The 72089-nt window shown below is 39.8% G+C and overlaps 3 protein-coding genes across 5 annotated transcripts; 2 read left to right on the top strand and 1 right to left on the bottom strand.

Annotated features, from left to right (window-relative positions):
• The first annotated feature begins 13735 nt into the window (after window positions 1-13735).
• On the top strand, window positions 13736-17240 carry nanos1 (nanos homolog 1). The gene has a single exon (XM_057850308.1). The coding sequence runs from the start codon at window positions 13789-13791 to the stop codon at window positions 14455-14457; it is 669 nt and encodes a 222-aa protein (XP_057706291.1). The 5' UTR covers window positions 13736-13788; the 3' UTR covers window positions 14458-17240.
• Window positions 17241-27237: 9997 nt separating this feature from the next.
• On the top strand, window positions 27238-43372 carry LOC130924011 (tubulin alpha-1C chain-like). Of its 3 annotated transcripts, none has more exons than XM_057850292.1 (5): window positions 27238-27296; window positions 34399-34422; window positions 41112-41331; window positions 41396-41544; window positions 41869-43372. In XM_057850292.1, exons 3-5 carry the CDS (start codon window positions 41214-41216, stop codon window positions 42844-42846), a joined length of 1245 nt encoding a protein of 414 aa, XP_057706275.1. In that variant the 5' UTR covers window positions 27238-27296; window positions 34399-34422; window positions 41112-41213; the 3' UTR covers window positions 42847-43372. The 3 variants fall into 3 exon arrangements, with proteins under 3 accessions (XP_057706275.1, XP_057706276.1, XP_057706274.1); XM_057850293.1 differs by lacking the exon at window positions 27238-27296 and adding an exon at window positions 33959-34306 and having other exon boundaries at window positions 41893-43372; XM_057850291.1 differs by lacking the exon at window positions 27238-27296 and adding an exon at window positions 33959-34306.
• Window positions 27612-34020, bottom strand: LOC130924009 (dynein axonemal assembly factor 1 homolog). Its single transcript, XM_057850284.1, has 2 exons — window positions 33063-34020; window positions 27612-31839 (listed from the first exon to the last, which is right to left on the bottom strand). The coding sequence occupies exons 1-2, from the start codon at window positions 33910-33912 to the stop codon at window positions 27773-27775; spliced, it is 4917 nt and encodes a 1638-aa protein (XP_057706267.1). The 5' UTR covers window positions 33913-34020; the 3' UTR covers window positions 27612-27772.
• Window positions 43373-72089: the final 28717 nt, after the last annotated feature.

Here is a 72089-nt window from a genome sequence, read left to right as displayed (position 1 = left end):
AAGATAACACAAACATTGACTTTTTTTATATTATAAGGAAGTAAGTAGCCTAACATAGGTAAATGAACAAAAATTTGCCCATAGTGCACATAAACTATACTGCCAAAACATGTACTGTAATTTTCGGACTATAAAGCGCACCTGAGTATAAGCCGCCACCCACCATTTTGACACGAAAACAGCATTTGTTCATAGATAAGCCAGAATGGACTATAGGCCACAGCTCTCCTCACTGTATTATAGGATATTTACACCAAAAGATAACTGGTAACACTTTATTTCACAGCGGCATCATAAGACCAAATTAACCACTATGAAGCTTTGAACCAATTGACTGCAAAGCTTCATTGCTTCAAGAAGCTTCATTTGGCCATCACTGTTTCCTTGGAGGAGACAGTCAACCCCTACTGCCACTTGCTGTAAACACTGTTGTCGTCCAACATGCCTCCTAGCATGCATTGCAGCGCTACAGATATAAATAACAATTAAAATTTATGTTTGGTGCTAGTAAATTCTTCAGTTATTGTTGTATTTGTTTCATTAATTGCTAGTTATGGTATTTGGTAACAATTGTTTTTTTTATTGTGACGCCATAAGACAGTCATTAAACCAGCATTATTATGACATGACACTGCCATGAGCATGAATGAATGCTTATGGCAGATGTCATTTTGTGTCATCCGGCAAATTATCTTTGAATGGGTGTAAAAGATCCGAGCTGAGAGTTAGTGACATAATTTGCCAGATGACACCTACTGACATCGGTCATAAGCATTCATTAATGCCCATTAAAGTGTCATGTCATAAATATGACGGTTTTGTGGCAGTTCTGTCAAATAATGTGTTACCTATTAATACAATAAACCGACAAGTAAGCCGCACTGGACTATAAAATGCAGGATTAAAAATGAGGGAAAAAGTAGCGGCTTATAGCCTGAAAAATACCGATATTCAATATTTTATGTTTTATATGTAATTGTAGTTCCCATGTAAATATTAGTTCCTACTTGTTTTGTTGTGATAGGACGGTTTTGTATTGTATTGTTTTGTACTGTATTCTATTGCATTGTATGTATTGTATTGTATTGTGTTGTATTGAACATAGGCCCTGCCATGTTGGTTATGTCAACAGCAGAGAAGACAGCAATAAACCATCAATACAAGTAAAGTGTGACCCGATCTACCCACCGCCTCATGAGCTGTGACGAGACTCGAAAACTAAGGCTTACAGTAGCTATTAGCTGTCCTAAAAGTCGCTAGGGGTTGCTAGATGACGCCATCATCTAATTTGCATAATTGGCCATTTGCATGTAATTATAATGTATGCTTAGAAAAGAGGAATAACCTCAGACATGGCGCTCCGCATACGCATAACACGCACTGTGCATAGGGCACCAACTCTGCCTGAAGGGGCACCCAAAAAAAAAATCAAGTTTTTAAGAAATCCTAAAAAATAATAATTGTAATAATAACAACAATATATAGTATTTAAAATAAAACTTACAACTGATAAATGCAAGTAATACAAACATAAGTAACATAGGCTCATTATTTACACAAAAAAAGAATCTCCTGTGCGGCCCTCTCGTCAGTCTACAATTGGTGCCCCCCCCCCATTCCCTAGTGGTTTGCTCCATTATGCTTCAGTCGCAAATTTGGCAGAAGTTTATTCTTGAAAGGAAATGTCATCGAAAAGACAACAAGAGTCGGGGGCGGAAAAAAGGAAGAGGAAAAAGCAGCGAGATGATGCCCGCGCATCACTTGCAGGTAAGAATGTTTTATTTATTTTTAAACAATTGTTTATTTTTTATCAGCTACGTTTACATGACTACAATAATCTGATAACTGGGAATAACTAGGTAATGACAATAATGAGATTTGACGCATTTACGTGCACTTCAGTGATGTGATAATCAGGAAAACCCTGGTTTACATGTTAAGTCAATAGTTCGATTTCTTTCCAAGTACATGACATAAAACTCTTGGTCTCAGCATAGGCCTTCCTCCATGTCTACCAAAAACTCATGCTTGCTTGAAGTTGTCCCACTGAACCTCTTCAAATGCGAGTGTGGCGATTGTGTTACACAAGCTCGCTAACTGCAGAGTAGGCCCATAGGCTGAAAGCGAATCAGTTTGGCGTCCCTAAGGCCTCTCTAGCGACATCCGTTTTTCCATTTGTACACATGCTCAGAGATGTAAAATAGCTGTGTTTATCAGATAAAGGATAGCGGCTCATGCTCTTTACATGACCACTTGAATAATCTGGTAACTCCAGAAATCGGGTTATGATCGGTTTATTAGTGTGCACAACCAAAAAAAAAAAATCACTCCAAAACGCTATGGTGGAAATTATGTGACTTGCAAATTCATTGCACAATGAAAATTAAATGGAATGTTACGAGACATACCGGTAGTGGTTTTATGCAACAACTATGTTGATACCGAAATTTTTCCATTAGTAAGAAGCCGTAGTCATTTTCGAGAGGTTCAGAGGCCAAGAGCGACGTCTACTGGTGAAACTAATTAGGAAAAAAAAAAAAAAACAATCTTAAAGAGCATACGACACCAGAAAAAAAGTCTTAAATGGCATTATTATGTGAATTAGAATCATATTTTGAGACGATTCGACCATATACAACAATTTAGCAAAGCGCAGATGACGAGAAATTAGTCTTTTAATCTGCCGGTTAGCCACGCCTACAATTATAGGGCTTTAGCGTCCCCAACAGGTGGATGACGTCAGCGGTAGACTAGGCTCATCGGTTTTACTATTCAGCCCATTGAGGGGGAATTGTTCAGAACGAGGAAAACGAGACGAAAAGAGCTGCAAAATGTCATTGTTTCAGTCTCTCTACTCCCAATATTTTTACAGGATATTCTTTTTATCCAAGTATTTTCCCCAATAGCTATATAAATGGCTTGAGAAGGACCAGTCAGCCCGTCGAGGGGGAACTATTCACAATGAGGAAAACGCGACGAAGAGAGCGGCAAAATGTCATTGTTTCTGTCTCTTTACTTCAATATTTTTACAGGATATTCTTTTTACCCAAGTACTTTCCCCAATTGCTAAATAAATGGCATGGTCATGACAAATAACTTGTGCTAAATGGAATATAAAATAATAAAAATCCATTTATTCAAGACGACATGGCAAAATTACTCCATAATGGTCAAAACAGTCGACTTTACCTTTACTGTCACACCTGCCGAACGATATTTTATGACACCTAAATCGGACATATGTCATTTCCCTTCCCCGGCTTCGGAGAATGTAAACAGACCAGAAGGAGTGACAGCTAGCCGACATGCTAACCCGAACCGAGGGATGTTTCAAAGTCTTCGAAGTGGAAAATCACACATAACTAGCCTGGATTATTTGACATGACGACCCGGTTGTCGAGTTTCTTTGCGGATCGGCAAACCGCCCGGCGGAGAGCAATTTACAGTTCGTTCCCTGGAGGAGGGTGGCTGGAATTGTTGTGTAGCTAACGTGCTAACAGCTAACTGCTAATGAGCGTGAGGATAGCTTTTTACATGCCTATCAATGATCAAACGTAAGTAGTCCTTTATTTAAAGGAATTTTATAGTGTTTACTTTGTAATCACTGTATTCGTATTTGACATAATACAAAACAAGATGTTTACTCACTTCCTTGTAAGTCCAATGGTCCCACAGTAAATATCCACGGTGAATGGGAACCTTTTGAAACTCCAAAAAGGCGCATACGCCTCTCCCGCATACAGAATGATTTTTCTGCAGCCGTTTGGCTGGCGTGATGCAAAAAATAAAAGTATTAATCCGCAAAATCAGCTGAATCCTTCGTCCTCATACACAACAGTACACTGTAGCGTGAAGAGGACGTCTTCTACCGTACACGTCACAGCGCCCTCCTCCTCAATGCGAGACCGAAACCGGAAGTCACTCATTTTCCTGGCGCGGGATTCAAAAAACTAAATAAATATAGCGATCGCTTCCACACACATCCAAGCGGTCCATATCATTCAGGAGCATAAAATACCGCGTGTATTATGAAATAAACATGCTTTTTCGTGTCACAAGCACTTTAAAGCTATGTAGATTTCCTCTTTCATATTCATTGTTTCCACATTATGTCCAGAATGTTTATATAGTGCCCTATCAGTCCATGTCTATAAAGGTATAATATTAAAGTTTTCATGTATCTGTGTTTTAAATATGAGTCTGCATAATACTATAATTAATTTAGAAAATGTTTGTACCATGGTTCAAAACAATATTTCACCGTATAATCCCTGAATGTTTTGTTTTGTATTGGTGGATGGGGGGCTGGGGGGGGGCGCCACAAAGCATTTATGCCTAGGGCACCAAAATAGCTAGCGCCGGCCCTGAATAACCTCGTGGGAGAAGCAGAAAGTGTGTTAAAAAAAACCACCAGAAAAAGTCGCTAGATTTATCGCTAGTCACGTTTGACAAAAAAAAAGTTGCCAAGGGGCTTCGGAAAGTCTCCAAATTTAGCGAGAAAGTCGCCAAGTTGGCAACACTGCGAAGATGACGTATTGAAGAGGGGGCATCAGAGGAAGGGAGGAGGTTCTGAAAGAGACAGAGTCCAATTTCCAGTCTTTTGAGACAGCTATGATGCTAAAGCAATTTTGTATTAAGTTGTTTATGGAAGATATAGTGTTCACGAATCAACTGAAGGTAAAATTATAATTGTAAAGCACATCCAAGTAATATTTTTTGGGGTGGAAAAATATGCGATACGCCTTTTATAACCTGTACCAAACCATGTTTTTTTGTCGTATAGCCCTCATGCAAATACGTACGCGGCAATGTTTTCTCTGGACGTTCTTTGTTTGCGGTATTAAGAGCCCATTGAGCTCCCTGGTTGACTGACGTGCTTTAGTTTCAATGCCGTCACGCTTCTAGAATAACATTGGGTGTAATCGCCAGTTATCTAGTGAGGCACACGCACGACAATAGCCTCCTTGGAGTTTACGTGCAATTATTGTCCTGCCTGTCGGGCCGGGGAACAAAAGAAAATGTAGCAATTATATATTTGCTGGATGGTGCAAGTAAGAATACATCAATTGGCGCTGCAGTGCTTTCCGCTGATATGGAAATAATTCCCATTAAGTGTGGCTCCACTGGGGAGAAGAGAGAATAATCAAAGATGTACAGGCACTGTTAATGTCAAGCCTGCACGCCTTTTAAGCTTTTAAAACCTTATAAAGTCGAAAAGGAGGCCTGTTTTGGGGGGGGCTGAGATCGGCGAGATCACATCCCTACGGCGGTTAATCAAATCTGATTCAATTTCCTGCGTCTGTGCTTATTTGCATAATGACAAACAGAGCTTTATTGAGCATCGTTTAAAGCACGCACTCAGCTCTAAAGCCCAAATGGAAAGAAACAAAAGAATGCAAATACTTTTTGCTGGTTTACGAATTCCGACCAAAACAAAATATCATTTGAATTTCAATTTTCTTATTGATGATTCGATAATATGGTTATCTGATATCCAAGTACAATAGCCTCTTTGTATTGACAACACTGCATAAACAAAAAAATGTCAAATTAAAGGAGCACTCAGAGAGCACAAACTCTCACCTAAGCAAGCAAATTCAAAGCATCACCATATTTGGTAGCGCAGGCGCTCCCTTTAAGTATGATACATGTTATTGTGAAATTACCATCTGACTTCTGTGACCTTTGACCTCATTGAGTTGAAATGTAATCAACTGTCAGGCCGAGATGACGAGGCGGACTCAGCTGTGGAGGTTCAGGCAAACATTTATTTTGAAAACACAGGTTCTTCCGCTGAAATGCGGGGATGAGAAAAAGCACAAACAAAAAGCGCTCCAACGGGCGAATGTGTCAGGATGACTAGAAACAAAATAAGGTTTCAAACACAAAGCGCTCCAAACGGGAGGTAAGGCAAAAACATAAAGCGCTCCAAAAGGAGAAAAAATTCAAGCTTGCTAGGATAAAAGTTACAAACACAAAGCACTCCAAATGGAGGATAATGTACAGTATAACTATGATGGCTATGACGAGAGGCTGACGTGACTGACCTTACATGAAAGACACTTCTGCACAAGACAAGGGGAACTAGGGCATTATATACACACACAAGGTAATGTGGAACAGGCGGAAACAATAGGTGATTAGCTGACAAGAGGAAGGGCAACTACGCGACTATGAAGGGGTGAAGCCTTCAAAATAAAACAGGAAGCGACGTGGCATGACATCAACTCCTTAGTTTCATATTACAAATATATCCTGCAAGTTTGAGTATTGGCACCTATGCAATTCAATTTGGAATACAAACAATTTGGTAGTAATATCTTCATTTATTTTGCTTGCAATGAAAAAACACAAAAAAGAATGGATTTTTTTCTTTTTTTTTTTTTCTTAATCATTATCATTTTACACAAATCTCCAAAAATGGGCCGGACAAAAGTATTGGCATCCTTTGAAAATTCATGTGATGCTTCTCTAATTAGTGTAATTAACAGCACCTGGTACTTACCTGTGGCACATAACAGGTAATGGCAATAACTAAATCACACTTGCAGCCAGTTAAAATGGATTAAAGTTGACTCAACCTCTGTCCTGTCCTTGTATGTACCACATTGAGCATGGAGAAAAGAAAGAAGACCTAAGAACTGTCTGAGGACTTGAGAAGCAAAATTGTGAGGAAGCATGGGCAATCTCAAGGCTACAAGTCCATCTCCAAAGACCTGAATGTTCCTGTGTCTACCGTGCTCAGTGTCATCAATAAATGGAAAGCCCGTGGCACTGTGACTAACTTCCCTAGATGTGGGTGGAAAAGAAAAATTGACGAGAGATTTCAACGAAAGATTGTGCTGATGGTGGATAAAGAACCTTGACTAACTTCCAAACAAGTTCAAGCTGTCCTGCAGTACGAGGGTACAACAGTGTCAACCCATACTATCCGTCGGCGTCTGAATGAAAAGAGACTCTATGGTAGGATACCCAGAAAGACCCCACTTCTGACCCAGAGACATAAAAAAGCCAGGCTGGTGTTTGCCAAAACTTACCTGAGAAAGCCAAAAACGTTTTGGAAGAATGCTCTCTGGTCAGATGAGATAAAAGTAGACGTTTTTGGGAAAAGGCATCAACATGGAGTTTACAGGGAAAAAAACGAGGCCTTCAAAGAAAAGAACACAGTCCCTGCAGTCATCAAACATGGCGCAGGTTCCTTGATGTTTTGTGGTTGCTTTGCTACCTCTGGCATTGGACTGCTTGACCGTGTTCATGGCATTATGAAGTCTGAAGACTACCAGTAAATTTTGTAGCATAATGTAGGGCGCAGTGTGAGAAAGCTGGGTCTCCCTCAGAGGTCATGGGTCTTCCAGCAAGACAATGACCCAAAACACACTTCAAAAAGCACTAGAAAATAGTTTGAGAGAAGGCACTGGAGACTTCTAAAGTGGCCAGCAATGAGTCCAGACCTGAGTCCCATAGAACACCTGAAGGCACCCTTCGAATCTCAGAGACCTGGAGCAGTTGGCCAAAGAAGAATGGTCTAAAATTCCAGCAGAGCATTGTATGAAACTCGTTGTTGGATACCGGAAATGGTTGTTCGCAGTTATTTTGTCTAATGGTTGTGCTACCAAGTATTATTAGGCTTAGGGTGCCAATACTTTTGTCCGGCCCATTTTTGGAGTTTTGTGTAAAATGATAATGCTTTAATTTTTTTTTTCAAATAAATGAAGATATTACTACCAAAGAATTTGTAATTGCAATCATTTTCTGAGAGAAATTGAGTATTATCTGACAGAATTGCATGGGTGCCAATACTTTTGGTCAGCAGTGTATTTGTTCTTCGTAGGTAAAACGTACTGGCGAACGTGAACGTAAAAAAAAAAAAAAAAAAAAATGCAATCACTTGTACATTAATTTTTTTGACAGTACGACACAGTAATGGTTCAAAAATGGAACCCTGCGGGACACCAGAACTGAGTTTTATAGACGTCATGTGTGTTTTACTGTTATTAACAAACTGAAACCAATTAGACAAGTATGATTTAAAATTATTTTTCCAATAGCCAATGGTGAAGCTTCTCTAATTAAAAACCTTGCGTTCGTCATCAAAGTTTGTTGAAGCTAAGTTTAATAAAACCAAGCTAATGACGATTGATTACATTTTTTTACCATCCTGAAGTAAACTGAATGTGGACCCTTAATTCATTAATATGTCAGGACGGTTCATTTTGCCTTTAGACTCTTGCCTGCAAATGAAAACCAGATTTATTGGAACAACACAGAACCTAATGGCATGAAAAATGCCAGCAGGCGGCAGCCAAAGAACACAAGGTCCGGATTCAGCATTTATCTTCATTACATTAATCAATATAGCCAAATAGATTTTTCAAGCAATTCCTGAAAGCCCATTATGTATTGTCTGAATGATCAATATTGGGTTCTGTAAACATGGAGATAGAGGAAATACATGAAAAATGCATCAACGTAGCTTTTTTTCAGTGTCTGTGTGGTGCCAAGGCTTCGATTATTATCAGTTTAAACAAAGTTGGAGCGATGTGTCTCGGTGCTATTAAGCCAATAGAGGCCATTATTGTAAAAAACTCGAGTCACCACTAAATTTCGAGCTAGCTATTTTTTTGATGACATATTAATTCCTAGTTATGACGGGGCATTTTTGGGTTACTTCCTTGTTTACACATTGGTTGTTCTCAACGGCGCCAGACGCCCAATCCATTTTGACTGGGATGAACTGAATGAACATTCAAAATGAATGTCTATCGTTTTCAATGGCAGGCAATAAATTAATCTTGGAACATTTCCTTGTTAATCTAAACATACTGACAGATAGAAGTGGGTAGTAATGTGTTATATTTACTCCGTTACATTTACTTGATTAACTTTTTGAGAAAAATGTACTTCAAAAGTAGTTCTACTAAGCAACACTTTTTACTTTTACTTGAGTAGATTTGTGAAGAAAAAAACGCTACTCTACTCCGCTACTTTGGGCTACACTAGTCGTTACATTTTCCTCTTTATTCTACATATTAGACAGAGACGCCAAGAGTAGCACTACCAGTTTCACCAATGAGACGTCACAACAATAATCACATGACTCCATTATACCAATCAGACTCAAGCTTGCTGTTATATGATCACGCCGGCCTGTTCAATCACATGGCGTCTTTAAAGCACCGTAAAAAAATTAGTATTTCATATAGAGCGCTACCGCCAACATGACTTACAAGCTCGGATTTTAACCTAAGATATGATTCTTTTAGCTTCATAATAGGAAATGTTTTCCCCACTAAAGGGCACGCATGCTGTTTTGACAAATGATGCTTCATTTCAGTATAATTTTTCTCTTGCAGGAATTCCATTTTTCCTTTGGCTTATTGTGGTTATGTTATATGTTATAGTTTTGTTTTTCTTCAAAATATAATAATGACAATTCATATAGATAAAAAAAAATAATAATAAAATTCAAATATCGTGAGCAGTCACTCACAATGTTACTTATTACTTGAGTATTCTTTTCACCAAATAGTTTTTTACTTGTACTTGATTTCATTTTTTCGATGAATACTTTTACTTTGAGTATTTTTATTTGCAGTAGCACTACTCTTACTTGAGTAACATATTTGGCTACTCTACCCACCTCTGCTTACAGGGCACATCCTGTTGATTTAGGGTCACTTCCTGCACATTTTGGGCCATTTTGGGGACTTCCTGTACATTTTTGATAGTTTCATAAACAGTAAATAATTTCCTGTTTTAACTTATTTTTGCATTTTTTTTAATTTAAAAAAGGACATCTTCTCTTTTCAATCAATTTAGTTCCATTTTTAACTTTATTTGTATATTTTAAAAAATTAAAGGAGAAAAACAGTAAACATTCTCTTTTTTAGTTTTGGGTTTTAATTAAATGCCATGTATTTTCTCTGTTTTAATTGTTTTACATTAATATTGAAAAAGAAGGTACACAACATTATTCTCTGAGTTCTGGACGACAGAAATTTTATATGCATTTAAAATTGGAATGTGACAGTCTACATCACGACAACAACAGGCGTCGTTTTCTGACCCTTGTCCTCTGAATTTTTCTCGTCTTTCCAGATTACTTTAAAATACTCATTCGAAAGTTAGCTAGGTCGGGATGATTCAGACGTGCAGAACAAACAAATGAAATCAAGTAAACATTACATTTGGTCACAAAGTCCAAATTTGGGTTGATTTCACTGGCTTAAACAAGAAATACATTCCTTAACATTAAATACTTTTAACCTTTTTCGTTAATGCCAACTGCCACTGCTTCCAGTACTATTGGCGTGAGCTTGCACATTGAAAATCCCGATGTGTGGTTTTCAAAATAAGTGTTCCTTTACGACGCTTTTTTATTTTTAATATATATTTTACACATTATGTTATATAATATGTAAATAATAGGGCTGTCAAAATTATCGCATTAACGGGCGGTAATTAATTTCTTAAATTAATCACGTTAAAATATTTGACGCAATTCACGCACATGCCACGCTCAAACAGATTAAAATGACAGCAGTGTCATGTCCACTTGTTACTTGTGTTTTTTGGTGTTTTGTCGCCCTCTGCTGGCACTTGGGTGCGACTGATTTTATGGGTTTAAGCACCATGAGCATTGTGTAATTATTGACATCAACAATGGCGAGCTACTAGTTTATTTTTTGATTGAAATTTTTACAAATTTTATTAAAACGAAAACATAGAGAGGGGTTTTAATATAAAATGTCTATAACTTGTACTAACATTTATCTTTTAACAACTGCAAGTCTTTCTATCCATGGATCGCTTTAACAGAATGTTAATGTTAATGCCATCTTGTTGATTTACTGTTATAATAAACAAATAAAGTACTTATGTACAGTATGTTGAATGTATATATCCGTCTTGTCTTATCTTTCTATTCCAACAATAATTTACAGAAAAATATGGCATGTTTTATAGATGGTTTGAATTGCGATTAATTACGATTAATTACTTTTTAAGCTGTGATTAACTCGATTAAAAATTTTAATCATTTGACAGTCCTAGTAAATAACTATAGGCTGATATATTTAGACAAAATGCATTTTTAAAAAATTCATTTTCCAAGCGTGGCAACTTCTATTTTGCCTTGACAATGCCCGATAATCAATTACATTTGGGAGACGTGTATATCTTAGCGCAAAAAGTCGATGCACATGATTTACTTTTGAGGGCCATACAATTTATGTGGCGGGCTGGAAGTGGCCTCTGGGCCGCCAGTTTGACACCTGCTATATAGACAATATTTCTGCCATGTCTTTATGCCACTATTGGTTGCCATTGACGGCAATAAACATGCAATTCATTTGAACTACCGAAATATACACCGATCACATGACTATAAAATGACACTGACACTACTCATTTTCAAGCACAATCGATATTTTGTATCATTTCAGTACAAATGCTGCTTCTTCACTCCAATGTAATCATGCCAGCTCCAGGAGGGGCGTCCCGCAGAATTATCTTACGAGTCTTATTAATCCCTTTTAGTCTCAACAATTACAGGAATAATACAAGGCATGAATATTTCAGTCTGAGTCAAGGAGGGAATCGACTGGCAAGCTTACACAAAAACACACACGCAGGCGCACACCAACACACACTAAAGAAAAAGCAATACATGCAATATTAATGTTTCATCATGAAATTTGGGCCCCATGTGAACGCAAGTGAGAATCCAATGAGGAGTCAATACTTCACAGGGAGAAACTCAAATGAAGCGTGCTTGCGTGTCTTATTAGATCACTGGCAGGCACATATGAGAAGTCAGTGAGTTCTTTCCTGGGAGTTTTAATTAGAACAACAGTCACTCGACTTTATCTTTGTTCTGAAGGGGAGGGGGGCTTCCAACATTCCTTTGCAGAAGTAGAGAGGCCCTATTCCACCTGACATTTCTGTTGAATTTCACTCCATAAAGGATCCATACTGATAAAAAATTGAAGACCTGTAAACAATCCCAACAAGATGCATTTCCTTTGTGTAAACCTGCACTCAAGCAAATAATAGTTTTTGTGTCTTTATGAAGAAAACAAGGATTTCGGATTGACAGTCAGAAAGGTGTTTTATTATTATTATTTAACATAACTGTATACAGGTAGTCCCCGGTTTATGAACGAGTTCCGTTCCTGCGCTGGCGATGTGAATCTCGGATCCATGCGGGCTCCAGTAGAGACAATAGTTGCGAGTAGGGTTGTTCCGATCATGTTTTTTTGCTCCCGATCCAATCCCGATCGCTTTAGTTTGAGTATCTGCCGATCCCGATATTTCCCGATCCGATTGCTTTTTTTTGTTCCCAATTCAATTCCAATCATTCCCGATAATTTTTCCCGATCATATACATTTTGGCAATGCATTAAGAAAAAAATGAATAAAACTCGGACGAATATATACATTCAACATAGAGTACATAAGTACTGTATTTGTTTATTATGACAATAAATCCTCGAGATGGCATTTACATTATTAACATTCTTTCTGTGAGAGGGATCCACGGGTAGAAAGACTTGTGACTTTGTATATTGTGACTAAATATTGCCATCTAGTGTATTTGTTGAGCTTTCAGTAAATGATACACAATGCGTGAGTGGGTCGTGCAGCGCATGCGTTAATTACTTAACGTGATTAATTTTAAAATATTAATTTCCGCCGTTAACGCAATAAATTTGATAGCCCTACTTTAAGCCAAAATTACTCTGGATGAGTGTAAGACATTTTGTCTGTAACGTTAAATACTATTAGAAAAAGATTTAAATAAAAAAAAAATGTATATATATATATATATATATATATATATATATATATAAAATAAAAAAAAGGCATGTCCAATATTTTTTTGCCAATTCCGATACTTTGAAAATGACGTGATCGAACCCCCGATCGATCGGGACATCTTTAATAAACATATTTAAATTTTGAAGAAGTTTTGGTTTTCAGAGATTTCACTCCATCAGATCTTGTTGGATCTCCTTTTACAACTAGAGGTCAATTATATTCATACAATACATCAAGCAGAAAGTGCTGTACATAGTTAAAACACACATTATAAAGATTAGTGATTAAGTCCTAAATTGTGCAAGTACCTAATGTTTTGGCCTGAGTTCCTTAGTTCCTCAGTAAGTCAGGCCCTCCAAATGGACAAAATAACAAGCCCAAAAATCTCTGCCAGGGAAGCTCAGGAGGAATTTAAATGAATTAACAACAACTGTTTAAAAAAAAAAAAAAAAAAAAGTCTTCTTCCCGCTTTGTTTACATTCGCTGGGGATTGCACTCTGCTGCCCCCTGTCGAAAGAGGCCCTAATTTATTGGCATAACATCTACAAACCACAGTTTACTCAAATAAATAATGACGATGATAATAGCTATGTTTTTCCATCACTTACTCTCACAATAATAAATGTAATGTTTATTTGATACGTCATATATATTCTAATGTTGGGACCAAAAAAAAAACTTGTATGTGCACTACACTGTCAATAAAAGCTTTCGATTCCCACCGTGTCATTGATATTTACTGTGTTGCTTTAACTGAGTTCCAGTTCGGCTCATAAAAATAGCTCTCGTTTGTGAGCGTGTGGAGATGAGAAGAAACCGTCGTGATGCAAAACGTGGTTCCGAGCAAGCCACGCCCACCTCCTCCCCGCTCATAAAGCTCAGTGCGAGCAGTGGGAGCTCAGATGAGACCACCACACTGGAGATACACTATACCGTCCGGGAGGATTTTATTCTCATTTCCCGGCCAACATGGATTTTCTCAATCACAACTACTTGAGCGCCAGGGGCCCCTACGACTACACGTTTAATTTCTGGAACGACTACCTAGGTTTGACCACGCTGGTCACCAAGAATCCCAGACTTAGCATGCCCCACATGAGCCCCAACTCCATCACCGAGTCCCTGAAGGCCACGCTGGGTCTTGACGACGCGCCCGAGTGCGCCTGCGCTTGCGAGGGGGGCGCGTTGGAGAGCAGCGGCTGCTGCTGCTGCTTCGGCTGCCCGCCCGGCACGCCCCCACCGCCTGGCTGCGTGGCCGAGCTCAAGGAGCGCTTCTCCATCCTCAGCCCTTTCCAGAGCCAGGTTCCTGAACGGGAGACGCACGGCTGCTTCCCTGGATTTGACCGCATGAGGGCCCGCGGCAAGCCTGCGTCCGCAAGAGCCAAGCTGGAGCCCAAAATCTGCGTCTTCTGCCGGAACAACGGCGCCCCCGAGGAAGTGTACGGTTCGCACGTCCTGAAGACTCCCGACGGCCGGGTGGTGTGCCCTATCTTGCGGGCGTACACCTGCCCGCTGTGCAGCGCCAATGGGGACAACGCGCACACCATTAAATACTGCCCGCTGTCCAAGGAGCAGCCCCCGCAGAGGCCACTAAAGGGCGGCCGGGCTGTGGGGGGTAAGCGGGTGAAAATATTCTAGAAATATCATCATCAAAATAATAACAATATAGAGAAAATGACTTTCAAGTACGATGAGGAATTGCACTGACAACGATTTGCAGATGCCTGTTGCTTTTATGTTGACTTTTATCCCATACACATGTTGACTATTCGTGCAGGGGTGTCCAGAAGATTCATCATATTTAGACCAATTCAGTGGAGGCCGAAATATCCTATAAGCGGTTATATACTTTCTACTAAAAAGTGAAAAAAATAACTTTAAGTTTTGTCTTAGAGGTCACAAAGCAAATATACATTATATTCCTTTAAAAAAAAAAGAAAAAAACATATTAGTGTGGTTCTTAATTTCATTTGTCTATTTTCGTGCTTAGACAATGTCATTTTTTATTTTTGTGTTAATTCTAATCCTTACAGATTTTCTTATTTTTCTAAGTATTTTCTATACTTTTTTTTTTTCTTTATGGGTGGCACTAAATCTTAATTTTTATTCTTAGACCGTTTTCATTCATGTACTAATTCATTTTGGAGTGAGCTCCTAACCTATTTTGTAAAGCTATTTTTTAACCATGTACAATTCTCTCTCTTTTTCTCTCTCTCATTATATTTTTATTACATTTCCTTACAATAAGTTGATATAAAACAAATCTCTGCCCGCAAAATAGCTCCCCCTACCGCACTTTGGACACCCTCTCAATGTACCTATATCTATTTTTCTAGTTACTTTATCTACTCATAGACTTTGTACATTAATTTGGTGTTTTCTTTCCTTTTTAGCTACTGGCAAGATAATGTACGTGTATATAAATACTGTACACGAATGTACAGAAATCATACAGCAAGATGGACAAAAAAAATGAGTATTTTGGTCAGTGGGAACTTGAATGTCATGTTTCTATACTGAGTATTTTTGTATAACTGGCAGCAAAGCTGACCTATTTTGTTGTTGTCGTTTAGAAAACCAAAGTTTTGTTGGCCATTAAAAACCCTCCTGTTATGTTGCGGGTCAAATTGATCCAGATGAAACTTGATTAATGTTTAATTTTACATGTTTGCAATGAGATGGTATAGTATCAGAGTCATTAAAAAATGTCGTTTTTCCTCTTTTCGGCACATTGGGTTCATGACGTCATTGGTTGCCATTGACAGCGATGAATGTCCAATCTGTGGAAACTGTAAATTTGAATGAGTTTACCACTAGTAGATGTCCAATCCATTTCAAGGTGGTAAGAATATTCGTTCATTCGCTGCCAACTCTCCATTTTCAAATGGATTGGACATCTAGAGCCGTCAGTGGCAGCTAATGATTTAACCACAGCCCTCGGTCAAATGTATTCATCTTCTCAGATTGATGAAAAAATGTCAATTTTGGACATACCCGGGTCAAACTGACCCATACCAAAAGGTGTTGTTGACTTCAGCGTCATGTATTTGTAACAAAATAGTCAGTCACGGAGTTATTAATGACAATGACAATGTCTATTGGGCTTTTCTTCTCCTGTTTTAAAGAGTATTTTATTATAACCTCCTCCTTCCCCACTTGGTCAAACTGACCTATATGAAATTTCTTATGTTATCATGTTAACTGCTAGCTAAGCTCATAAATTTGCAATCAAATTGTTTGTTAATTGAGTTAAGCAATGTTTTTTAGATTGTTAACCGTGACCTGGGTCAACATGACCCAAATTAAGCCTCTTGAAGGAAACAGTTCATTTCACATATTTGCAACAAATTTGTTATAGAGTTAATGCTGTTTATTAGGATTTCTTTTTATTCCTGAATCTGAACAGCCAAAATAACATTCATCTATTTCCATTGAAATGCTTCACAATGACAATGTTCATTTGTATGTTTTTGACAGTTTTGGCTCATTCAATGAAACACAGTCGGGTCAAATTGACCCAAAGATATTTTAGCTGTTCTCGAGAAAACGAAGGTAACAGGAGGGTTTAACAAAAGAATGTGTCCAGTCAGGAATCGTTTGATCCCACAAAGTTGAGAGTGAATCCACAAAGGCGGGCTACAATGCGGCCTCTGTTTAAGGGAGCTGCTGTTCATTTCCTCCCAGGAATGTTTTTCTGCCCCAACTTTTTTTTTTTTCCCTCTTCAAGCCAAACGCCTTCATTTTTGTTTACAATGCCAAATAAGGGCGTCGACACACTGGATTTAACGCTTCTTCCCACTCGGAGACAAGCAAATGAATGTCTACCACACGCCCGTTTTACTGAGGAATTCCCAAATAACACGAGTCGTCATGCAAAACTGTTACGAATGTATGCAGGACTGCGATTGTCTTGACAGTTTACCAAAGGAATCAACTGGCTGGCATATGTGTTTGTGTGTGTGCGTGCTTGTGTGTGATGTCACTATTTAAACAAAAAGTGACCACAAGAGGGCGCTACCTCAACCTGATTTTTGTACTTTAAAGGAAAAAAAAACAAGTATAAGGCAGTTTATTGATAGAGTGCCATTTATAATGAGGGTTTTTGATAGTATTTTGGATCTTTGTATAACATAATTGTATTTCTGTTGCATTTAACACAATTTGGGGGGAGGGAAAGCATTACCAAGCACGTTGTTGTGTAAATACTAATGACCATGAGTGTACTTTTTAGGCAAATATACTTTGTTGTTGTTGTTGATGTTGTTTGGATCAAATGAAGACGCGATGACGATGATGATGAAAACACTGTTGTTATTTATATTTGACTACAATTTGTCTGGGCTGTATGCTGCTGTGCAGAATAACAAACATATGAACTCACTAGAGAAATAATAAACTCTTATGGAATATTTGTCTTTTTACTTGGTCTCTGCTGAAATTCTACTAATTTTGATGTATCATGATAGTCTGAAATTTACAGTTGGTAAGTTGATGGGACTGAATCGCGTTCATGGCTACTTTAAAAGCAGGTATCGCCCCCTACTGGCCTGGAATGCAAAGGACCAGAAAACTCATATCCTTCTAGCAATGTTGAAACGTTTCACAAAAAATTAAAGCTAAACATTAACCTTTTGAAATAAGAATAATCCTTCTCATCAATGTCAATATGTCAGTTTTAATGCAAAGTACAACTTAATCTGATCTCTACATTCATTTTTCGACATAAAAAGAAAAAGGTTAATCAGGGCATTTTTTGAAAACGCAAAAAAACTGTCATTTTTGTAATTCATTTGTGCGATGTAGAAGCAGAAATGTTCCATTTTTTGGTGCAAAATTTAATTCCTAATGACTGAAAAAATCATTTTAAAAAACTGGACTAAGAACAGACAAAATAGTTGAAATACGCGATACTGTAAAACATATCTACGAAAGAAAAACAATCAAATGAAAGAGTTCAGTTGCAAAGAAACCAAAGTGATTTGTGACCAGATGTCGTGAGGTTTGATCTCACCGTCTAGTGGCCGCGCCCCTAAATTCACTCATCTGTAATTTTTGTAACGATATGTATCTTTAAAAAACCCTAACAACTTTACAAGTCAAAACACTTATAGACAAGTTTCCTGTGCGAAACATGAGCCGTGCCATCTTTGACCATTTCTGCTCCGAACTTCCGGTTTTGACAGAACAACATGAAGTGCGGTTGAAGTAAGCAGTGTGTTGACAAAGTTAAAACTGCAAAATCAAACTAGAGGAACCCACAGAATCTCTAAAAATGGATTCAACACGACGAGATGAGACTTCGAGACTTTTTGTGCTGTGCGTGAACTCCTGGAAGCGTCTATATATATGGTTGGAAGTGGAATGTTTTGATCAGCAACCGGCTAGTAGCTACAATGCGCCAGTGTGGATCTAATTCGCCATACACCTTAAAACAAAACCAGGAGCAGACAATAAGTTATGGATGTGCTTTAAACCTAAGGATTCACCTAAAAGATTGTATGTTTGTTGTTATCACTTCTTTGATCATTCATGGACAAAATTATAACCTGTGCAGCCTGTGTTAACGTGAGGTGTAGATTGATACGCCGGCCACTTGAGTAACCAAAATGAGGCGAAATTGCAAATAATATTACAGTTGCCGAATGCAGAAGGGCTGACATGGATTTTGTTGTTACAGGGAAATACTCAAGGTATGTACATATAAACACAAATAGTATATCATTCTTTTTTATTGCAGATATTGATCACAAACTTTTAGATAACATGATTCCATTTCTTGTTTTATTCAAAACGATTGGTGCTTGTGCAAAACGGGTCTATAAATCACAAGTTATAAAATTATTAGAAAAATATTAACGAAGGTGGAGCATAAGTCGAGCCTTCCATCATCAAAGTAGAATGCACGTAGTCTTGATATACAGTGCCTTGCAAAAGTATTCGGCCCCCTTGAATCTTGCAACCTTTCGCCACATTTCAGGCTTCAATCATTAAGATATGAAATTGAATTTTTTTGTCAAGAATCAACAACAAGTGGCACACAATCGTGAAGTGGAACAACATTTATTGGATAATTTAAACTTTTTTAACAAATAAAAAACTGAAAAGTGGGGCGTGCAATATTATTCGGCCCCTTTACTTTCAGTGCAGCAAACTCACTCCAGAAGTTCAGTGAGGATCTCTGAATGATCCAATGTTGTCCTAAATGACCGATGATGATAAATAGAATACACCTGTGTGTAATCAAGTCTCCGTATAAATGCACCTGCTCTGTGACAGTCTCAGGGTTCTGTTTAAAGTGCAGAGAGCATTATGAAAACCAAGGAACACACCAGGCAGGTCCGAGATACTGCTGTGGAGAAGTTTAAAGCCGGATTTGGATACAAAAAGATTTCCCAAGCTTTAAACATCTCAAGGAGCACTGTGCAAGCCATCATATTGAAATGGAAGGAGCATCAGACCACTGCAAATCTACCAAGACCCGGCCGTCCTTCCAAACTTTCTTCTCAAACAAGGAGAAAACTGATCAGAGATGCAGCCAAGAGGCCCATGATCACTCTGGATGAACTGCAGAGATCTACAGCTATTGTCCATAGGACAACAATCAGTCGTACACTGCACAAATCTGGCCTTTATGGAAGAGTGGCAAGAAGAAAGCCATTTCTCAAAGATATCCATAAAAAGTCTCGTTTAAAGTTTGCCACAAGCCACCTGGGAGACACACCAAACATGTGGAAGAAGGTGCTCTGGTCAGATGAAACCAAAATTGAACTTTTTGGCCACAATGCAAAACAATATGTTTGGCATAAAAGCAACACAGCTCATCACCCTGAACACACCATCCCCACTGTCAAACATGGTGGTGGCAGCATCATGGTTTGGGCCTGCTTTTCTTCAGCGGGGACAGGGAAGATGGTTAAAATTGACGGGAAGATGGATGCAGCCAAATACAGGAACATTCTGGAAGAAAACTTGTTGGTATCTGCACAAGACCTGAGACTGGGACGGAGATTTATCTTCCAATAGGACAATGAGCCAAAAGATAAAGCCAAATCTACAATGGAATGGTTCAAAAATAAACGTATCCAGGTGTTAGAATGGCCAAGTCAAAGTCCAGACCTGAATCCAATCGAGAATCTGTGGAAAGAGCTGAAGACTGCTGTTCACAAACACTCTCCATCCAACCTCACTGAGCTCGAGCTGTTTTGCAAAGAAGAATGGGCAAGAATGTCAGTCTCTCGATGTGCAAAACTGATAGAAACATACCCCAAGCGACTTGCAGCTGTAACTGGAGCAAAAGGTGGCGCTACAAAGTATTAACGCAAGGGGGCCGAATAATATTGCACGCCCCACTTTTCAGTTTTTTATTTTTTAAAAAAGTTTAAATTATCCAATAAATTTTCTTCCACTTCACGATTGTGTCCCACTTGTTGTTGATTCTTGACAAAAAATTAAAATTTTATATCTTTATGTTTAAAGCCTGAAATGTGGCGAAAGGTTGCAAGATTCAAGGGGGCCGAATACTTTTGCAAGGCACTGTATGTCCAACGTACTGGCACGTGTTGTTGTGAGGCACATCAAGTTAATTTAGAGAGGCTGAGAGTCCAGGAACTAGTCTACAAATTCCTTGACCGGGAATCGAACCCGGGCCGCGGCGGTGAGAGCGCCGAATCCTAGCCACTAGTTGTCCCCCCTTGACTAACAGCATTTTCTACCTGTAAACAAACGAACAAAAACTTGTAACGCTTGCATTTATGCATTTTAGGGCTGCAGCTATCTAATATTTTAGTAGTCGATTAATCGATGGACTAGTTAGTTCGATTAACTGAGTAATCGGATAAGGAACATGGACATTTAAAATACCTGAGCTGAACCTCAAACGGTATTTTTTTTTTTTTTTTAAATGAGGATCTATGTACAACAAAAGAACAATTGGCCAACTTACACAGAAAAAGCCCGCTAGCTTAAATGCTATTCATCCATCCATCCATCCATTATCTTCCGCTTGTTCCGGGGTCGGGTCGCGGGGGCAGCAGCTTTAACAGGGAAGCCCAGACTTCCCGCTCCCCAGCCACTTCAACCAGCTCCTCCGGCGGGATCCCAAGGCGTTCCCAGGCCAGCCGAGAGACATAGTCTCTCCAGCGTGTCCTGGGTCGTCCCCGGGGCCTCCCGCCGGTGGGACATGCCCGGAACACCTCTCCAGGGAGGCGTCCGGGAGGCATCCGAACCAGATGCCCGAGCCACCTCAGCTGGCTCCTCTCTACGCGGAGGAGTAGCGGCTCGACGCCGAGTCCCTCCCGGATGACCGAGCTTCTCACCCTATCTCTAAGGGAGAGCCCGGACACTCTGCGGAGGAAACTCATTTCGGCCGCTTGTATCCGGGATCTTGTTCTTTCGGTCACGACCCAAAGCTCGTGACCATAGGTGAGGGTAGGAACGTAGATCGACTGGTAAATCGAGAGCTTTGCCTTTCGGCTCAGCTCCTTCTTCACCACTACGGACCGGTGCAGAGTCCGCATTACTGCAGACGCCGCACCGATTCGCCTGTCGATCTCCCGCTCCCTCCTACCGTCACTCGTGAACAAGACCCCAAGATACTTGAACTCCTCCACTTGGGGCAGGATCTCATCCCCGACTCGGAGAGGGCACTCCACCCTTTTCCGACTGAGGACCATGGTCTCGGATTTGGAGGTGCTGATCTTCATCCCAACCGCTTCACACTCAGCTGCGAACCGCTCCAGTGAGAGTTGGAGGTCACGACTTGATGAAGCCAACAGCACTAAATCATCTGCAAAAAGCAGAGATTCAATACTGAGGTCACCAAACCGGACCCCCTCAACGCTTCGGCTGCGCCTAGAAATTCTGTCCATAAAAATTATGAACAAAATCGGTGACAAAGGGCAGCCTTGGCGGAGTCCAACCCTCACTGGGAACGAATTCGACTTACTGCCGGCAATGCGGACCAAACTCTGACACCGGTCGTACAGGGACCGAACAACCTTTACCAAGGGGCTCGGTACCCCGTACTCCCGGAGCACCCCCCACAGGACTCCCCGAGGCACACGGTCAAACGCCTTCTCCAGATCCACAAAACACATGTAGACTGGTTGGGCGAACTCCCATGCACCCTCGAGGACCCTGCCGAGGGTGTAGAGCTGGTCCACTGTTCCACGGCCGGGACGAAAACCACACTGCTCCTCCTGAATCCGAGATTCGACTTCTCGGCGGACTCTCCTCTCCAGCACCCCTGAATAGACTTTACCAGGGAGGCTGAGGAGTGTGATCCCTCTATAATTGGAACACACCCTCCGGTCCCCCTTCTTAAAAAGGGGGACCACCACCCCGGTCTGCCAATCCAGAGGCACTGTCCCCGATGTCCACGCGATGTTGTAGAGACGTGTCAGCCACGACACCCCCACAACATCCAGAGCCTTCAGGAACTCCGGGCGGATCTCATCTACCCCCGGAGCCTTGCCATCGAGGAGCTTTCCAACTGCCTCGGTGACTTCAACCCCAGAGATCGAAGAGCCCACCACGGAGTCCCCAGACTCTGCTTCCTCAAAGGAAGGCGTGTCGGTGGAATTGAGGAGGGCCTCGAAGTATTCTCCCCACCGGCTCACGACGTCCCGAGTCGAGGTCAGCAGTACACCATCTTCACTATACACAGTGTTAATGGTGCACTGCTTTCCCCTCCTCAGGCGCCGGATGGTGGACCAGAATTTCCTCGGAGCCGTCCGGAAGTCGTTTTCCATGGCCTCGCCGAACTCCTCCCATGTCCGGGTTTTTGCCTCGGCGACCGCCGAAGCTGCAGTCCGCTTGGCCAGCCGGTACCTGTCAGCTGCCTCCGGAGTCCCACAGGCCAAAAAGGCCCGATAGGACTCCTTCTTCAGCTTGACGGCATCCCTTACCGCTGGTGTCCACCAGCGGGTTCGGGGATTGCCGCCACGACAGGCACCAACCACCTTACGGCCACAGCTCTGATCGGCCGCCTCAACAATGGAGGTGCGGAAAATGGCCCACTCAGACTCAATGTCCCCCACCTCCCCTGGGACAAGGGAGAAGTTCTGCCGGAGGTGGGTGTTGAAACTCTTTCTGACAGGGGATTCTGCCAGACGTTCCCAGCAGACCCTTACAATACGTTTGGGCCTGCCAGGTCTGGCCAGCATCTTCCCCCGCCATCGGAGCCAACACACCACCAGGTGGTGATCAGTTGACAGCTCCGCCCCTCTCTTCACCCGAGTGTCCAAAACATGCGGCCGCAAGTCCGATGACACGATTACGAAGTCGATCATCGAACTGCGGCCTAGGGTGTCCTGGTGCCAAGTGCACATATGGACACCCCTATGTTTGAACATGGTGTTCGTTATAGACAAACCGTGACGAGCACAGAAGTCCAATAACAGAACACCACTCGGGTTCTGATCGGGGGGGCCGTTCCTCCCAATCACGCCCCTCCAGGTCTCACTGTCATTGCCCACGTGAGCGTTGAAGTCCCCCAGTAGAACGAGGGAGTCCCCAGAGGGGGCGCTCTCTAGCACACCCTCCAAGGACTCCAAAAAGGGTGGGTATTCTGAACTGCTGTTCGGTGCATAAGCGCAAACAAGTGTTAGAACCCGTCCCCCCACCCGAAGGCGGAGGGAGGCTACCCTCTCGTCTACCGGGGTAAACCCCAACGTACAGGCGCCAAGCCGGGGGGCAATAAGTATGCCCACACCTGCCCGGCGCCTCTCACCATGGGCAACTCCAGAGTGGAAGAGAGTCCAACCCCTCTCGAGAGGATTGGTACCAGAACCCAAGCTGTGTGTGGAGGAGAGTCCGACTATATCTAGTCGGAACTTCTCTGCCTCACACACCAGCTCAGGCTCCTTCCCTGCCAGAGAGGTGACATTCCATGTCCCAAGAGTTAGCTTCAGCAGCTGGGGGTCGGACCGCCAAGGCCCCCGCCTTTGGCTGTGCCCAACTCCCTACGCACCCGACCCCTTTGGCCCCTCCCACAGGTGGTGAGCCCATGGGAATAAATGCTATTCAATGCTATTTTTTTTTTTTTTTTTTTTTTTTTTTTTTTTTTTTTACAATGCTCTTAACAAATGATTCAGACACATATTCCCACAAAAAAAAAACAAAAAAAAAACGGCTAAATATACCAATAAAGGAAATTAAGAATGTATTAAAAAACATTAGCGCAAACAAAAACTTAGCTTACATTGGTCTTAACAGGGAGCAGTTGGATACAGCCATGTGAAAAGAGGCAGACCAGATGGCAGTGTATCCACCCTCATCAATAAAACTAAATGCAAACACTTTCAAAACAAACCATTACAACGCCACTTTAATTAAACGAATACTCAAAGCAACAAAATTGAATTCGAATATTTTTTTTTGAATCGAATACTCGAATTAATCGATTAATCTTTGCAACACTAATGCATTTAGATAGTTGTGCCACCCTACACGTACTGATTAGCAACAGGCTATTAGCAGATAGCATGTGTTGCAGCCACAGCAGTACAGTAGTTGTCGTAAATAATATTAATCATAATTAAAATCGTCATCGTAATAACAATATCAAAGACAACAAGTCGGTTCGTGTTCAAGATTTTAGGTTCGGTATTTTTTGAGCACTGAACACATGAAGATGCAGGGATAGGAAGACCATACCTTAGAAAGCGGCAACATGGCTACATAAACACCCGGTCTTTGTGGTGGCATGGGCTTGGTTCCACATTTACCTTCATGAACATGCTGTCCTCCCATGTTGTGATGATGGCAGATGGATGTGTTATTTCCAAATTATCTTTTTTGAGGGATTTTGATGAGTGATGGCACTCCAGCTCCACTGTTGTTTTGGTTGGTGAAAGTGTAAAACGAAGGTTGCGAGCAAAAATGCGGAAGACAAGCGGAAGTACCTCGGAAACTTGTTTATAGCTTAAATTTAAGTTAAATAAGTTTTTACTCCATCCAAAAATAAAACATTATCATTCTCGTTTAAACAATTATTATGGCAACATTCCGACTTTTGTTATACACATCCCAAAGCAACGCACACCTCCATCTTTGGCTCCTCCATGAAATATGGATGAGGACTAAGTGCGACTGTGATTGGCCTTGGCGAGCCCACAATAGGCTGGCGTTGCAGGCGAGCCCAGTTATTCCCTCCGGGCCGCCGCCTCCATTAGCGCAGCGCACGCTGGGCCTGCATAATCCAGTTATCCCAGCCACTTATGAGATGTGTATCTTTCATGAACGTATAATATGCCTTAGCTGCCTGACTTGAGTGCACCGTTAAGTCTGATGAAAGGCTTGCAGGCTTTTAACACATTCGCTGCCATGGACAGTGATGGACGTTCAATCCATTTTAACTGTAAACCACTGGCAGCCCTACCAATTAAAATAGATTTGACGTCTGTCCCTGTCCATGGCAGGAAATTAGTTAAGTGCATGAAAAAAGAAGTAAATCAGCATTAGTAGTTAATGAAGTGATGCAGTGTTCATTAAGTTGAAAAATGTAGTCAAAACAGCCTTTAAGGAAATGGAGACACTCAAGTTCAAGTAAAAAAAAAAAAAAATCACATCAAGGGAACTGTTTATCTCTATAGGATGACTAAAAAATGGCATTTGCAGGAAATTAAAGTCCTTTTTCAAGGAAGGGAGGAAAACAAGTTCTCTGCTGTCCTTGTTTATTTTTAGTTAAGCTTCTAAGAATAAACGAGTGATAATAGATAAGCCGAGAGAGTGACTAGACTCACTGATGGCTTCAAGCTTGGAAAAAAGCACTTTTTGAGGTGGGAGTCAATGGGGCATTTAGATTAGAGATTTTAACCCTTTCAGAATTATGTTTTTTTTCTCCTCCTATGTTTTTATTGGGGCTGTCAAACGATTACAATTTTTAATCGAGTTAATCACAGCTTAAAAATTAATTAATCGTTATTAATCGCAATTCAAACCATCTCTATAATATGCCATATTTTTCTGTAAATTGTTGTTGGAATGGAAAGATAAGACAAGACGGATGTATACATTCAACATACTGTACATAAGAACTTTGTTTATTATAACAATAAATCCACAAGATGGCATTAACATTATAAACACTTTCTGTGAAAGGGATCCACGCATAGAAAGACTTGTAAATCTTAAAAGATAATTGTGAGTACAAGTTATAGCAATTTTGATAGTTTGTAAATTGTGACTAAATATTGCCATCTAGTGTATTTGATGAGCTAAACAAAATGTTTAATGTGAATGAGTTTCACCAAGTATTACTTTGCACAGCTATTTTGATTGGGAATGCCAGTTCTCTTTGCATTGAGTGCTTTTCTTTTTGTGAATTTTTTTTTTGAGAGATAGGAATATTATTTTTGTTGTGCTTTCACTAAATGATACTGTAGCGACTTAGCTGTTCTTAGCTGCCCAAATGCATGATGGGAAGTTGTGCAACCATGACTGTCAGTGGTGGCTGCAAATTGTATATCTTCTCTGCATTGTGTTAAGGAAAAGATCGTCTCCTGTCATTCTTCCCCACATCAGAAGATATAATTGTGGTGGAAGAGATGCTAAAGTTTATACCAGTAAATATTGCGGCTCCAGTGAATGCCAGTATCCACTCCATTCCCTTGTCTCTTCCTCTTAGCTCTCAATATCCTTAAAACGGCGCCATTGTTGTCTGTTCGTGGCAATGCATGAGTGGGTCGCTCCGAGCATGTGTTAAACATTTTAACGTGATTAATTAAAAAAAATACCGCCCGTTAACGCGATAATTTTGTCAGCTCTAGTTTTTATTACATTGCATAAGAATGTTTTTGCAATTTTTTGCTTTTAGAAATCCCTGGTGACCTCACATATCTTAACTCTTTGGCAGCCATTGACGACAATTGACGGCCAGTCTATTTTAACTGATCATTCGATTGTTTCCAAGCCCACCCAGTTGAAATATACTGGACATCTACTGCTGTCAATGTGTTTTCAAAATAAATTTCCCTCTTTTACAAGCTACCGCAACACATACTGTGACCCGGGTTGACAGTGAATGGGTTCTAACAGTTTGAACAAGCTAGCTAAATAAATTAGCATATACAGCTACTAAATGCAACAAAGTGTAGTTGGGTAAAAGAATCAACTAGACTGTGTCATTTAAAATTTCGTTCCAAATAAACCCAGCAATCAGTAGTGTATGTACCTAATTTAGTGATTCCAGCACTGTACTAATATCTACAAGGACCTCTTTAGCCCTCTGACCCGCGTGACAGTCACATTGACGACCGCTGATAATAAGTAACAGATCGGCAGTGATGGTGTATGGGTCTCATCACACTGGCAATAACGACGTCCCTGCCTGTCGCCTAGCAACTACTCCTGGAGATAAAATTGGACCGCAGCCAAGCATGAAAGTCATTCCACGGTGTGAGTGAGACCGAGGTGAAAGGGGATAGCATCTTTTAGACCCGGGAGGGTAAGGCGTTGCAGGCCTGGGGAGTCATTCGGTACAGCTCAATCTTTTACAACGGCTCATTTAAGCTACTGAATGTTGCAAATGTATGCATGGTTAATTGAGCATTTTTAATGTGTTTTTGTTAGATGGGTCCGCTTTGAAGAGACTGATTAGTTCCACCTGTGTATGATGTAATACCCATTGAAAGACGAGCAATTCATTTGAACTAAGCCCTTCTAGTTCAAATGGATTGGACGTCTCTCGCAGTCAATTGGCTCAAGCAATACCGGACTATTTTTTGGTAAACACAATAAATTCCATAATAATGAGAACCAGCTTGTTTGAATCATAATAGCTTTATTTACTCAAGTTTTCATTGTGAAAAGCTTATGTTTGTCATTGCATTGACTTTGGTGTGTTTACTTTGGTTTATTCTGTTCTGTTGCGTATGAACTTCTATGTTTAATTTAAAGTGCATACATACAAAATCCAAAGTGCTGTTAGAAAGTCTTATGACATCATTCCAGCTCATTCCAGATGTGGGCTTGAAGAGGGAAATTTGATGTGATTCAAATTTTTCTCTAGTTCCAGATCCAGAAGCTTATCATCCTCTTCTGGGTATAAGAAGGAAGGATCATGAGGAGGTTCTGGTGGCTTGTTGGCACTGCTCATTAAAGGCAGTGACATATAATCTGGACCACAAGGGAGCATGTTAATAATGACTGATCCATCTTCAAAACCATCTGCTAATAAGACTTCTGTTTTTGTTTCGACCACCTGCCGAGGGGAGGACATTTCCACAACCTCAAAATCAGGGCGATCATCAAGGTGAAGCAGCTCGACAACTTCCAGTCCAGTTTCTTGCGGGCCTGGTTCACAAGCTACTTCAGAATCTACCATCACCAAACTCAGTTTGTTTTCATGGTGCTCAATTGTTGAAGGTTCCATTTCTGTCTCACTGGCAAGAACCCAGAAGTCCTCTCTTGCCTTTCCATTGTCTTCTCCAGACAACTCATGTTTAATCTCAACCTCCACTTCTTCATCAAGGTGTTCTAAATTGGAGTCGTCTATTTTTTCCTGGTTTATGTTGGTATATCGTATTGTTTTACTTAGGAGAAACTCCTCATGGACCTTTTGTGTGTATTGAACAAGGTTATGGTTATTCTCAGCATGTGGTTCCATATCCTCAAAAAGAATATCATCAGTATATAGTAAAACGTCATCCTCCAGTTCACTCTCCATCGCACCAGGACTTTGTGGTTCGTTAAGAAAATCTACCACTGATGGGAGTTGGTTTTCCCATTGCGGTGTATTCATAACTGCTGCAGGTTCCTTTGTAGTTTCTCTGGCAAGAACCAGCTCTCCTTCAGTCTGAGGTTGTTCTCTCTGTTCTTCGGAGATCTCTACTTTTTGACTCTTCATAACTCCTTCAAGAGGCCCTGTTTCAGAGATCTCATTGTTTTCTTGCTTTTCATCTGTTTTTTGACTCTGCAGAAAGTCCTCAGCCTCTGGTGTATCTTTCACTAAACTTTGAATGCTGTTCACAAGTAGTTCGACTTCTTCAAGAATAATATCCTCAATCCAGACCAGCTCTGCATCCTCCCAGCCTTCACAAGACTCTACGCAAACTGAATGAAACTGACTATCCTGGTGCTCAAGTCCTCTTCCTACTTCATCAGCAATAACCGAATCCTCCTCTCTCTCTATATGCTGTGATGTTTGACCTTGGACAAACTCTTCATTGACTTCCAGTGAGTCCTGCACAAGATAATGAATTTTCCTATCAATTGCTTCCACATTCTCAAGTTTAGGATGATCGTCACAATGCACTCGAGTTTTGAGAAGTGCTTGAGTAGGGAATACCTCCATGGAAGGCTGCTGGTTGCCATGATGTTCATGGTTTACATTTTCTGTAAGTTCTATTGTTGCTTCATCACTAACTACATAATTGTTAGCATGTTGAGATTGTTGTTCTTGTTCTTTAGACATAAATTCTTCAGTTCTGACCCCCGATCCATTATCAAGCTGCTCTGATTTGGAGACTTCGTCTTTTTCCTGGTTTTCATAAGGTGGCTGTGTAGTTTGACTTTGGAGAAAATCCTCGTAGTCCTGTAGTGTATCCTGGACACAAATTTGGATGTTCTCAGTGAGTGGTTCAACATCCTCAAAAACAATAAGATCGATGAGCATTGCTTGATCCTTCAGGTCTTGAGAAGAATCTACAGTGACCAAAGGAAGTTGATTCTTCTGAAGCTCAGGGTTTATATTTGTTGCAAGCTCATTTCCTACATCATCAGCAATAACTGAATCCTCCTCTCTATCTATATGTTGTGATGTCTGACCTTGGACAAACTCTTCATTGACTTCCAATGAGTCCTGCACAAGGTAATGAATTTTCCTACCAACTGCTTCCACATTCTCAAGTTTAGGATGATCGTCACTATGCACTCGAGTTTTGAGAAGTGCTTGAGTAGGGAATACCTCCATGGAAGGCTGCTGGTTGCCATGATGTTCATGGTTTACATTTTCTGTAAGTTCTATTGTTGCTTCATCACTAACTACATAATTGTTAGCATGTTGAGATTGTTGTTCTTCTTCTTTAGACATAAATTCTTCAATTGTGACCCCCGATCCATTATCAAGCTGCTCTGATTTGGTGACTTCGTCTTTTTCCTGGTTTTCATAAGGTGGTTGTGTAGTTTGACTTTGGAGAAAATCCTCGTAGTCCTGTAGTGTATCCTGGACACAAATTTGGATGTTCTCAGTGAGTGGTTCAACATCCTCAAAAACAATAAGATCGATAAGATCCTCCAGGTCTTGAGAAGAATCTACAGTGACCAAAGGAAGTTGATTCTCCTGAAGCTCAGGGTTTATATTTGTTGCGAGCTCATTTCCTGCTTCATCTGCAAGAACCCAATCCCCCTGCCCATCACCCCAATTAGCCCTTTCTTCATCTTCCTTAGATGGCTTCATACCTTCATCAGGCTGCTCTGATTCAGAGTCTTCATATTTTTTCTGGTTTTCATCAGACCCAAGTACTGTTTGACTTTGGTGAACCAGTATGTCATCCACAATATTCAGAGAAGCTGGTTCCACATTTTTAAGATAAAAGCTATCATGGGTATGCAGGATCTCTGCACTCTGCAATCCAGTCCCCAGTTGACATGTGTTTTGTGGCTCTTCACAAGGAATTATCACCAAAGGAAGTTGGTTCCCTTGTTGGTCTGGGTATACTATCATTTTAGAATTTATTATTGCTTCATCTGCAAAGACATTAAACTCCGCTCCAGCCACCTGCTGATAGTCTTTATCTTCTTTAGAAATCTCCCCTTCAATTTCAGTCTTGAAATCATCAAGCTGCTCTGATTCAGAATCTTCAACTCTTCTCTGGTCTTCCTCAAATTGCTGAACCTGCAGTATTTCCAGCGGAGATCTACTGATGTTCTCAGCAGATGGTTTGACATTATCATCAACACAATCATCAGTATGGAGTAAATCCCCACTCTGCAGCCCAGTTTGCGATACAATGAGACTCGGTGGTTCTTCCCCAGATTCTACCACGAAAAGGTGCTGGACATATTGGCTATCAGGGTTTAAAAATGTTGCAGGTTCTCTTCCTGCTTCACTGCCATGAACTTCATCCCTTTCTCCACCCAAATTCATGGTGTGATGTTCATGTTCCATTTCTCCAGAAATATCACCCTTGTTCTCCAGTCTTTCATACAGGAACCCTGGTTTTGAGTCATCTTCCTTTTCACTGTTTTCAACAGTTTGTGATATTGTTTGAACAGGCAGAACATCCTCATGTACCTCCAGTATTTCCTGCACAACTCTATGAGTATTTTCAGGAGGCATTTCTAAATCAAAATGACAAATATTATCAACATTCATCGAGACTGAATCCTCCGTTTGAGTCCGGAGACTGATAGAACTTTGTGTTTCTTTGGGGGAATATTCCGTTACGGAAGAAAGCTCGTGCTCAGTTTTTAAAATTGTACATTCTTGTCCTGACTCATGCTCAAGAACCAGGTCCCCTTGACAATCATCACCACATTGAGACGGTTCTTCATCTTTCTGTTTAATCTCTTCCTTCAAATCTCCATCAAGCTCCTCTATCAAACCATCCCCCTCCAGTTTGTCATTCACAGGGCTTTGGATGCTAGGCGGTTTATCATCCTCAGCAACAAGAATGTCGTCAATGTGTAGCACCGTTGCATCCCCCAGTCCGGTTACCGGTAGACTGGGACAATGTGAGTCTACCTTCACTGAAAGAATCTGGTTCTCCTCGTCATCATAGTTTACAGTTATTGTAGTTTCTGTTCCTGTTTTATCAACAACAACACGAGCTTTCTCTTCATCTGATTCTTGGGCCAATTCTTTATCCTCCTTAAACATTTCATCTTCACTGTTGGACTCTAAGTATTCATCAAGCTGCTCCAATTCTGATTCCTGGTCATCTTTCTGGTTTTCACAGGTTTTTTGACTTTGGAGAAATTCATCGTGGGCATCCAATGTATTCTGCACAAAGCTACGGATATTTTCAGCAGATGATTCTTCACAAGCAGTTTCGGAATTGATGGAAGCCTCACAGTCACCTGGAAAAAGGCAAATAGCGGTTATCAAAATCAACGCATTTTATGTTGGACAGTGTTGTTTTCGTCAACAATGACGCCAATCGTTGACGAACAATTTTTCCATGATGATGACGTCACAATGACGAGCTAAAAACGTGGCTTTGGAGACTAGAACATAACGAGACAAATGCCAGTTTTTGTCTGGCGAGACGACAACGAGATGAAAATGTGACATAATTTCTGTCATATGTTCACAGTGTGTGGCATTTCCATATTGTACGTGGAGTACGTCAGCTTGTATCGTAGCAGTGTTTGGGTCATGTGATTCATGTGAGATGTGCTGTGCTTCTCCCCCACTATCCTCACCGGAGTTTAGGATGTATCTAAAAGCTAGGCTGCGCTCCATTTTGCTTGTTTGGAAACACAGTAAGATTTTTCTTATCTTGGCAAGAGAAAATATGCAATGCTGCTTTAGCCTTTAGAGGTCTGTGCTTAGTGATCATCAAACGCAAATCTAACCTTAGCGTAGCATTCGTGTTAGCTTCAGAATGGCGAGTTTCGGCTCAAATCACTGGCCAGTCTAAAGCAGAGCCACTTGGCTTCTCTGGTCAGTAAGTCTAGAGGAGAGCCAGTTGGCAAAAGGGCATTTAGCTAATAGCCCACTACAGCTGTTTTGTTTGGTAAATGAACGATTACTGGGAAATACTGACATCCAACACCAGTGTTGTTTTTGGCAGCCATTTTAATTCTGATTTTAGTCTTAGTCTTTCGGACAAAGATGCTTATTATTTGTTTACAACTTCTGACTAGACTCTGAGAATAGCAAAAAAAAAAAAAAAAACAACAACAAAAATCCCAGATTTACCAGTGTTAAATGCTCTTACAACCATTTTTTTTCCATACAGTCCGTGGCTTCCAGGTGGGTTTAATTGAAAATTTTGTACTGCCTTTCCTGCTGAGTGTTTATTATCATCAACAAGTTTGCGTTGTCCTTGTAGATGCTACAATATGTGCTCGTCTATGTTCATTCGAAATTGTTGGAAACCTTTATTTTTGGACTACAACGTTTGAATTTTATAGACGAAAACATTTTAAGTAGCTGTCGACTAAAACTTGACAAAGACTAAAATATTTTGAAATGGCTTAAATATGACTAAGATAAATAAGTATTTCAACCCAAAATACTAAGACAAAAATTAGAAGGGCTGCTAAGAACAGCACTGGTGTTGGATGACAAATCTTACCTTTCGCAGCTTCTTCTTTAAGACGCAGTTTCCGCTGTGCTTTCTTCTTAATCAAGGCCAAGGCGTCCAAGCTCTCCCGGATTTTTTTTCTTTCTTGGTTGTCCCATTGCTCCCTCTCCTTGCGTTCTAACTCAAGACCCCCCAGGGCCCATGCCTCAGCACATGCCCTGTCTCGCGGGAAGACAGGCCGGTCATCAAGAAAGGTAAGCTGCCGAAGACGGACAATTAGTGTCTTCCTGTAGTTAGGAATCTGGCTCACCACCTTGTTGCCCATCAAATTCAGTACACGCAATTCTGGCATGGCCTCTAGGATGGGAAGAATCCCTGGCTCATGGAGGAGGTTGTGTGACAAGTCCAGAACTGTTAGGGCCACACATTCACTCAGGTGCTGGATGTCGTTGACCACCTCAAGCTTGTTGTGTGCGATCTGCAGAGTGCTGAGCTGAGGGAGGCAGGAGATGTTCTCGATGGTATTAATGTAGTTGTTGGAGACATTCAGGGAGCACAACTTCTGCATAGGTGACAAATTTTCCAACTTGTGGATCAGGTTCTGCTGCAGGAACAGGCAGCGCAAATTGATCTGCGCGTCCAGGTTCTCAATGCGCTGCAGTCCGTTACTTTCCAGCCACAGACACTTAAGCCCAGTGTACTCCTCCAAGTTTTCAATAGTGGAGAAACCCTTAAAATGTAGGTAGAGTGTGTCATTCAGATGCGGTGTGCTGTATAGCCTGTTTTCCCTGCAGTGGTCCTTTAAGAACTTCTTGGTCATCCGTGGCCCGGAGAATTTTTTCAGTGGCGTATTTTCGTCGTTTCTCAAAGAGACGCGTTTCGTAGGTAGTGTTTTTTCCATAGTGTTTTTGAACGCAGCACCGCTCACTTCCGGGTTCGTCAAACAACGTGTCCTCACACCCCCGGGCGTTTAATTGCCTTTTAGAACCCACATTCAATAATTACAGCCATTAGGCGCTGAATTCTATTGGAATGGCGTCACAAAAGAGTAAGTTTGTTTTAAAAAGGTTCACGAAACGAGGGGCGTGACGTCAGCCTACGTAAGCGTTTGACGAAACGTCATAAACTCCGTTTTACGCGTCCGTAATGGCGAATATTACCCGCTCTGGTTTAAAGATAACTTTCCGGAAGACAATTTTAATTTTCCCAAAATCTATCGTAATATTTAGAATGGTCCATTAATCTAGTACAGTAGAAGCTTACCTTCCGGTGAAAGCAGCAGTCCGCGTTCATCGGTATGTATTCGTCTTTATAACTACGTAAATGTGTCTCACTCGTGATGATTTTCATAGAGGCCTTAACTTTATTCAACCTTTTGTTGTTACAGGAAAGAAGAAGCGTTTCTTGGCAGGTATGATTTCCACTACGACGCATAGATCCCAATGTATTCCTCATGTACACAAACACAATTGGAATGGCACTATCCAAATTCCTTAACTGGGTATACAATAACAATATATTCTAAATAAATATCATCCCACATATCCGTGGCGCTTCAAATTCAGAAAGCTTTCCTATTTGCTTAAACACATTTTGTTACATGAAAAAAGAAACTTGTAGCATTTGTACATTTACGTGAATCACAATGGCTGTTTAATTTTGTTTAACAAACATTAATTATAGGTTTGGATAATTTCAAGATCAAGATTAAAAAAAAAAAAAAAGATGACAAATACATATTTAACAACGTGGTGCTGATGGAAAATGAGTAGCAGAGATGGGTAGGGTAACCAAAAATTTTACTCGAGTTAAAGTAACATTACTTAAAAAAATATTACTCAAGTAAGACCAAAGTAGTCATAAAAAAAAATGTACTCAAGTACAAGTAAAAAAGTATCCAGTTAAAGTAATACTCAAGTAATGAGTAACATTTTGAGTAACTGCTTATTTTTGTTTTAAACAATGATATTTTTTTTCTCTTAGCAACTTATCTATTAGAGGCAGGAATCTTTAGGCACCTAACGATTCGATTACGAATACGATTCAGAGGCTACGATTCGATTATAAATCGATTATTGATGATGCTGCTTTTAATGTTTCGTACATTAGTTACAAAATTGGTACAAAAATCCACTCAGGCTTAAATAAATGACGATTTCAGTATCAAGTTTACAGTTCAAAACAGTAAAATAAAATACCCAAGTCCCCATTCTATCTGCAGCTTTAAACTACATTAAATTAATTTAATGTTGTGAATCAACCGTTAAAGTTGTTAAAATTGCTCCTGTTATTCCATAATTTCCCTTCTGTCCACTTTCGACATGGGAAAGTTTTAAAAGTGTTTTAAAGATAGATTCAAGTCAAGATTTTGCCCATTTAGGAGTATTTTAGATAAAAAGTTAATTGTGTTCGCATGGAAGGTTCGCTACAACCGCCTTCCAGGGAAGTCTACTGTTTTAAGATGGCGGCTGTTAACTAATGCCTGCAAGTCTGTCATTTCCCATCTAGTTTTCTGTCTTTTTGCATCTTGTTCTTTATACATGTGATATCTACCGTAGCATAGTAGTTTGTAGCGGCTGTCGGCAGCAGTCAGGTATTTTTATTTTTTATCTAGCGGCATGAGTTGAGCCAGAGCCATGAGTTGAGCATTGTCATTACCCGGGTAATGACAAGCATGATGTTTACTCTTGGTCCGTTCCTCATTGCGTCCCGAAGACCGTGCTGATTGTGTTTTAGTTCCGCTTTACTTGACATATTTCAAACATCAGAATTTGGGTGTTTGTGAACCGTTCTCGAATCTTCCACGACCGAATCGCGAATAATCGAAGAATCGGAAATTTCTCACACCTCTATTATCGATGTGAACTGTTGTTATAATGATGCTGTACAATAACCCATTACATAATCACATTGAGCCAAAGAAAAAAAAAAACATTAAAATAAAGAGAGGGAAAAAAACAGTAATGAAGCATTATTCGTCCAAAGAGCATGTGTGCCCTTCCCTCTAGTAGAGAAAATAGTTCCTAGTTTGAGTAGTGAATACTATAGTTCCTCCATAGCTACTATTATGAATTTAAAAAGATCTCCGGTTTTCCGTGGTCAATCGGTGCCAAATAAAAACTGGGAGAACGTTTTAAATCCGCAATTTTGATTCATGTTGAGGGCAGCGATCTATGTCAAATACTTCATTTGTTACGGTGCTATAAAGACACGCGATTGAACAGGCTTGCGTGACCGTAGAACGGCAAACTTGCATCTGATTGATGTAATGGAGTATTGTGATTATTGTTGCGATGTCTCATTGGTGAAATTAGTAGCACTACTCTTGGCAATAGCATCGCTAGCCAAAAAATAAATAAATCTAATGTAAAATAAAGAGGAAAAATGTAACGACTCTTGCGTTGCCCAAAATAGCGGACTAAGAGTAGCGTTTTTTCTTCACAAATCTACTCAATTGAAAGTAAAAAGTATGGCTTATTAAATTACTCTTAAAAGTACATTTTTCTCTAAAAGTTACACAAGTAAACGTAACGGAGTATATGTAACGCATTGCTACCCACCTCAGGTGACTAGTTGAAAAGATTTTGAAGAGTCGCCCATAAGAAGTCACATATTCAACATGTGTATACAAAAATAAGCATAAAAGTAGCTATACAAACCTTTAAAATTGGATACATGTTTAGAACAAATGTTCCATTTGTTTCCTAAAACAGCACGGAACCATGAAAAGCATATGTACCATCTATCTTTAGCTGTTCGTTTTGTGTGCTAATAAGCTTCAAAATGGATAGCTGTAAAAGAAACACCAAGCTGTAAAACAACACCCTCAAAATGCGCATTCATTTGTTGCATAAAAATACAAAACATTCCAAATTTTGAAATGTAGGCTTTGCAATGACACTGACAATTAGATTCACACTTCTGCCAAGTGACATGGTTTCAAAAATCTTGATTGACTCAGCAACATTTTTATCATTAATACTAGAGTTGTCTAATAATGACTTATTAACCGGTAACCATTAGCCCGATATTGCCCAACAAAAATCTGATACCGATATCAAATCCGATACCAATATATGCGGTGGTGGACTTATTAACATATTATGGCTAATTGTACTGTGATGCCTCGCTGGATACTTTAAAAATGATAAATGTAACAGTTCAACTTGAGCAAAGTTTCCAAATAAACATTCTGTGAAAAATAAGATAACAACTTCAACAGAAGTTATGGGAAAAGTGCCCTTGATAATAATTCATTATTTCTCAATCATTAATGTTCACTTAATTCAGTGGTTCTTAACATAGCTAAAGGTACCAAACCCCACAAGTTTCACATGTGGATTCACCGAACCCTTCGGAATTAGATAATGAAGCAATTTTAAAATTCAAAATTAATATATATCTAAGCTAGCAAGCTAATAATTTAACAAATTCTAGTTCAAAAATCTTATTTTGACAGCATTTTTTATAAACGGGTCAAAATTTGAGACAATGCTGTCCATTGGTCTGTTGTATTACTTCATACCAAGTGAGAGTCAACCTTCCACTGAGCAAACCAGTACCTCATCAGGTCCGAAGACTAGCAGTTAAAAGAAAGGGCTTTTGTTATGTACTTCCTTAATCTAAGTACATGTAAGGCCGAGACTTGAATGGAACAACACTTCTTTATTCAGTGTGCTTCTCAGCATATGTGTCACCGACACATCACAGAGATTCCTTTTATACTGCAGTACCACACCCACAGGCAGTGTTGTTAATCTTACTGAAAAAGAGTAATTAATTATAGTTACAAATTACTTCTCCCAAAAAGTAATTGCGTTAGTAACTCAATTACCTGAATGTAAGAGTAATTAGTTACTTGGCAAAGTAATTGGTGATAATTACTTTTTTTTTCCCCTCCAAAAAAAAAAAAAAAAAAAAAAAAAAACATAGGCCACACTATGTGAATTTTTTTGTGAAGGTTTTTGGTACAATTGGCCCGAGCCCAATTCTTTACCCTAATTTACCCTTTACCCTGAATAAACTGTTAAAAGTTGTTAAAATTGCTCCCATTATTGCATTAGTTCCCTTCTCTCTACTTTCGACATATGAAAGTTTTAAAACTGTTTCATCATTTAAAGATAGATTGAAGTCAAGATTTTGCCGATTTAGAAGTATTGTAGATAAAAAAAGTTACCCAGGTTCGCTAGGAAGGTTCTCTACAACAGAGCCGTCCTAAAAAGTCTACTGCTTTAAGATGGCGGCTGTTTACAAACGCATCTAGTGCCGTGTCTGTCATTTTGCATCTAGTTATATCTATATACAGTACATGTGATATCTACCATATCTACCATGTCTACCATATCTACCATAACACGCAGGCGTAGTTTGTGGGCTATCGGCTACAACATGTATTATTGGAGCTACCTAGCATCGCGTTTGCTCGGCGTCACAACTTTCTTGCCTCCTCCGCACTCCTGCTCTGCTCTGTCGTCTCGGTGAGTCCGCCTCCCTCAGACTTTTCGACCAATATAATAACGCATAGTAACGCATGCCTTTCCGTCCTCAGTAACGGTAACGGCGTTGCCAAGATGAGAAAAGTGATTAATTAGATTACCCACTACTGAAAAAAATAACGCCGTTAGTAACGCCGTTATATTGTAACGCCGTCATTAACAACACTGCCCACAGGAAGTGCACACTATGGCAACAGCAGTGTGACATCTCCTGGGGTTCGATTGAACCCGGGTTAAGAACCACTGATTTAATTTTTGCACCATGAACGCAAATGGTTTGCTCGGATAAGCGCTCACATAATAAATCTCAAGCATCTTAGATTGGAGACATTTAATGGTCAATGAGCATAACTGCAGTGCTAAGCTGTGACCAGCCCTTGTACAAAGGCAGAACGCGTCTACATTCACTTTGAAGGCAACATGCACATTGGCCCAAAACTGATAATGAAAAACCAATGTTGATATTATATAATATCATTTTAAAATGCTTTTGTTAACCAATATTATCGGACAACTAATTAATACTGATGATTCGTTTGCTGAAATTTTTTTACTGGCTCGCTGATATTAATGACGATAGATGTCCAATCCGTTTCGACCTTGCCTTTCAAATGGATTGGAGGTCTATCGCCGTCAATGGCAGTCAACGGGTTCAGAAAATTGGTCTATCGTTGGCGTGGGCTAATGGAATCAGAAATGTTTTTTCTTCATACCTTTGTGATGTGACACTGTAATTAATGTGTGAATTAAATTGCAGCAAGAAAGTGGAGGTATACAGTCAGAGGACGCCATTGAGCATGCTCCTGACAAAAAGACCTCTTTGATTGGCCTGCTAAGAAAAGGACTTGCAAGAAGTTGTCAGCCAATTGGAATTAGCCCCTAATTTAGTTTTCCTAAAAGAAAAAGAGAACATCTTGCTACTTACAACGCAAGACTCTAAACATCCTTGACAGTAAACTGTCTTTTTCATTCCAACGCTCACACACTTCTGCTTCAGGAGACATGGTGAGTGTGGTATAGACTTTTTTGTTGTTAAAAAAAAAAAAAAAAGCTTAGCCAGATGCTGAGCGATTTCAAGCCTCGACGTCATATCGTAAGCGCTTGATTGACTTTTCATTATAATTCCAACCAATTCGGGGAAAGTCACTCTAGTTCATTTAGTGCCACTTAGCTCATTCTCTGCCTTTGACAGCAATAGACGTCTAATTCAGTGTTTTTCAACCGGTGTGCGCGGCACACTAGTGTGCCACGAGAAATTATCCAATATCGCATTTTTTTAACGTCATCGGGTGGGGTTGCAGCACGAAGGAAGGAATGGGCAGAAGGTTGTGTGCAGATGAACAAGGGATTTCTTGTGTCGTGTTCAAGAACTGCTCGGATTTCTAGTCATCAGCCACCTTGCTGTTAGCGAAAATGTGGCCCCCAGCACATATACTGTACGTCATTTGATTAGACTCGTCAAGTGTCGATATACAAAAGTGTCCTTTCCATTTTATCGAAATGTGACGGCCATTCAATGGTCCCCCTGTGCTTTATTCCAACACATTGTTGAGGACAGCAAGGTGGCTGATGGCTTGAAATCCGAGCTGTTCTTGAACGCAACACGAGCAGCTATTTAACAGCACCATTGTGGCAAGCAAGCTTAAACGTCATCTCCAAACGAAACACCCGTCGCTTTTAAACAAGTCGATGGACTATTTTGTTCGCCTTTGTGAAAACACAGAGAAACGGGCAACGTTTTTGAGAAAAACTACAAAGGTCAATGAGAAAGCCCTCAAACCTTGTTGCTGAACTTGTTGCTAAATCCAAAAAGTCCCACACTATGGCAGAAAGATTAATACTACTTGCCTGCAAAGCCATTGTCAGCAAGATGTTCGGCCTTGATGTGGTTAAAGACATTGCTAAAGTCCCCCTGTCTAATAATTATGAGCTTTTCAAGCCTAACTGCTATAAAAAAGAAAAATGGAGCGACTGCGAGCTGTTGAAGAAGATTCCTGCCAGGATAACGGTTTTGTGTTCATCTAAACAGGCTCAAGTTTAACACTGAGTAAATAAAGATATTCAGAAATTGTTTTATGATTAAATATATTGTACAGGAAGTAATTTTAGAACATTTATGGTTTGTGCTGTGCCGCGAGATCTTTTCCAATGTAAAAACGTGCCGTGGCTCAGAAAAGGTTGAAAAACACTGGTCGAATGCATTTGACCAGAGATGGTTGGTAGTGATCATTCACTATCCGACTTATCACCGTCAGTGGCAGACATTGAGTTAAGTGTTCTGGACAAACCCCAAATAAAATGAATTTTCTAACGGCCCATGCAAAGTGAATGTGGCTGATGACACCAGTTTCACAGATTTAACGCCAAACATTTTCCTGTGGTGAAGGAAATCTGTGAGTCATCCAGTAAGGTTGAAGCAACCATTTTAGTGCATTTCTGACATTTATGAAATCATAACATTAAAGCTTTCCTTTGAGTTTTGTCTTAAGTTTACGGTTACGTTTGAGTATGTCTGAGTCGTCGCAATCTAAAATCTCATCCGAGGTTACTCCCAATTCCCTTCCTCTGTACGGGTCTCATGTGAAGATTTGTTTTCCTTCTTTAGCGTGAATGTATCTCGATACACGTGGGCCAGGCTGGCGTCCAGATCGGCAATGCCTGCTGGGAGCTCTACTGCCTGGAGCATGGCATCCAACCAGACGGTCAGATGCCCGGCGACAAGGTTTCCGGAAGTGACGGTTCCTCCAACACCTTCTTCAGTGAGACTGGTTCGGGAAAACACGTCCCCAGGGCGGTTTTTGTGGACTTGGAGCCTACCGTCATAGGTAACTCTTCAGCACCAATCAACGTAGTGAAAGTTTTAATAACTCACAGTGATTTTATCTGTAGATGAGGTGCGCACCGGAGGCTATCGTAAACTCTTCCACCCAAATCAGCTGATCACGGGTAAGGAGGACGCGGCCAACAACTACGCTCGCGGCCACTACACCATTGGCAAAGAGATCATCGATTTGGTAGCTGACAGGATACGCAAACTGGTAAGCAGTTTAATCAGGGCACCTACATTTACTGACCTATCAGGGGAAATTTACTTTACACGGGTTATATGTCAGCCATTCCATTGCAGACAGAAATTTTGGAGAAAGATTTTGGGTTGTCATTATGTTATGAAATGTGAAAAAGGATCAAATGCCGGATTGCAAATTTAACTGACAGTGAACGTTTCAGAGATGAGGGTTGATTTGTAAATCATTTACAAAACACATTGCATAAAAAGGGCTTTTTAGTTTTTGCCGTGGTATCGCCTCGAAGTCAGAATGTTGACATCATGACAACACCACTGTCTTGTGTATACCGGCTAGGCCGACATGTGTTCCGGCCTGCAGGGTTTCCTGGTGTTCCACAGCTTCGGTGGCGGCACCGGTTCTGGTTTCACCTCACTGCTAATGGAGCGTCTCTCCGTGGACTACGGCAAGAAATCCAAGTTGGAATTTTCCATCTACCCAGCCCCCCGGGTGTCCACCGCTGTGGTGGAGCCCTACAACTCCATCTTGACCACGCACACCACACTGGAACACTCGGACTGCGCTTTCATGGTAGACAATGAAGCCATCTACGACATCTGCCACCGGAACTTGGACATTGAGCGTCCCACGTACACTAACTTGAACCGGCTGATCAGCCAGATCGTGTCATCCATCACTGCCTCGTTGCGCTTCGATGGCGCCTTGAATGTAGACTTGACCGAGTTCCAGACCAACCTGGTGCCTTACCCGCGCATCCACTTTCCACTAGCTACCTACGCCCCAGTAGTGTCGGCCGAGAAAGCCTACCATGAACAGCTGTCCGTTGCCCAGATCACTAACTCTTGCTTCGACCCGAGCAACCAGATGGTGAAGTGCGACCCTCGCCACGGTAAGTACATGGCCTGCTGTCTGCTGTACCGTGGTGATGTGGTGCCCAAAGACGTCAACGCCGCTATCAACGCCATCAAGAGCAAGCGCACTGTTCATTTTGTTGACTGGTGTCCTACCGGCTTTAAGGTGGGAATCAACTACCAGCCGCCCACCGCGGTGCCCGGGGGTGACCTAGCTAAGGTGCAGCGAGCCGTGTGCATGCTCAGTAACACCACCGCCATTGCTGAAGCCTGGGCCCGATTGGACCATAAGTTTGACCTGATGTACGCCAAACGTGCCTTCGTGCACTGGTACGTTGGCGAAGGCATGGAGGAGGGCGAGTTCACCGAGGCCCGGGAGGACATGGCTGCCCTCGAGAAGGACTACGAGGAGGTTGGCGCCAGCTCCCTGGATGTTGACCACGATGAGGGGGAGTACTATTGAATCACACAGGAATATTTGGGAAGCTTGGATTGGTCACCGGGAAATGGCAGAAGTGGATTAAGACTTCAGGGACGTTGGATGTGCTTGATTGATTCTTTGTGATGATTAATATTTGAATAATGCCTAGTTTATGGAGTGTATTTTGGTTGCTGGACTATTTAAAATATCAAATGTCAGAAACTTTTTGTCAATATATTTAACAATCAAATATTGTTTAGTATAGAAATTGATTTTTTACATTTTTTTTTTAATAGACTTTTGACATTTAATGTTACTGTATATATTTTATTAATTAATTTTTTTTTAAATTAAGCTTTATTTTTTTCAACTAATAGGTACATTGTAAATTTCTTTTGGGTATGCAACATATCATGTAAAATGGAATACAACCTGTACTGGATGTCCAGGAAGAACTAAAAGAGACAGGCTTTGTGCCACATGTCCCTGATCAATTATTTGGAACAGTTAAAAAACGATCAATATATCGGCTGATATTTTTGTATTCACTAAAATATATTGAACTGAATGATGCTACTTGACTTGATTAAATTGGTGGTCTACATGTGCTTGTGATTTTTTCCAAAATCTGCATTTATTGACCTTGCAAAGAAAAAAAAACCTAATGCACTCAATGAAGCAAGCAACGTTTTTTTAAACAAACTTCATTTAGCCCCCATTTGATACTAATTGAAAAAAAAAGTGTTACTATCTGTGCCCAAAACCTACATTTTCATAAACTTATTACATTTTTCACTGTTGAATGTAGATGTTTTTAATGGTAAATTTACACGTGAGTGGTAAATGTTATAATGTTTGTAGTTTTGTGAAGAGAGGCAGCACAATTATGTGTTTGTGTTGCAGGAAATGACAAGAATGCAGCGTCCTGTGGAAAAAGACTTCGTTAGTAACGCTTCCAGGTGGCAGCCTGGAGCAATATCAGCGACAGTTGTACAACAGCGATACCCGAAAGATGATGTAGTCATCGCCTGCAGCCATGTTCCTCGTGAGTTGCCCTTCTTTTTTGACCAACAGTACCATCTAGAGGACCTTTTTAGTATTGCAATTTAGCTAAAAATGGTAAGTTTTGCTAGCGATAGTTCATAAATTTTACGTGCTCATAAACTGATGTATTAGGCAAGGGAAATTAATTTGTACAGCACAATTCAAGTAATTCAAAGTGCTTTATATCACATTACACTCGGCAAGACAATTAAGAAATGGAAAGAAAAAGGATACCTAAAAGCCGCATTAAATAAATTTAGATTTTATGAGAATACACTCAATACATGAATTGTATTGTAAATAGAAATTCATTAGACAAAAGTGTAAGCCAATTTATCTGACACTTTATCCAAGAAAGGTAAAGACTAATAGATGAACACATATTTTTAAAGTATATGATGGAAAACAGACTGAAAAAGCAGTTTTGCTCTTGCACTCCTCTTTAAAATAAACTGTTGTATTTTAAGCCAAAAAAACTGTTGTGTTTGATAGAACAATATGTCTACTACTATATGCTGCCATAGCAGATTCACATTAAGCCCCCAAACTATTTTTAATTTGTCCGTTTTACCCTGGAAACCCCCGTTTACAGACGAGAGTTAGTTTTGTTTCAACTCAGCCATAAAACGAAGGTAATAAATTATATTTATTATTCAAAATGTCATTTTTATCTTAGAATCATTAATTGATGTCTAATATTTCATTAAAAACAAAAAAACGACTTTAAAAAATTATTCACTCGCATATTTTAAACTTTCAAACAAATGACATCAAAATGAAAATAATGGTGTCTGTAAAAACGTCACGGATATCTACTTCTTGACAATCGCCTAATTGTTTTTTTTTTTTTTGTTACTGTCGCATTTTCTCTGATCTGTTAGATGATAAATGATCGATCCAAACAACAACAACAAAAAAAACATTTAAAAGGGTAAATACACTCACCGGCCACTTTATTAGGTACATAATGCTAGTAACTGGTTGGACCCCCTTTTGCCTTCAGAACTGCCTCAATTCTTCGCGGCATAGATTCAACAAGGTGCTACAAGCATTCCTCAGAGAGTTTGGTCCATATTGACATGATGGCATCACACAGTTGGTGCAGATTTGTCGGCTGCACATCCATGATGCGAATCTCCCGTTCCGCCACATCTCAAAGATGCTCTATTGGATTGAGATCTGGTAACTGGGGGCCATTTGAGTACAGTGAACTCATTGTCATGTTCAAGAAACCAGTCTGAGATGATTCAAGCTTCATGACATGGCGCATTATCCTGCTGAAAGTAGCCATCAGAAGTTTGGTACATTGTGGTCATAAAGGGATGGACATGGTCAGCAACAATACTCAGGTAGGCTGTGGCGTTCCAACAATGCTCAATTGGTACCAAGGGGCCCAAAGAGTGCCAAGAAAATATTCCCCACACCATTACGCCACCAACACCAGCCTGAACCGTTGATACAAGGCAGGATGGATCCATGCTTTCATGTTGTTGATGCCAAATTCTGACCCTACCATCCGAATGTCGCAGCAGAAATCAGGACTCATCAGACCAGGCAACGTTTTTCCAATCTTCTATTGTCCAATTTCAATGAGCTTGTGCAAATTGTAGCCTCAGTTTCCTGTTCTTAGCTGAAAGGAGTGGCACCCGGCGTGGTCTTCTGCTGCTGTAGCCCATCTGCCTCAAAGTTCGACGTACTGTGCCTTCAGAGATGCTCTTCTGCCTACCTTGGTTGTAACGGGTGGTTATTTGAGTCACTGTTGCCTTTCTATCAGCTCGAATCAGTCTGGCTATTCTCCTCTGACCTCTGGCATCACAAAGGCATTTCCGCCCACAGAACTGCCGCTCACTGGATGTTTTTCTTTTTCGGACCATTCTCTGTAAACCCTAGAGATGGTTGTGCGTGAAAATCCCAGTAGATCAGCAGTTTCTGAAATACTCAGACCAGCCCTTCTGGCACCAACAACCATGCCACGTTCAAAGTCACTCAAATCACCTTTCTTCCCCATACTGATGCTCGCTTTGAACTGCAGGAGATTGTTTTAAACCATGTCTACATGCCTAAATGCACTGAGTTACTGCCATGTGATTGGCTGATTAGAAATTAAGGGTTAACGAGCAGTTGGACAGGTGTACATAATAAAGTGGCCGGTGAGTGTATATGAAAAAGAAAATCTCGACCACTCCTTGATGTCTGTGATTTCTGCAACGCGACCCTTGTTATATTACCATGGTTCACCCTTAAAATCACCCAAAAATACAACTGTGGCTATTCACAGCTGTGTTTTGACACTCAGTGATACATGCTACATGGAGTTTTTGGATCGAAACAAGGTAAGTACGCGATAATATCTCGTTAAAGTCATGGCGTCTGTAATTCTGGTCTTGTGTGCTCTCACCTCCAGGTAGTGTTTTGCTGTTTAATTTTTTGTTTATTTATTTATTTTTTAAATGCCCTCCTGTTCAAATTTTTTCTTACCCCAGAAAATTGAGATTTCAAGCTTTCCAATGATATATCACACATGCATATCGGAAAATTTTGAAATTTGGCCAAATTGGGGGTCTCAAAGAGCAGACCTTTAAGTCACCTGAGTGTTTTCCGCCATATATTTATGTGTTTACATTTGTATATAAATTTATCTAATGGGCAACCTTTATATTGTTGACTCTCTTATTCTTTAAGAAACTTCAGAAAATGGTACAATTCCAAAAGCTTTTTTTGTGTATACGTGTGCCTGTGTAGCATGCCTTTTGGCAATGATTCCCCATACTTCCGCCTGGTGTCGCTGCTTAACAACTTTAGTACCAAGTGACGCTGATCTAGAGACATTGGCAAAGTTGCCAAGTCAAATTTATTCCAATTTTAAAGACAAAATGATTTTTATTGGCAATATTTGTTGATAATGTTTAAGGTTTCGGATTTAGAAATCGAAACATTGTTATATAACCATAAAATTTCCATATGTATAAATAAATAGAGATAAACTATGTCATTCTGGTACGCGCAAGTGAATACAGAACTTGACCCACTCAGCGTTGAAGATAAAATAAAATTAAGTATTAAAACGAAAGTGAAACATATGAATAAAATATATAAAGATATCTAGTATTTTAGTACATTGTGAAATTATAGAAGCATTTTGAATATAAAAGGTCTAATAATGTGATTTTTTTTTGTGGGGGGGTGGACTGTACTACAAAAATCTGACAGTTAAATGCTGTTTAATATCTAATTTGAGGAGAAAATTAACAGTTTTAATATAGAATGTTTTGGGGTGTTATTTTAATTACAAATCTCAATAATGTGTTGTAAATTAGCTTGGATAGTTTTAATTCAAATACGTATGATTTTTTATTTTTTTAACTGTTTAAAAAATGGTAAAGTATGTGTTTGAAAGGTAGCATCTGCGTGGGCGTGTAGTGTCGCACTTAAGTGTAGCCCACCCCTCAGTTGGAAGCGGTCGCCATTGGAATTCACTACCTCTTAAAATATTCCACCTACTTGCACTTTTCTCCTTCTTCTTTAGGCCCCCTACCCATGCACCCTCCCCAACTGCAATGAATGTCAGCGCAATATGGCGGCCGCCTGGCCAGGGGAGTGGATTGACTTGTTTCCAAACACTTAATTCAATTTGTCACCGCCACCGCTGAGGGAGGGGGTCGGTTGGTTGAGGGGGTGCTCAAGTGCTCTAATTTGTGTTAATGAGGGCTAATAAAGTCATAGCCCCCTATATTACTGCCGGGGGGCCACGGGAGTGAGAGTGTGTGTGTTTCGTGTGTGTGCTTTTTCAGGCGCCTAACCACATGAATCATTTCTCTCCATTCAAATGGACAGCCCATGTTTTCCTTAATTTGTTGCAATTTAAAGAAAACTTCTCATATGGCTGGATATGTTTTTAAATAAATCTTATGTGAAGCATTTCATTGAATTGAACAAGTTAAATATTTAAGTAAATGCCTAATGTGATGGAATTTTTCGACTATTTTGACTTCAAAAACCAAGTGTCATTTTAAAAAATAATAATTAAAAGCAAGAGTGTTTTCAAAATGAATTTTTTAATGATTGGAAAAGGTATACTCAAAATACAAAATAGGGAAACAAATAGTTTTAAGATCGCTTACAATATTTAAGCCTTTACAAGTAATTGATTATTTTTAATTTTGTGGGAAATTAAATCAATTGTGCAACTTTTATAAGACAACCTGTTATTGAAAAATTTGAATAATGTGAGATTTTTTTGGATGTTTTAATACTAGGAATATTTACAAGAGAAATTTTGAAAATTAAATTCGATAAAAAAAAGGCAATTTATGTTTCAAAATATCTGGAATATTATATATAACATAATATATTTTCAGCAATTAATTAAAAAAAAAAATTGTAAGAGATTTCAACAAGCCATTTGCAATTCAGATTATGAGTTTTTTTTTTATACATTTGTTCAGTTAATGTGATAAAAATATTTTTTTATTAAACAAATTTCAACTAATGCGATGTAATTATTTGGGAAAATCTGGAATCTTTTTTTAAATCCAGCAGTCTGAAGTTTTAAAAATTATTCTTCAAATTATGACGGCACTGGAATTGTTGGCCATTTTGTAGTAATTTTCCAATAATCGAACGCTGTCCCGTTCTTGAATGAGAAGTGTGCGTGCATGGGTGCGCATGTAGTCTGACTCAGGCGGCCTCTCTTTCCATTGTGGTCCTAATTAGACGTCCTTTGTTGAGTTAATGCCGCCGCCATCTGGACGGGCCTTTCCGGGGGTGTCGACCAGAGGGTCGGCGGATGCCACGCCCCACCCCTCGCTCAATGGTACCGGCGGGGACCATCTTCCCGCTTTAGTTGACACTACTGGGACCCTTTCACACTTGAAGGAATTAGTCAAAGATTGATGTCCTCCAACACATAGACACCTACTCCCCCCCACAAGCCACCATATTGTCGCCTGTGATGGTGACAGAGGTCGAATGTCAACTTTTACAAAGCTATTCTTACGACTACACCAAACACTTAAAAAAAAAAAAAAGTTCGCTGTCAAGAATTGGAATTTGTGGGCATTTTCTAACAATTTCCAGACGTTTTCTCCAAAATACACTTATTCTTGTATTTATTTTCAAACACACAAACGTCAGCCATTTTTGTTAATAAGGTTTGTTTGTGTGTGTTCACTCGCGTCAAGTGGTCCTCCATCCATCCGTCTTCTTCTTTGAAGCGGTGATCGCAACCCTTTGCCGACCTCCAGCAGTTGGCCTCCTTCACGCCTCCTTTCATCCCGCCCGGCAACAACAACGTCGTCCATCTGCCCCCACCCGACTCCTCCTAGCGCCCCTTCCACCCGGCCTGCACGCTGACAACACATGCAAGAATGGCCGTGTGCCTTCGTACAAACAGTCGCGCACACTTTTGCTGTGGCTTCTGGTTAACAAGAGCTCCGACGGTTTAACTCAGCGCTGCCAAGTCACCATAAGCATACTTTCTAAACTTTTTAGTTTTGGGAGCGTCTAGGAATCTGAATGCCAGTTAAACATAACTGCCATGTGCATCAATTCCCCAGGAATTTACTGTATAATTTCCCTATCCTCAGACAATACTGCATTTTCATTCATTCATCTCTTGAACCGCTCATCCTCACGAGGGTCATGGAGGTCCTGGAGCCTATTCCAGCTAACAATGAGCAGTTGGCATGGTGTACCCTGAACTGGTTGCAAGCCAGTCGCAGGGCACATAGGCTAGGTTCATACTGCACGTCTTAATGCACAATTCCAATTTATTGTCATATCTGTTTTTTTGGCTTGCCCGTTCAGACTGCATTTGTCCATTGGGCCCGTTCAAGTATTACACATGCACACTAATTCGCTGTCTGGCACGCACTGAGCAAACTGACCAGCAAAAGCATCAAATCAAATAACTACACATGCTGGCTGTATGTCATTCCAGGGTGATCATATTTTGGTTTCCTAAAAGAGAACACAAATAACAGACATGAATAATCCCTGTAGTCTTAAATTCAAAGTTTATATAGACTGCTAGAATGCAGACTGATAAAATGCATACACGCACTGTGCGTGCATGACGCACACACATAAGCCTTACGTGTGGGCGGCAGTTTGCCCCACTCGGTCATGTAAGCAATACTGAAATATTGGTCATTTGGTGCACAGAAAGAAAATCGAGCATTATCAGGCTTATCCTCTTCATTTTATTTTTTTATGACTGTGGTCAAGCCCGCCTCCTGCGTAAAAGCAGAGTTCAAGCGAGGCATTAATGCTAATGCACAGCTACATCGCTGCCGTCCTGCGTACCCCTCTTGCTCTTTGCTTACGTAATTGCTGCATGACATCCGATTTGGGAGACTTGACAGTTCAGACCGCCGCAACATACTGGAAAAATGTGGCCTAGATCGGATTTAAACCACATACGAAAGTGACCCAGATCGGATTTGAACTGGTCCACTTCCGTGCGACTTATCACGTTCAAACTGTCAAGTTAATGCCTCACTCGAGTTGAAAAAAACATGAAAAATCTAATTTGTGCTTTAAGACCTGCAGTAAGAACCTAGCCATAGAGACAGACAACCATCCACACACACACATTCACACCTACGGACAAATTGGAGTGTTCGATCAGCCTACCTTGCATGTTTTTGGGATGTGGGAGGATGCCAGAATACCGGGAGAGAACATGCAAATCCCACTCAGGGAGGGAGCTGGGATTGAACAAATAATCTCAGAACTGTGAGGCGCACGTGCTAACCACTCTGCCACCAATATTGCATTTTCTTCCTCAGAATATTATCTCTTAGAAAAAAATAATTTATACTTTAAAAAGAGTATTTTTCCTCTAAAAAAAATAATATATCCCTATTATTTCCCCTTTAACCCTTTCTTGCTCAAATTATGATTTTTTTATTATATTTTATTTTATTTTTTTCCCCCATTACTACACACTCATTTAACTCTTCACCTCTTCCAGTCAAAATGAATTAGACGTCTTGTGCCGTCAATGGCACTAATACATTAACATTCACAGCTAGCTCTAAAAATTTTTGTGACATGCAATGAGTTAAATACTATGGGGGGGGGGGCAGTTTTCAGTGTTATTTGTGGCTGTAACTAGGGATGTCCTCGATCCGATCATTTAATTGAAAATTGTGCCGAACGTGCCGTTTTTGAGAGGATTGGAATCTGGTAAAAGGATAGTGTTTTCAATTAATTTTTTTTTGTATTTTTTAAAAAAAGAATTAAGGGATAAAAAGTAACAACATCATCCAGAAATACAATGGCATTGCCAAAAGACACAAAAATATATAACCATAACCAGTGTTAGTTTTACTCATTTTTCAAATGTATTTTTTATTAACATTGTTATTAATTTATACAGTATGTAATACAAGAATATTGAATAAATTGTTAATGTTTCACATGCTCTACAAAGGTTTAAAGGTCTCAAGTGTACAAGTGTAAAAAAAAAGGAAGATATATATTTATTTTTAAATTACTCAACAGTCACTTGTTCTATAAAGGGTTAAAGATCTTAAGTGTTAAACGAAAAAAAAAGTTGATTTTTTTTTTTTCTTCTTTGTCCAGGTTTTCTCTTAACGAACAGGAGATAACAACATACAATTCAGGAACAAAAAGAAAGCAATAATCACCTAAGATATATACAATTATTAAGGATTAAGAGTAATTTAAAGTGCGTACGACAGGATAAAAAACGTCTTAAATAGCATTATTATGTGGATTAGAATCATATTTTGAGACGATTCAACTATATACAAAAAATTGGCAAAGCGCAGATGACGAGAAATTAGTCTTTTAATCTGCGGTTTAGCCATGCCTACCATTATAGGGCTCTAGCGTCCCCAACAGGAGGATGACGTCGGCAGGAGAATGGTTTCATCTGATTTAGACTTCAGCCCATTGAGGGGGAATTATTCATAATGAGGAAAATGCGAAGATGAGAGCAGCATAATTTCATTCTTTCAATCTCCCTACTCCAATATTTTTACAGGATATTCTTTTTATCGAAGTATTTTTCCCCAATAGCTAAATAAATGGCATGGTCATGACAAATAAGTCTTGTGCTAAATGGAATATGAAATAGGAAATATGCATTTATTCAGTACGAAATGGCAAAATTACTCCATAATGATCAAAACTGTCCACTTCTTGCACCTCCCGAACTATATTTTATGCCACCGGCTTTTGGAATTTCCCTGCCCGCCCCGGCTTCCGAGATGGAGGAAAGAGCGTAAACAACGGTGGGCTGGCAGAGCTCGTCGCTGGGAATAAACGACGAAAATAGCCCATTCTTGTTGGAAAAAAAACGGCCGACATCGGAGCACAGAGCTGTGCCTGGCCAAGCCGAGGAAAGCGCATTCTCAGCGGGCACGCGAAGAGGACCGGGCGAGCAAAATACAGCTCGCCGTTGTACTAGTTCCAGCGCGGGCTGGTAGTGCTCGTCGCCGGGAATGAACGCCGAAAATAGCCCATTCTAGGCCGACATAGGAGCATGGAGCTGCTCGTGGACTGCTAGGTGGGCACACAAAGAGGACCGGGGGGGGGGGGGGGGCGAAAAGCCGTCGATCGCCGGTCGCAAAATGCAAGCCACTTATTAAAATGTGTGCCATCATCCCAGTATTTGACATAAAACAAAACACGATGTTCACTCACTTCCTTGTAAGTCCAATGGTCCCACAGCTGTCAGAATTGTTTACGCCAATCTCAGGGTGAATGGAAACATTTTGAAACCCAACAAGGCTCATACGCTTCTTCCTGGTGCAGCAAAATTTTTCTCCAGCACATTTAGCTGGTGTGATTCGAAAAATAAACAAATTAATGCGTAAAATCAACTAAGTCCGCAGTTGTTCTGTATACTGTAGTATTGGATGTACACTGAAGATGACTATCCCGCTGACATTCGGAATCCTCGGCAATCCAGGAAGTCACTCATTTTAATGGCGCGGGATTCAAAAAACTGAATAAATATATCGATCGCTTCCACACACATCCAAGTGGTCCATTTCATTCAGGAGCATAAAATAGCGTGGAAAATATGAAATAAACATGCTTTTTGCTGTCATACGCACTTTAAAGCCGGCCGGCCGCGACAGATTCTGCTGGACCTTAAAAACTATATCGATCGGGTCCGATCATGTCATTTTCAAACTATCGGAATCGGCAAAAAAATATCGGCCATGCCTTTTTTTAATATATATATATATATATATATATATATATATATATATTTTTTTTTAATCAAATCGTTTTCTAATTGTATTTAAAGTTACAGACATAATATGTTACACTCATCCAGAGTCTTTAGTTTAGGCTTAAGGTAGGGTTATCAAATTTATCCCGATAACGGCGGTAATTAATTTTTTAAAAAATGTATCACGTTAAAATATTTAACGCAATTAATGCATGCACTGCACGACCCACTCACGCATTGTCGCGCTCAATATGTAATGGCGCCGTTTTACCTATATAGAGAGATAAAAGGCAGCGTAAAATGAGTAGAGTGAATTTGGGCAGCCTTTGGAGCCTTTTATTAATTAACTAAAGCCTTACAATCACTCTCCCTACGATTAGAAATATAATGGGAAGCAATGTGGGGAAGCAAGGTAGCAATTGATCTTTTTCTTAACACCCTATGTTATTTCCCAACGCAGAGAAGATATATCCATTGGTAGCATTACGCCCAGTCATGGTTCCACTTCCCATCATGCATTTGGGCATGGCTACAGTATCATTTACTGAAAGCTCAACAAATACACTAGATGGCAATATTTAGTCACAATATACAAAGTCACAAGTCTTTCTATCCGTGGATCCCTCTCACAGAAATAATGTTAATAATGTAAATGCCATCTTGAGGATTTATTGTCATAATTAAAAAATACAGTACTTATGTACTGTATGTTGAATGTATATATTCGTCCGAGTTTTATTCATTTTTTTCTTAATGCATTGCCAAAATGTATATGATCGGGAAAAATTATCGGGAATGATTGGAATTGCATAGGGAGCAAAAAAAAGCAATCGGATTGGGAAATATTGGGATCGGCAGATACTCAAACTAAAACGATCGGGAGCAAAAAAACATGATCGGGACAACCCTAACCATAATTATATATATTATATAATGATTTAAAATTAATTAAAAAAAAACATTGAAATTATGGTTTTATGATTATGAGATAAGGGGTTACTCTTGGTTTTCTGCCTTTTGTGTCAAATGAAGATAAGTCAATACCCACGCGTATTCATAAATTCAAAGCCATGCCTTCCTTCTCTTGACGCTCATTCCTGACATTTTTTCCATCCAGATGTAAGTCTTAAATGCCCCTAAAATGGCAGCAGCGCAGCTTTGAAAGGTGTTATTGTAGCTGTGAAAGTTGTTCTTGGAATCCGCCAGCACGCATGCATCACGTCCACTTGGCCTGACGTCTTCTTCATCTTTTTTGTTTTTTATGATTCCCCTGCTCGCCTCTCGTCTTCGTGTAACAGCCTAATTAGAAACCAAACTGGACCGCGGCTCTGATAACACAATGGAACTCGAATGGAATCAAGCACAATTAGGAAATGTATTAGTTCTTGTCATGTTCGTAGGAGTAATACAATAAACATGACTCTGGAATAATAGCAACCAGAAGGGGGGCGGCGCAGGGGGGGTGCTAACAACGGCGTTTCCCCTCAAAACGTCTGTACAGTGTTAACGTGTCCTGCCAATGCTGTTGAGCCATGCTTGTGCTCTGTGTAAACATTTGCACAAATGGATCCCTTTCAGCAAATCAACACAAGGGTGGAGCCTCAAATGCAAGCTTGCCTTGACGTAAAACTTCAATGAGTTCCATCTCCATGCTCGTTACTCAAATGGTATCTCAAATTTTTACAACTAACTACCATTTTGAACCCTGCGGCTTAGAGTGCGGTGTGGTAAATTTATGAATTTTTATTGGCTAATGAACTGCAAATTTTTTAGTGTTAATATCCTACAATATACTATGGACACTTGCAGTTTATAGTTTGTCTTATATATATCTAATAGTCAGGTGCGGCTCATAGTTCAAAAATGACTGTAATTTGTGATACCATTTGAGTTACGAGCATGGTTATGGAACTCATTGAAGTTGTACGTCAAGGCAAGATTTAATGCAATAGAAGTATACAGTATTTTTTATATAGTTCAGACCAGTACATTTGCTATTCTTTTTTGTTGTTGTTGTAATAAAAACAATTTGGAGGCATTTTTGCTTCCCCATCCTGAAACGAGAGCTGTCCTGACTAGTCGACGTTGTCGACATCAGCACTGACGTAAATACGTTGACGGGCACAACATACCATCGACGGGTAATGACGGGTTAAAAAAAAAAAAAAATACGTGTGGATAAAGTTGAGAATGGCGGTTGCTCGGGATGCAAACGATGGAAGCGGCATTCAGCAAAAAAAGCGGACAAAAGTGCCCAAAGCCTGGAATTATTTTAATGAAAATAAGGAGGGTGCCACTGTGTGTCGTCTTTGCAATGCTCCGCTCGCATACCACGGTAGTACGTCGGTCATGAACGAACACTTGAAGAGCCGTCACCTGGGTGTAATTTTGGAAAACGACAAGAAACAACAAGCTGGCGGATCGTAAGTCCATCTAACTTACGACTTTTTAACTTTTTTTTATTAAAGTTGCCTTTATGTGCGCCGTATCAGCTTTCATCATTAAGATTTTTTGACGTACTTCATGTGTTTATCTACTGTGCTGCTGCTCCGTAAGGCTGTGAACATCATGCCGATTGTCTTTATTAGGATCATGGAAGCTCCTGCTTGGGGAAAAAAAAGGAAAAAAAATGTAAAAATGACAGAAAACACTCAGGTGACTTCAAGTTCCCCTCTAAGAACCCCAATTTGGTTAAATTTCAAAATTGTTCTATATGCATGTGTGATACATCATTGGAAAGCTTAAAATCTCGATTTTCTGGGGGAAGAAAAAATTTGAACAGGAGGGCATTTAAAAAAAAAAAAAAATGAAATATAAACAACAAAACCCTAACTGGAAGTGAGAGCACGCGAGAGCAGAATTAAAGACGCCATGATTTTAATGAGATGTTATCGTGTACTTAGCTCTTTTCTATTCAAAAATTTCCATGTAGCATGTATCACCGAGTGTCAAGACACAGCTGTTAATGGCCACAGCCGGATTTTTTGTGGATTTTACGGGTGAAACATGGTAATATAACAAGGGTCGAGATGCAGTAATCGCAGACATCAACGAGTGGTTGAGATTTTCATTTTCATATATTTACCTTTTAAAATGTTTTTTTTTCTTTTTATGGATTGATTATTTATCATCTAAAATAATGGGCTAAATGCGACAGTAACAAAAAAAAAAAAAAAACTATTAAGCCATAGTTATGAAGTAGATATCCGTGACTTATTTAGTATTTACAGACGCTAATTTTTTCTTTGTGACGTAATGTGTTTAAAAGTTTAAAATATGCAAGTGAATAATTTTTTTGTCTTTTTTTTTTTTTTTTTTTTTACTAAATATTAGACATCAATTAATGATTCAAAGCTAAAAATGACAGACATTTCGAATAATAAATATAATTACTTCTTTTTGCGGCTAGGTTGAAACCAAAGCGCGCAACGTCTGTAAACAGGGTTTTCCAGAGTAAAACGGACAAATAAAAAATAGTTCGGAGGCTTAAAGTGTCTTTAATCTGCTATGGCAACATATAGACATATTGTTCCATCAAACACAACAGTTCTTCTGGCTTAAAATACAGCAGTTTATTTTAAAGAGGGGTGCAAGAGCAGAAACTGCTTTTTCAGCCTTGTCTGTGTTTTCCGCCACATATATATATTTTAAATATATATATATGGAAACACTCGCTTACTATAGTCCATGACTGCACTAATCTTACTTTATATTATAAAGTAATATTATGTATATGCATATAGTAGTATACTATAATATTATAACTATATCTTTGCCAGGAGCATTTGACCTCATTGTTTGTGATTTATTATTGTTATTTGTTTATTATTTAATAAAGAATTTAAGTGTTCCTAAAATGTTTTTTGTGAATTAATAAGCATCAACAAAAATTTAATCACTAAATTAGTAAAACGAACAAACAAACAAAATTATATATTATATTATTATTAGATTATTATATATTTTATTCAATTCATCGACCAATCGTAAAAAAAAAGAAAAAGTCTGACTAATCAGGGGGGCAATTAGTCGCTTGGGACAACCCTTCCTGAATCCTAGTTGTTCGCAATAATGCACAAATGTTCACATATACATATATATCTTATACAGCAGTTTTTACTACATCGCTACCTTGTAAACATACGAACTATAGAAGCTGTGAAAATTTCACCCCTCTACCCACCCAAAAAAAAGACAGCCCCCCTGCTGCCTCTTAACACCTCATGGTGGCGTGAACACCCAGATAAGCACAGCGTCTTCACACTTCAAATACACGCACACAGACACACACACAGATTGGCGCAGGGTTAAACTAAACGTCGTCGCTGAAGCATATTGCACCCCCACGAGCGAGCCCCTCTCTCTCTCCACATCCTTTATTCACAGGCGCGTAATTGGTAGTCAATTGGAGCTCCCCCTTTGCCCATTGTGGGCACATTTTGCTCTTGACAGAGTGCGGAAGATTAATGGCTACGAGCAGCCGAGGGAGCCTCGCCTCAGCGAGCATGAGCGCCCTAAATTCATTACGCCAATTTCCCCCTGTCCTGCACTCCCTTACGGCCAACACACACTCTGGAGAAAAAAAAAAAATCATAAATTGCCAGGGAGGGGTGTCGACAGTCATATGGTGGTGGTGGAGGACGAGGAACGACAGAAACAAAAGATCCACTACAATAACAATGATTTTATCACACACACCCAAAAAGAAACTGAAATGTAGTGTAGCGCCATCTACTGTAGTGAAGGCTTCCACTTTATACTTAAAAAAACGCTTTCCTGAAATAAATCCCTCCAATTAACATCATTACCTGCTATTAGCGGTGATAGACTTTTGAACTGTCGGAATGCATTGGACCTCCAACACAGTCAATGGTAGGGAATAGGTTTAAAAAAGGTTTTAAAGCAGTGTGTCCAAACTATGACCCGCGAGCCAGTTTTTAATGGCCCTCAGCAAATAATGAAAATTTAATTGAATATTGGCCTCACAAGAAGCTTGAGCTCAGCCTCTACTCTGTTCCACTGCTCCATTTCAATACTAGATGGCCCTAGTCACTGATACAGTGCCTCTTCATTTAGTTGCTAGGGTTGAGTGATTCCTCTTGTCTCTTTTTTTTATGTAGCACTACAGCAAAGAGCTGTAAGAAAACATGCTACAAATGGCAACACTAGAACTTAAAACCGTTAAAGGCCTGCAACATGAAGCAATTGTCTGAGATTCCCAAAATTTGAAAAACAAGGTATTAATGGAAACCTTTTTTTCAAATTTGTTAAGGAATTAAAAAAAAAAATCCAAATGAACATGTGTAATAATAAGTGCTCTAATATCTATAAGTGCATGTTTTGACTTTGCATCCATCCATTTTTTTTTTAGAAAGAAATTCGAAATTCTGAATTAGTCTCAAAATCAGGAAATTCTAAGTGTATCAAATGTGATACATATGCCTATAAAGGGTTAACATGTTGAAATCAGGGTTGGAAGATTTGTAGAATTTCAGTTGATGAATATGAGACCAGAGGTTATTATTGATAATCTTAAAAACTAATGAAAATGCACCAGTTTTCCCCCACCATTTCAACTCATCTACTGCCAGCACAAATGGATTGGATGTCTACTATAGTTTTAATTTAATTTTTAGTTTTTAATGGCACTGAAAGTTTTAATACAAGACAAAATGCCTTGATATTTGAAAGGAGTTTCAACCCATCCTAACGTTTATTCAGCATTACTCAATTTTCAAATAGTTGTTTGGCATTTGATTTTTCTGCTAGAGGCCCCCGGAAGAAAATGTTAGGACACCCCTAAAATTGGCCAAGAATTGCCTCCATAGCAATTTTTTTTTCACTTTTTGTTGTCGGACTCAGTCTTGAAATGCCTAAAATAGCCAGAATTCCTTTACACAGTTAACATTTGATAAAAAAGCACCTTGAACATTGGAACGTGCATAATTGTGCTGATTTATACCTGCTGTCAAAGTCCAAAAGAGCCCCCGTCGCAGCCGGCCTGCCTTTTGGGTAACGCTACACTGGGCGGGCATGACGGCCATGGCGCCGTGCCCCAAGGACTCATTTGGGAGGGGGAAGGATGGGTCTGTTTGAGGATGTTATGTGACAATGAAGCAGTCAGTCATCCTGACAGCAGATCATGGACCTGTCACCTATGCTCCACACCACATAAGCTTCTATGCATTCTCTATTGTCGTGTACATGCGTCAAAATAAAGACGCTAACAGGTTGCTCCCAAAGTTTTCCACCAGAATAATGTCTTTGTTAACTCATTGGCTGTATTTGACAGGGCTAGACATGCAATTCATTTTGACTGGGATGGGGCGAATGTTCATTTGTAATGGCTCTCAAACATGAGCATTCAAAGTCCGTTCTCCCAGTTTCAATGAATTGGACGTCTTACCATTGTCAATGGCAGGTAATGGGTTAAGCAGCACACTCTTTTGTTTACCAGAATGTTGCAATAATATAGCGTTGCTGGATTTATTTACAGAAATGTTGCACGTAAATATTCACCAAGTCTATGAGGAAGACAAGGTTTTGGCAGATTGTACACGACTGTGCATAAAAAAAAAATTTAAAAAAAAAACATTTATAGATTGCTTGTTTTTTTTCATCATCATAGTATGATTCCCTGACACATGTATCGATAATTGTTGTAGTGGCATACTGTGATATAATCCTCACCGTGAGCCTTGTATTGCAAATCGGATCACAAGGTACTCTGAGGTTTTCATCCCTAGTTTCAAGACACCTTATACCAGATGTTTTAAAAAAGCCTCAGAACAGAACCTTCTGCCTGGTTGACAGTAGGGACGGTGCATCTTTTGACCACTGTCAGATTAACTGAGTGTACTAACACTTTTGAGAATGTGTCAATCGAAGGTGATTACTAAGACTGCAAGGGAAGCTCAGCTTCCCCCAAAATGTCATAAAATAAGTAATCAAATGTATACTGTCGTGTGTGTCATTGACTAAATGTGCACTACAACACGGTCAACTTTTGTGAAGCATTAGAGCTCTTCTTATCACCGGTTACAATGCTGCTTGCTTTTCATTCATTCGTGCTGCTTCACAGTCCTTTAAACATTGTGGACGCGGTGCGTCTCCAGATTTTAGAGTACATTATTCCACTACAGCGAAACGAGACGATGTATTGGCTAAAGGTCTGTGCGTGTGGCTTGGCTGGCCCGGACGCTCTGGTGATGATTGGATAATCTGTCTTGGGCTGAATCCCTTTTTGATTGAAACCAAAATTAGCGAATCAGTGATCTTGGTGTCTCAACATCTGCGGAGGCATTTTTCAATTTTCATTCCGTTGTTCTGAGTTGAACCGGAGACTTTCTTAGTCATCCTAGCGACACTTGCTTTGTAAGAAAAATTGAGCTTCTATTTTCTGATGTTTTTTTTCTGCTTCTGTTGGGAGACTAGACATCTGGCACTCTACTTTCTTTCCCTACCGAGCAGCCACTGAGCCCCTCCACAGTTACAAAGCACTCACAGGCGGGCACACTTTGAGCTTCCCTTTTTTGAAAGACCTGCATCCGCCACTGGTGTCTATCAAATACTGGAGTTCATAACGAGACAACCTTAAGAAGGATATTCTCTCAAAAGCTTTGTGGCTGTTGGAGACAACCGGGATGTTTCGACTATAAGGCTTGGGATGGAACAGAAGGTACTAGCGCTGAAACCGCAAGTAATGGAATATCTGCTCCGAAACAATCATTTCAAATTGTTTTAACAGAGCCTTTTCATAGCCAATAAAGACATCACATTCACACAAAATTTTATATTCCGACTGATTGCCGTTACACTTTTAATGTCGCGCACCCCCTGGAGAGCGCACACACCAGTCTGAGAATCCCAGAAGTACGGAAAAACTTCAGGGGGTTCAGAGGGCACTTCCAGGCAAGCTCGTAAATCAGCGACGGGCAGATAGATTCATCTAGTGGTGTAATGTCGACAGGGTGCGCAGGTTCAATTCCAAATTTTCACAGCTCCTTGAAGGAAGACGGTGCAAATGTTTTGCATTAATGTCTCTCTGCCTCAGGGTCGGCGAGGGGATGTCGAGGGGGGCGCGGTCAGGTGAAGGCCAGGTTTATAGAAGTGAGTAACAGCGAGCCTTCATAAAGATGTCACAAGAAGACACAAAGTCTCAATTCGGGGGTGCTGCCAGCCAGATGTGGAGGCGCAAAGCAGCAACTGGATCGTAACGAGCCCCCCGACACCCCTGAGCTAAAACGCGGAACCGCCGCGCCCCCATTTGAAGCGGTCGCCAGGAGGCGTTCGGCCATCCTTAACGACCGGCAATTTATGACTGCCGAGGAGCGAGAGGTCGACATTAGCGCCGCTCGGACGTCTTTGTCAGAGAGCTTCGTCTCTCGGTGCCTCCCCCTCACACTCGAGTTTTATTCGTCCCGCTCTCCTCTTTCGCCACACCTGTTTGACACCTTGACTCCTTTTACGACCTTTGTCGAGCCGCCGTTAAGTATTCCTGATGACGGCCGCCTGCCGAGACATGCAGCTGGACTCCGCTATGGGACCAAGGCTCTCCTTTTGCACTTTTGTTCCTAGAAAAACTAAACTGGTTTAGAGTTCATGGTTTCAACGTAAAATATTATTTTGAGGGTTTAATTGGGCTTAATGTCCAGTATGATTAGTAAACACTAAAGACAATTTCATGTCATTTTTTTAAATGTTGACATAATCGTGTGATCCGTATCCCTTGGCGGTCATTAGGGTCGGTCAATGGGCCCAATGTACGATACAAAACCGCATTCATTTTCGTACACTTAGCAGTGGTCATTTTATCTAGTGTTTGACCGACGGAAAATTTCTTGTCAATGCAGCAGCACTTATTTAACCTTTAATGAATGTAATTTAGGCTTTACAAATATTGTGGTGATCATTCTAAGTTTATTATTAACTAAAACAGTATGAATTTCTGTAAACAATTGAGACAATACTTATTGTCATTAAACCAAACATTGATGTTTTTCTTAAAACATTTCTGACAATTTCCAGTCAATGATGCAATCTTTGCATTTATTTACTGAAACTGTCTTCTCTCTTTACAAGAATTTTGAAAATAATTTTGAGTAGTAATACATTGAAGACAAATTTTAGTCTTCAATGAATTAATACATTTGTCTTTGTAAACACAAGGCAGTTAGAACCCAATAGTGTTGTAGGGAGTGACAATCTTAACTGAAGCTATTGTACATTGTTTTTTTTTTTAAACATTAAAAATAATTTCATTATATACTTGTATGACATATCCAAATATTTGTGTGACTCAAAGCATACAGTATATTCCTCTCAAAAGTTTTGTTCCGACTATCTTATTGCTAGCATTCTTTCGTGCATGGTGCTCTAAGTTGCCCAGTAACTGTTGTATAACATTTTGTTTTCGTCATTGAGCTTAATTGAAGACGCGGGTTAGCAACAATTTTTATTTCTATTTTTATTTTAATTCTAATTTATACAAGCTTGATTATTGTTACACTCATGGCATCACAATGTTTTTATCACTACTACAGGAAGAAAAGCATGGTAAGGCAGGTTAAGTGAAAGTGTTGTTTGACCCACTGGTGCCTCGGAACAGCATTAGATGGCCTGGTGAAATGTATTATTTATAAAACAAATGCTGAAATATAATCCCCTAAACAACATGTGGACTCTAAAAGGGATTCTTTTGCTCTCCAATTAGATGACTTTGTGTTTCTCTTGAAATAAAATGCTGAAACTGTACATTTCTTTTTACTTTTTACATAGGAAGTATTTATTGCGGCAAAGGAAATTGATCATTAACTGAGATGGACGTGGGCCACCCTTTCAGGGCCCGTGTTGGACTACAAGCATAGATGGGTTTTTTTAAAATATTTTTTTGAGTGTGGTTATTTCAGCATAACAGCACGTTCACACTTGGCTACGAAAGTGCACGCCACTTCCTATAAGCGCCCCCGCTGCTACATCTGTGTCCACTTTGTAGATGGCGCACAAAAAGACCGCCGTTTCTGTTTTCTTTGCTAATGAATTGTATCGGTGGAACGAAATTACACACAGATTGGAAATTATGAGCAATTTATGATGCTCTGGAAGTAGAAAAATGCATCTGTGGGTTCATATTCGGGATTTACTGCCAAGAGTATGTGCTAATACAAACAGCGAAGTTTGACTTGACATGATTGTGCTTAGCCACCAACAAAAAAAGAGTGAAAAGAGAAATAATTGATTCAATAATAGTACAAAAATCTGTGTGTATATAGACTTATATATATTGGAGCAATATTAATCATCACACAAAAGAATACATTATTATTCAGTCTTCATACAAAATACAAAGCCTTTGTAGTATAGTCAAATTTTGGAAAATGGTAAGATTCCTGCCATTATTTTTACTGTAAATATATAAAAGTACCAAATTTTAAAATAATGCACTTCACTAATAAAAAAAAAATAATCTTAATGTACGGTGCATCATTGGTACTAGAAATGGCAACAATAAAAGTGATACAATTCTGTGTAAAACAGTATGCAATTGATAATGAAATATAAAATATTATAAATATCAACATGTACTGTACTTCAATTACTGTAAGTTACATTTATTTTCACTTATAATTTTTTTTTCTTTAATCTTTCATAAAGCTTGACAAAGCAGTACCATTACTGACTAAACTACAAATGTATGATAATAATGATATTATTGGATGGTCCTTTTCTGGCTTTATTATTTTTTATTGATAATAATTAGGGCTGCAACTATCGATTATTTTAGTAGTCGATTAATCGATGAACTAATTAGTTCGAATAATTGAGTAATCAGATAAGGAACATAAAAAATTTAAATACCTGAGCTGAACCTCAAACGGTATAAAAATGTAAATTAGGATCTATGTACAGTACAACTAAAGAACAATTGGCTTACATAGCAATAGTCCGCTAGCTTAAAAACTGTAAAATAACTTTTTTGTACAATGTTCTTGACAAATGGTTCACACACATATTCCCACAAAAAACGGCTAAATATACCTATAAACTAAATTACAAAATCATAAAAAAAAAAAAAAAAACTTTAGCTCAAACAAAAACTTTGCTTATGTTGGTCTTAACAGGCAGCTGCTGGGGTTAAGTAATGTGAAATGAGGCAGAATAGAGGGCAGTGTATCCAACCAAATCAATAAATCTAAATGCAAACACAAAACAAACCATTACAACGCCACTTTAATTAAACGAATACTCGAAGCAGCAAAATTAATTTAAATCTTTTTTTCTAATCGAATACTCGAGTTAATCGTTGCAGCACTAATAATCATGAAAGTACAAAAATGTTATAATACTTATATATCATTTCAGTTTTTTAAAGTTCTGCTATTATCAATAATACTGTTTATACATTTTATCTTTTGTGATACATATGAACTCCAAACAAAAGCGTTTTGATGGCACGTCCAATCCATTTGAACGGGAAGGACTGCCAGGGAGTCAAAACAGTGCACTGTAGTTCCATTCATATGTTGATAGTACTACTGAATGTTAGTACATGCCGACTGGGTATAACATCACTGAACATGTATACATAGTGTAGTGATGCTCAACATGAGACAACATGACTGCTAGTTGGAGCTGAGTGGGGTTGTGGGGGGCTACCAGCGGGGGTCCCTGGCTGGCACCATGGCCCATATGGCCCATCACTCAAATTAGAGGTGAGGGCGTTTTTCTTTTTTCCAAAGCTGCAACTTGACACAGGACTGTCTCCATGGGGTGTCAGCGGTTGTCTGGCATGCACCCCCCAATCGACCGTTCTCCTAACTCATGAGTCTTTCCATGTTTAGCCCAGTAGGCCCGTTAACAGGTTAAAGACCATGACCTTGAGACGCAAACACGTCGTCAGGATGACTAACCAGGTTTTTCTTTCCATCTATGCTTTTTTTGGAAGAAACACTACCAACAAATACGTAAATGGCAACATGTTATTGTATTTGAAATAAACATTTAGGGATCGTGGCCAGTTGGACAGATGACGCGTCTATCAGGGATGTGGTGTTGAGGAATAAACACTACCCATGATGCAGCAATAAATACAGTTTTAGTTGAGGTGTATTCATGTCAAAATGAAGAAGAACCGTCACGTCGGCCGTTCCAGTTCAAATGGATTGGCATCAATTAAAGCCAATGAGGTCATCAAAAATGGTAATTTAGATTAGTCAATAACCATACCTGTAAATAGATTAATAGACAATCATTGGCTACACTTGACACAAAAACACAGTTGAAACTTTTTTGGTTTTTCCCCACATGCATGTAATGAGAATTTCTGTCTGAAGTATACAATGAAGACTGCAAAACTTATGTCTTTTCTTGGTTAAAAGTCTTAGTTGGAAGACTGTGAAAACGTAATCGATGGATGGCAGTGTCACCTCAGGGATCCTATATCAAAAATAGAGTAACAACTAAGCTTGTTGCGATACGCAAGAAGTCAGTTAATCATACGGTAAATAAAAAAGAGGATGGTAATTTTCCTTGCTGCAATTTATCACCACGTGCGTGTGTTTGAGTGTGCTGCGTGCTCCAGTTCATTTCACAGATGTTTATTAGTCATCAACACACCGTTGAATTGAGGTTCAGACATACACAATAAGGTCTATATTATATATATCATGTCTGTAATAAACAATGTAAAAACATTAGCATTGCTACGTTGTTGCTAAGGGAAAAAAACAATGATGAAAAATCACTGGTTTACAGCATTTGCAATTGAAGCAGAAAAAGAAAAATCCATTACTGACGCCACATGTTTTTTTTTTTTTTTTTTTTTTTTTTTAAAGGATTGTAAATTGTACGGTAAGCTTCTTGCGAACATACTTCCGGTGAACATTTAAAAATTAAAAGCACATCATATTCAACATGTAAATAAAGATTTCTGGTGTTAATGTCACATACTTCAGAGTCTACACTAAGAATAGCTTTAAAAAGACACCCATTATGAAAAATCTGATTGTCAATAAATAATTTGGCTTCAAATTTGCAAACGTGCAATTGGCAGGACACTATGACAGTCATTTTGGATCAAACGCTTTCGATGGGCTCTGATTGGCAGAGAACGAAAATGGCACTGGGTTTCTCACCCATTTCATATTCTGCAGTTAGTCAGCTTTCAAATGACTTGTTGTATATTGTGTTTTTTAAATACAGTGTATTTTATTTAAGAATAACAATTTACTGCATTTAAATTGGTGATTTATTAAGATGTATTGTCACTACATGAGTGGTTGAATTGGTTAAAAAAATTTGACAATAATATTGCACATCAGCAATAATTTATTAGACACTATATCGTCTACTAAAACTGTTATCGCAACAGGCTTAGTAACAGTAACAGAGTAACAATGACTTCCCGCCTAATGACAATAGCCAGCTAGAATGGTGCACACGAAACTTAGCAAAACTTTAGTTTTCAGAAAACAGATGGTCATACAGAATTTGCGATCTTGCTCACCATTGGTTGATAGTCCTGGAATTTCAGTAAAACAAGTATGTATTTAGTCTTGAAGCTGAAAACATTTTTTTTCTTTAGGCTGAAGATTTTGTGCAATTTTTTCCCCTCACTTTGATAGATCGGTAGATAACTAGCGCTGTGACAGATAGGAAGACAAATGCTAAAGGCGGCTGTGTGGATTTCTCAAGCCGAATGTCAGCATTCCTTTTTTCTCTTCTTTCAGCTGCGCTCCTTTGGTGCCGGATCATGAATCACATGAAGAAATTGCGAACGCGACCACTCGGTTCAGTGACAACTCAGACGTGACCCCTAAAAGGATGCGCCGCCGCCACGATTGCCGAGCTAGCTTGTCCCGAGAGATGAACGCTCACATCTTTCGGAAGGAATGAAGAAGTCCCGTTTAAGATTACAACTTTCGGAGTCGGCCGGCGTCGTCTCGTAGCCTCGTCCGCTTCTGTCGTTGTCTTTCGCGCGCCACTATGCTAACAACCTCCTTCCAGGACTCTGGATTCCCGGAAGAGGTAACACGTCATGAGCTGACTGACGAAGTTTGGCGGCTCGGGTGTCGTTACCGCGTCCAGGAAAAAACATGAGATTAAGAATGATGCAAAATCCTGTCATTGCCATTTAATTTCAAAATATGATTCTAAGCAAAAAAAAAAAAACAGCCCAACAACAACATGGCAGTTGGTCTAACCTCATACCAGTGTATGTATAATAAGGTAGCTAGAACAAGTTGGCTAAAGTCCTAATAGCAGAAAGTCACAAGAAGTTAGTCTAGTTATGATCTATAAAAGAGAATCATTTATTGACAACTCTCCCGTCTAAATGGATTTGACATCTATTGCCATCCATGGCAGCCAATGAGTTAATGACTCCTCCAGATTGCCTGTCTCTTCTTTTATTGTGACGATAAATCTGCTGTAACAAGCCGAAAACAGCCATAAATCTGAGCTAAGGCTCGGATTGCGATGCACCAATCCTCCTGCGGGGAGCGCCGTAAATGAGCCATGAGTGACTTTATCACTGTTGTCGGGGGCTGGCAACAAATGTGTTGTCTTTTACCCCTGCTTGAACGCCAGCGGATTATTGTCCTGTCCAAAAATAATTGATAGGATTTTTTGGTGTTAGCAAAAATCAAGAAGTTTTTAAAAAATTAAGATATTTTCATTTTAGTAATGAGAAGACAGATCCAAGAGGACTCGTAAGGGCCACAGCAACAAAAAAAGAGCACTCCGAGACATGCTACGGGTCAATATTAGTTCACTAATTTACTTTTCCGAAAATATGAAAGCATAACAAAGGCACAAAAAACAAAGCAATCTCATACTTGAGGAAAACCAGGGTAATTGAAAGTATCCGCTTTCCATTTGGAGGAAACTTGGGCAACTAAGGAAAGCAAGAAATGAAGTATTGTTATACATAATAAACAACCAACAAGGATGCAAATTGGATGAATTGTATCTAGTAAAAATGGAGCCTCCAGTAGACATTAACAAACATCCAATAAAGGATATGAGCAAGGGTATTCACAAAGGAAAAATACTTTATAAAAGAGGAGACTAAGGGCGGCAAGAGCATTCACAGTGGTGCTAACAAAAAAGGTTAATGTCTCTCTGTAAAGAGTCAAATTTTTATCCGAGTGCAGACTGTTTGCTTGTTGCTCTTAGTCTCTCTCTTACTCTTCCCTTGATCTCCCTCTTTGTTGATAGTTCTTCGATAGTAGATTAGATTCTTTTGTATATGGTCTACCCTCAGGCTATGTATACACTAGGACGAACAATTTTTTTTGCCTTGTTATTCGGACAATATTTTGTACACCGCTGGCCAAAATTGTTAGCACACATTCAATTCTATCAGATAATGTTCAATTTCTCCAAGAAAATGATTGCAATTACAAATATTTTGGTAGTAATATCTTCATTTATTTTGGTTGCAATGAAAAAACACAAAAGAGAATGGGGGGGGGGGGGGGTCATTATTATTTTACGCAAAACTCCAAAAATGGGCCGGACAAAAGTATTGGCACCCTTTGAAAAATCATGTGATGCTTATCTTATCTGTGTAATTGACAATGTTATTAATAACGGCGTTAGAATATAACGGCGTTACTAACTTCGTTATTTTCTTCAGTAGTGAGTAATCTAAATAATTACTTTTCTCATCTTGGCAACGCCGTTACCGTTACTGAGGCGGGAAAGGCGTGCGTTACTATGCGTTGCGATGTTGGTTGACTGACGTGAGAAAAGTCTTAAAAAGACAGAGTCACGAAGATGAGAGAGCAGAGCAGGAGTGAGCAGGAGGCAATGGAGTGTGACGCCATTGCAAACGCGATGCTACTACGCTAGGTGGCTCCAATAATACCTGACTGTAGCCGATAGCCTACAAACTACGCCCACATGATGCTTCGGGAGATATCACATATATACAGAACTAGATGCAAATGACAGACACGGCGGCATTAGCAACAAGTATAATAAAGTACTAGATACGTTAGTAAACAGCCGCCATCTTAAAGCTGTAGACTTATCAAGAAGGCTCTGTTGTAGATAACCTTCCTAGTGAACGTAAGTAACTTTTTATCTAAAATACTCCTGAATCGGCAAAATTTAACTTAAATCTACCTTTAAATGATGAAACAGTTTTAAAACTTACACATGTGGAAAATAGAAGGCAACTAATGCAATAACGGGAGTAATTTTAACAACTTTAACAGTTGATTCCCAACATTAAATGACTTCCACACATAGCTAAGGTTACTTTCTAGTTATCGCAATACCACAATACCCCTGTGTTTAGTTAAGTTTAGGGTAAAGAATTGGGCTAGGGCCAATTGTCCCAAAAACCCTTTAAACTAAACCTAACCTTTAAACACATTGTGTGACCTGTTTTTTTGTTTTTTGTTTTTTTGAGGAAAAGAAACATGAAAATGATCACCAATTACTTTGCCAAGTAAATAATTACTCTTAAATTCAGGTAACTGAGTTACTAACGCAATTACTTTTTGGGAGAAGTAATTTGTAACTAATTAATTTTGTAAAGTAAGATTAACAACACTGGTAAGTAACAGCACATGTTACTTGCCTGTGGCACGTAACAGGTGGTGGCAATAACTAAATCACACTTGCAGCCAGAGAAAATGGATTAAAGACTCAACCTCTGTCCTGTGTCCTTGTGTGTACCACATTGAGCATGGAGAAAATAAAGAAGACCAAAAACTTTCTGAGGACTTGAGAAGCAAAATTGTGAGGAAGCATGGGCAATCTCAAGGTTACAAGTCAGTCTCCAAAGAGCTGAATGTTCCTGTGTCTACCGTGCGCAGTGTCATCAATAAGTGTAAAGCCCATGGCACTATGACTAACCTCCGTAGATGTGGACGGAAATGTCATGCCACGTCGCTTCCTGTTTTGTTGTGTGCTGTTTGACAGGAAAAGAAAAATTGACAAGAGATTTCAACGAAACATTGTGCGGATGGTGGATAAAGAACCCCGACTAACATCCAAACAAGTTCAAGCTGTCCTGCAGTCCGAGGGTACAACTGTGTCAACCCGTACTATCTGTCGGCGTCTGAATGAAAAGGGACTCTATGGTAGGATACCCAGGAAGACCCCACTTCTGACCCAGAGACATAAACAAACGCCAGGCTGGAGTTTACTAAAACTTACCTGAAAAAGCCAAAACGTTTTGGAAGAATGTTCTCTGGTCAGATGAGACAAAAGTTGGGAAAAGGCATCAACCTGGAGTCTACACGGAAAAAAACAAGGACTTCAAAGAAAAGAACACGGTCCCCACACTCAAACATGGCGGTTGTTCCCTGATGTTTTGGGGTTTCTTTGCTGCCTCTGGCACTCGACTGCTTGACTGTGTGCATGGCATTTTGGAGTCTGAAGACTACCAACAAATTTTGCAGCATAATGTAGGGCCCAGTGTGAGAAAACTGGGTTTCCCTCAGAGGTCATGTGTCTTCCAGCAGGACAATGACCCAAAACACACTTCAAAAAGCACTACAAAATGGTTTGAGAGAAAGCACTGGAGAATTCTAAAGTGGCCAACAATGATTCCAGACCTAAATCCGATAGAACACCTGTCGAGAGATCTGAAAATGGTATTTTGGAGAAGGCACCCTTCAAATCTCAGAGACCTGTAGCAGTTGGCCAAAGAAGTATGGTCTAACATTCCAGCAGAGCATTGTAAAAAACTCATTGATGGATACCAGAAGCTGTTGTTCGCAGTTATTTTGTCTAAAGGTTGTGCTACCAAGTATTAGGCTGGGGGTGCCAATACTTTTGTCTGGCCCATTTTTGGAGTTTTGTGTAAAATGATAATGATTTCAATTTGTTTTCACTCTCTTTTGTGTTTTGTCATTGCAAGCAAAATAAATGAAGATATTACTAACAAAGCATTTGTAATTGCAATCATTTTCTGGGAGAAATTGAGCATTAGCTGACAGAATTGCAGGGGTGCCAATACTTTTGGCAAGCAGTATACCTGCCCGCACTACGTTTAAGGTGGGTCTATAAACTCCACGCTCCTGCAAAGGACTCCTGAATTTGCGCAAACTACGCCTGCGTAAAAAGGAGCAGCCTCATGTGTGAAGTCAACGTCCGCGCGGGTGACCTCTGAATCGGAAGCTTATAATTTTTCGGCATTGTTTGATGTCTTCTCCAGACATATTCAAACATAAAATTTACAAGCTCTTTTAGTTGTAAAAAGAGGAGCAGGAAAGGCACGTCTGTACCATTCGCCTCCATTGTTTACGATGCCGTAATGCCACACACAAAAAAAAAATGGCGATGGTGCGCTCCATGACGTCACTTCCTTTGGCTCTGATTTTTACACAGGTAGCCCACGGCTACACTAGACCGGGTATCCAGCGTTTAAGAAATTACCTTGGTCTGTGTAATAAAATATCTCGACAAGATGTAAATTATTGTAGCCGACATGACGTATAGTTTAATAAATTGAGCGTTTAATGCCATTATCTGTACCAGGGTAGATGTAGCCACAGTCTCTGCATGGATAAAATGCATCTTCCTACTGAGAAAAGTACAGTAAACAGTTACAGTTGTGGTCAAAAGTTTACATACACTTGTGAAGAACATAATGTCATGGCTCTCTTGAGTTTCCAGTTATTACTACAACTCTGATTTTTCTCCAGTAGAGTGATTGGAACAGATACTTCTTTGTCACAAAAACATTCATGAAGTTTGGTTCTTTTATGACTTTATTATGGGTGAACAGAAAAAAGTGATCAAATCTGCTGGGTCAAAAAAATACATACAGTAACACGAATTAGCAATTTTGACTTCTCGGAGGCCATTTAAATAGGCTCATTGGATGCAAACGCCCACAAACGCTACAATGGGAAAGTCAAAGGAGCTCAGCATGGATCTGAAAAAGTGAACCATTGACTTGAACAAGTCAGGAAAGTCACTTGGAGCCATTTCAAAGCAGCTGCAGGTCCCAAGAGCAACAGTGCAAACAATTGTTTGCAACAGTGCAAACAATTGTTTGTAAGTATAAAGT

Source organism: Corythoichthys intestinalis, chromosome 11 (genome assembly GCF_030265065.1).
Source record: "Corythoichthys intestinalis isolate RoL2023-P3 chromosome 11, ASM3026506v1, whole genome shotgun sequence".
Taxonomy (NCBI): Eukaryota; Metazoa; Chordata; class Actinopteri; order Syngnathiformes; family Syngnathidae; genus Corythoichthys; species Corythoichthys intestinalis.
Note: the sequence above shows the minus strand (reverse complement) of the source record. Positions and strands in the feature narration are given on the sequence as shown.

Excerpts from the sequence above, each read along its gene's own strand:
- nanos1 (XM_057850308.1), top strand. The coding sequence starts at position 13,789 with ATGGATTTTCTCAATCACAACTACTTGAGCGCCAGGGGCCCCTACGAC.
- LOC130924009 (XM_057850284.1), bottom strand. The coding sequence starts at position 33,912 with ATGGAAAAAACACTACCTACGAAACGCGTCTCTTTGAGAAACGACGAA. Across the intron at positions 31,840-33,062 it reads TAAAGAAGAAGCTGCGAAAG|GTGACTGTGAGGCTTCCATC; the intron begins GTAAGATTTGTC and ends GCCTTTTTCCAG.
- LOC130924011 (XM_057850292.1), top strand. The coding sequence starts at position 41,214 with ATGCCCGGCGACAAGGTTTCCGGAAGTGACGGTTCCTCCAACACCTTC. Across the intron at positions 41,332-41,395 it reads CTTGGAGCCTACCGTCATAG|ATGAGGTGCGCACCGGAGGC; the intron begins GTAACTCTTCAG and ends TTTTATCTGTAG. Across the intron at positions 41,545-41,868 it reads CTGACAGGATACGCAAACTG|GCCGACATGTGTTCCGGCCT; the intron begins GTAAGCAGTTTA and ends TATACCGGCTAG.